Source organism: Chelonoidis abingdonii, chromosome 2, assembly GCF_003597395.2.
Source record: "Chelonoidis abingdonii isolate Lonesome George chromosome 2, CheloAbing_2.0, whole genome shotgun sequence".
Taxonomy (NCBI): domain Eukaryota; kingdom Metazoa; phylum Chordata; order Testudines; family Testudinidae; genus Chelonoidis; species Chelonoidis abingdonii.
In genome coordinates this window covers 254,733,542-254,805,630 of record NC_133770.1, presented here as the reverse complement: position 1 = coordinate 254,805,630, position 72,089 = coordinate 254,733,542, and the positions used below count along the sequence as shown (strand labels likewise).

Here is a 72,089-nt window from a genome sequence, read left to right as displayed (position 1 = left end):
CAGTTGTTTTTCCCCTTAGACTTGCTTCCCATGGGATTTTACCTACCAACTCCCTGAGTTTGTTAAAGTCTGCCTTCTTGAAATTCATTGCCTTTATCGTGCTGTTCTCCCTCCTACTATTCATTAGAATCATGAACTCTACCATTTCATGATCACTTTCACCCAGGTTGCCTTCCACTTTCAAATTCTCAGTCAGTTCTTCTCTATTTGTCAAAATCAATTCTAGAACAGCATCTCTCCTAGTAGCTTTCTCCACCTTCTGAAATAAAAAATTGTCTCCAATACATTCCAAGAACTTGTTGGATAATCTGTGCCCTGCTGTGTTATTTTCCTAACAGATGTCTTTGTAATTGAAGTCCCCCATCACCACCAAGTCCTGTGCTTTGGATGATTTTGTTAGTTGTTTAAAAAAAGCCTCATGTTATACATGCACAAGAGCACCAAATTGAGGTTGCACAGGCAACCTTAATTCTGGCGTCTCCTAACATTTGAATGCTTGACTTTGCAAACTTAATATTCTTTTACTACAGCTTTTATGGATGTTCTATTTGTATTAGGTGTAAGGGCTAAATATGCATGCCTTCACTGTCTTTACCCTTCTTGTCATGCCTGGTCTAATTTGTTCCAGGACATTTCAGTTTGGGGTGGGCCAATTTTCATCTTTGACCAGGTGTGAATGATTCCCCCTTGGATCTTAAAACAAGGAAAAATCAATCAGGTTCTTAAAAAGAAAGCTTTTAATTAAAGAAAGAAAAGTGAAAATTATCTCTGTAAAATCAGGATGGAAAATACTTTACAGGGTAATCAGATTCATATAGCCCAGAGGAACTCCCTCTAGCCTTAGGTTCAAAGTTACAGCAAAACCCCCCAAAACAAAGAGCACAAACAAAGAGCACAAACAAAAGACTTCCGTCCACCAAGATTTGAAAGTATCTTGTCCCCCTATTGGTCCTCTGGTGAGGTGTCAGCCAGGTTTACTGAGCTTCTTAACCCTTTACAGGTAAAAGAGACATTAACCTTAATTATCTGTTTATGACACCCCTCATCTCTAAATGGTGACGTCCCAATGCGAGGTTATCATCCTACTGACTTTCTCTATAGTGCAATCCAGTTGTAAATCCAGCTCCAGGAGAAATACCTATGCTAGCTTTGATTGAGCTAGAGATCTTAAAAATAGCTATGTAGCCTGTGGACAGACCCAGACCAGTGGGGTACAGGAGTCTGGTCTGAGGGCAAATATACTGGTCACCGGATGAGTAGTTTTCTGTTCCCTGAGTGACCAGAGCAGGGGCTGCACTAGAGTAATCAGGAACCTGCTAGAACCAATGAAGGCAGACAGGCTGATTAGAACACCTGCAGCCAATCAAGGCAGGCTAATCAGGGCACCTGGGTTTAAAGGAGCTCACTTCAGTTTGTGGTGTGCATGTCAGGAGCTGGGAGCAAGAGGTGCAAGGAGCTGAGAGGGTGTGCTGCTGGAGGACTGAGGAGTACAAGCATTATCAGACCCCAGGAGGAAGGTCTTGTGGTGAGGATAAAGAAGGAGTTTGGAGGAGGCCATGGGGAAGTAGCCCAGGGAGTTGCAGCTGTCATGCAGCTGTTACAGGAGGCACTATAGACAGCTGCAATCCACAGGGCCCTGGGCTGCAACCTGGAGTAGAGGTGGGTCCAGGTTCCCCTCAAACCTCCCAACTCCTGATCAGACACAGGAGGAGTTGACCCAGATTTTGGGTTCCACTAGAGGGGAAGATCACTAAGGTGCGCAAATCTGCCAATAAGCGCAGGACTTACCAAGGTAGAGAAGAACTTTGTCACAAGCCGCAGCTGCACGGGTGGTGGAATGGACTAGCCTGAGTACAATCCCATCTGAAACCCTAGATATACACTTGGAGCAGTCCTCACAGCTCTTTTTAATGTATTAGCTTGATCACAGCTAGTACAGCCATGTGTACTTGAGCTGGAAATTACACCTCCAACTCCATTGTAGAGATACCCCCTGTTGTCTGAGCTAGCTCAATCCAAGGTCATGCAGGTATGTCTACATGTGATGCAGTCATATCTCTCATTGTAGTGTAGATTTACCCTATATAACAATAAATTATAACTTGCATCATGGAGACACATTCAACAAGTGCCAAGTGATAGGCAATGCTCAGCCAGGGGTTTAAAAGGTGTGAACTTTTCTACTAGGCGATAGTCATTCAGTCTGGAATTATCAAAGGGCCTTGAAAGTTTGGTTCAATGGCAGTTACTTGCCTAACTCCTTAGGCACCTTTGAAATCCCTAGCATTTAATGCAGACAATACTAAATAAAGATTAAGGTGCTGAGTACTTCCTATGAGGTGCTGAGAACTCCCAGCTCCTATTGATTTCAGTGGAAATTGAGAGCACTGAGCACCTTGGAAGATCAAACCTTAATAAAGATGAAATACAGATGAAATGCATCAAATATGCATCAGTGTTATTCTTGTATTTCAGGCCATTTTGGGGGACACTCTCTTAATTGGGATGATCAGCTGCCCACCATCAGAGAGTCCCAGATCAGAGATCTCTGCTACGTCATCATCACTGAATCTAGTGCACATGAACTAGGCTGTAGAATCAAGGTAAACAAGGGCTTTCCAGTTTCACACATAAAGTGAGTGGTGTCAAAGAAAAAATGTCATTTAAGAATGAAATCTATTTTCACATTTCCACTGTGATCATCAGTAACAAATGCAAGTTTAAGAAGCTGTTTTAAAGGCTATAATCCATCACATTGTATTCTTAAAGCAAACAGAACAGTAACAGCATATTTACAGTAGAGATAATGATTGAAAAAATAGCAACGCTTCTTTAAGGCACACACATTTATATAAATATGCTTGGCTGGATGTGCAAAGAACAGATGAGCTGAGAGTCACAGCTGTACCTTAGGAAATCTTGCTGTGTGGCTCAAACTTCAGAACACTGACACTGAGCATGAGCTACAGCAGATTCTAAATAGAGCACTTATGGCACGATCATGCCACTGAACACATTCCAGTGCAAGCACGGGCCAGGCGAACAAAACAAGATTATACATTGTGAAGAAGCAACAGCAAAAAAAACACTTTGCTGTGAAGCAAAACTTTATCTTCTATGATGGGAATACATAATTATTCAATAGGAACTTACCAGCTCCACAGATTGTTGTTCTTACTTTTACGTTCTTAAAAATATGCAGCAAAACAATATCCCGTGTTGTCCTGCTTGGTTACTATGCTCAAAATATTTGTGGGTTCTTATATTACAGACACACTCAATCCCACAGTTTATCGTTACCACCATAGGCATGTCATTATGGACGAAATAAAGGGAGAAGCTGCTGTACTCCGATTTTAAGAGCTGTATTAAAAAGAGAAAGTAGAAGCTTACCAGTTGACGCTGCTTCCTTTAGGGGAAAGGCTGCTGTAACTTAAGCAACGGAACAGTGACCTTTTAACTTCCTTCTGTGTCTAAATAAGAAAGCAGCTGATTCACTAGGAGTGGAAAGTGATATGGATATAAGGGGTTCAATTTAGCTTTGCTGTCAGCTGCTATTTTTAGTAGGAATATTAAAACCAGCAGCAGCTACCAAAAAAGAAGATCTGGGACTTCTGTGAAACAGGGTGTCTCCAGACAACCCAAGTGAACCAGAAGAGACCATGCAAAAGATAGAGGCCCTATTACAATATCTTAGAAAGGCATGGTTTATCAAGACCAATGGAAGTTTATTTACTTCAACACATTTATCCATAGCTACTGTTGAACTCAAAGATAGTGTCCCAGGTGATAAGTTAACATTTTCAAAATGAATAATCTCTCGTTCACTGTAATGATCATAACGTGAGCCTTTTGACAATGTGATGGTGGAAGAAGTCTGTTTTCAGGAAAGTGCGTGGAAGAGCCAGGCACAAACCTCTGTTTACTGTGCAGAAGGAGGGAGAGAGGAGGTTGTCTGCTAATTTCCCAAACACTTTATTAACTAAAACAAGACAGCTGGTTAAATGAAAACAATAGATCTCACTTTACTCCAAGTACATTTTCTGAAAATTATCTCTCTAGTCCACCCAAGAATTTATAACACAGTTATTCATTACATGAAAAGCATGCTGGCAATCTGTGTAAATCTTATTTCAATTGCATGTGTTTTTGTTTGAACTAAGATTTAAAAATAAGTAAAGCAAAGAAGGACTTACCAAGGTGCTTGAATTTGTCTTCTGAAATTATATAGTACCCTCTTTATAAAGTATTCTTGGAATACAAAGGCCAGGATGAAGCAAGGTACAGTATCAAGCCAAAAAGGCCAAATAAGGAAATAATCTCTGGAGAGCAGAATAATAAGTTAATGAATGCAAGAACATTAACTTAGCACCCTTGTTTTCCATGATCTGCTGGTGAACTGAGAGGCCAATGTGAGTATAAGAGTTTTACACGCAGAAATCAAAGGGCATCTGGAAAGAGCTGATCAAGCAGGTCAAGAGTCTTTGGCCACTGGACTGCGTCAAGACATCTGACAATGGGAATTAATAGGAAAGCAACTAGTAAAAAGATAAAAATATGTTTAATTAATGTGGCTGGGTCTCCCATTCCTCCACTGATCCCAGCCCTAAGGAAAGCAAGTTGCAACATAGTATTAAAATGGCTAAAATTAATTGCAAAACAAAAAGCATTTAAAACAGATCTGGTAGTGCTATTTGTTACTTTTCAAATACAAACTTGTAAAAAAAATTTATTACATATTGGGGCATGTTTCTTTAAAAAAAAAAAGGACAATACAGGTCTGAGAAAGTCTATACTTAATGTAATATAGTAATGGCTGTGCTTTTTTAAAAGCAGTATTAAAGGAAACAAGACTATGCAAGGCACTTTAATTAAACACTCCTCAAGCTATTTTTGCCCATGGACGGCAGGTATTTATGCACTAAGTTTTCTAAGTTTAGTTAGGAATGTATATGTTTAATACTTGGATTGTACAATGTTCATTAGCTGGCTGCATCTCTTTAGAGTTACACAAATCTGCGATTAGGTAAATTATAATATATCAAGAGGCTTCTTGGCAACAAAATTGTTTTGAAGACATGTTACTCTGTTTAAAAGTATGATAGGCCCTACCTCGCATGCCTCAATCAGGCAAAACTCTGTTATATTTAGAGTATATCTACACTGCAGATAAACACCTGAAACTGGCCCATGTCAGGCTGTGGGCCTGTAAAATTGCAGTGTAACCTTTTGAGTCTGGGCTGGAGCCTGAGCTCTGGTACCATGCAATGGGAGAGAATCCCAGAGCCTGGACTCCAGACATACCCTTACAGTCATTTAAAGGCCTTTCCGTGCTGCTGCACTCTGTAGTACAAGTGTAAATGGGCCTAAGTGTAACTGAGAAACAGGCCCCCAATCTTGATTTAAAGTATGATTAACTATTCTTATTATTTAAAAAAAAAAGTGCCTAATTTCCACTTCGAATTTGTCTAACTTTAGCTTGCGGCCACTGGATCTTTTTATGCCTTTGTCTGCCAGTTAAAGAGCCCTCTATTATCAGATTCTTATTCTTGTGTAGGTACTCTTTGTATATTTATCTGGAAAACATTAAATGCTCATACCATAGCATGAGCCAAATATCCGTAGCATGAGCCAAATTCTGCCCTCCATTTTGACTCAGTAAAAATGTCTTTTATATTACTGTTAGAACATTCCAGCCCAAACAGTGGTTGAAATTTCACAAATATCTACAAGGAAAAGTTCTTAGGTCAACATGAAGAGAAAACAAAATCAAACAATAAAGAATGTAAGATAAGCACATTTCCCTTGTATTTGCAACCAGCAATAATCCAGCAAGTTCACTTCAACACACAGCTGATGATCATACTAATATCAGAGGAGTCTATGACACTGCATTAGTACCTCAAAATCTTAAGCAATTGTTCACAGTTTGGCAAAGAACAAGAATCCATTTATAATTCATTTGAAAAAAGGGGGAGAGGATTTATTTTATGTTGTATTCATACTCATTTTCTGTATGTTGTTCCTTTGATCCCAATTCCACTGAATCGACAATATCTCATAGCAAGCACCCACAGATGTCAATAGAAGTTTGTTTTAGTTAGTTACCAGAGATTTCAGATCTTCATTCAGGAAAGTCACCGAATGTTATCTGGTACTATCTGGTGCTAGAACATTATGATTGCACACTCCAAGGAAGAAGAGTAGAGGAGGGGGAATAAAATCTTAATACTTCATCCAGGTTATTCAGGATTTTTAATTTAAGAGCCAGAAGAAATATAAGACACTAAATGTCCAAGCTAAAAACCTGCTATACAAATTATTCTCCCAGGTATTTTCAAAATATAACAAAAAGGTAACCCCTCACCTATCTTACATTATTCTGCGCTTGCTTTGTTACACAGGCTCAAAAATACATGAGCAATATTATTTTTTAAAATGTTACATTTTCAAGACAGCTGTGACTCAAGAACCTCTTTGTCCCAACTGGCAGAGAGCACAGAGGTGCATAGAGTTTTACAGGAATCCCCTGGACTGGATGTATGCATAATAATTCACTAAAGGATGAGGTCTCTACCAAGAGCCAGTATCCCACCATAATCACTGCAAAATCTGTGTATGCATAATATATAAGAAGCTACATGTCTATACTGAAAATTATGTTCTTAAGGCAAGTAACCAGAAAGTGACATATCTTGGACAGATTCCTTTCAAGCAGGAGGTAATAGAAGTTTATTGCTCCGTCATGTGGGCATTGTCTGACTCAGCAGATACCTGTTTGCATAGTGAGCCAAATACTAATAAAGTGTTTGTGAAATCTTCAAAAGAGGAAATTTACAAGAATAAACAAACAATAGGAGGGGATCCTGCCTTTAGAGTAAAGACAATGGATTGTTGGGGTATATCTGGGGGTTCATGCTTCTCCCCCACAGCTCCTTCGCTGAGGCTTTATGTCTTATGAATGGAGGGTCACTGCCAAGCTTGGCTGTCAAACGTTGGAGGGACTTTGGGTGAGCATTGCTCTATTAAAAAAATGAAAGCATCTAGTTAAATAAGTCTACGTTCTACAATGCATCTTATGATTTTATTTTATATGTAACTATTTGTTTACAATACTTCTACTTGACATCACTTGAATCTCTGTACTTTAAGGAAACTCATAGTTGTTTCACTATAAACCAGGGGTGGGCAAACTTTTTGGCCTGAGGGCCACATCTGGATGGGAAAATTGTATGCAGGGCCATGAATGTAGGGCTGGGGCAGAGGACTGGGGTGTGGGAGAGAGTATGGGTATGGTAGGGGGTGCAGTGTGCAGGAAGGGGCTCAGGGCAAGAGGCTGGGGTGCAGGAGCAGTGTGGGGTGCAGCAAGGGGCTCAGGGCAGGGGGTTAGGGTGCAGCAGGGGACTCAAGGCAGGAGGTTGGGGACTCAGGGAAGGGGATTGGGATGCAGGGCCCTGGAGGGGTTTGGGGTGTGGGTTCTGCCCTGGCGCCACTTACCTCGAGTGGCTCCAGGGTGGCAGCGGCGTGCAGCAGGGCAAAGGCAGGCTCCCTGCTTGCCCTGGCCCTGTGCCGCTCCTGGAAGTGGCCAGCATAATGGCAATGGCTCCTGAGAGTGGGGTGGGGTGGAGTGGAGCAGGCGGCTCTGCTGCATGCTGCCCTCAACTGCGGGTCCCACCCCCAAAGCTCCCATTGGCCACAGTTCCACGTTTCCAGCCAAGGGGAGCTGGGGTGGGGGGGCATCCCTGCAGGCAAAGGCAGTACACAGAGCCCTCTTCCCTCCCGTCCCACAGGGGCCGCAGGGAGCCAGACGCTTCCGGGAGTGGCGCGGGGCCAGGAAGCCTGCCTTAGTGCCGCTGCACCATGGGGCTGGAAATCCTGGGGGCCGGATTGAAAGCCCTGATGGGCCAGATACAGCCCATGGGCCATAGTTTGCCCTCCCCTGCTATAAACATATGTAAGTGGTGTGTGTTAAGGGAAAGAGTGATTTGAGGTGTAACTAGTAAGCTGGGGTGTATGGCTTCTTTGGCAGCAGCGAATCTGCGAATACAGTGGCCTAGGGGCTGGATCCTTCAGGGAGATGATTGGAGGACTTGGGCATTGGAGTATGCCTGTTACTAACTCATAGAGAGAGCAGGACCTGTACAGGCCTATATGGGAGTGCTTGTGCTGCCTGTGGCCAGTGGTTTTTGGGGAGCTGACCCCTGGCAGGCACAGACAAGACTCCCTCCAAGGACAGGTGGTAATGAGTGCCTCACAGCTCTGGATACCCCAGGAAATGTTGCAACAGCATCTTAAAATATGTCTACCCTGGTGGCAGTGTATAGAGTACAAGCACTGCTCACCCAGCTAGTGTGGGTATAAACAGCAGGGTAGATGGCGAAGTCCAGCTTAAGTGAGTTGAGTAGAACAGAGTGCCCTACATTTTTGACTGTCCAGGCTATGGCTCTGTACAGCCTAAGCAGTACCTCCCAGGTCAACACTACTGTTTTTATTAGCGTAGCATCAGGCTGTCTCCCCACTAACAGAGCCTCTCTCTGCTGCAGGGAAAGGCCCTAGCAGGAGAGGAGGCAGCGAGGAAAGACTCCAGCAACATGGAGCTGCTGGAACCTTTCCCTGCTCCTGGAGTTTTTCACTGCCATGTGTAGTTACACCCCACAGTGACAAGCGTGCATGCAGCCTGCCTTTCACTGCAGCATGTAGCACCTGTACTTATACCCCAGCATAAGTGTGGCATTGTAAGGGAAGAATTTCTGTATTTCTGTTCTGGCTGTTAATACCCACGCCCCCTTTTGAATCTGACAAGAACAACTAGGAATCCATCTTGGCTGCCTTTCTTCCCCCTCCTTAGGGACAGTTTCCCACCCTTTCATGTGACATGTGATCTGTCCAGTAAAAGCAGGGCATATAAGTGCTAGCATATCTGAGGGAGGGTGCTGCCCATCTGAGTGGCAGAGTGCTGTATTCAGATGTGTATGCCAGAGCACCACGCCTTAGGGTTGTGGGAGGTTTAACACACTTGCACGTGACAGTGAGCTGCCAACTGCCACCTTCTCATCTGGATCTTACTTGCACCCATGATGCCGCAGGGAAGAAGAATCACCAGCATTAAGCAGAGTTACCAGCTACCTGTCGCCTGAGGCCCACTTCTCACCCTGCCGAGTCACCTGGTCAGTCCCGGACCCGATTTGCGCCGTGAAGAGGCTCCAGACAAACTGCAAGATATGGTAGAGACCTTTTAAGTCCTCCATATCCCTTACCTGGGACCCATCTTGGGGACGGAGTAAACCCTTTTGGTCACAGTCAGTACAGTTATAGTGTCACCTTTGCCTATTTAATTTACTTACCTGTGTGGAAAAACCTTTATACTATATCCAGTTTACTTACTTTGTTGAAAACACGGTTACTCACCTTTGTAACTGTTGTTCTTCGAGATGTGTTGCTCATATCCATTCCAGTAGGTGTACGCGCCGCGCGTGCACGTTCGTCGGAGAATTTTTACCCTAGCAACTCCAGTGGGCCGGCAGGTCGCCCCCTAGAGTGGTGCCGCCATGGCAGATGATATATATCCCTGCCGGCCCGCCCGCTCCTCAGTTCCTTCTTGCCGGCTACTCCGACACTGGGGAAGGAGGGCGGGTGTGGAATGGATATGAGCAACACATCTCGAAGAACAACAGTTACAAAGGTGAGTAACCGTGTTTTCTTCTTTGAGTGCTTGCTCATATCCATTCCAGTAGGTGATTCCCAATCCTTACCTAGGCGGTGGTGTCGGCGTGAGAGGTCACAGTGTGCGTAACACAGCGGAGCCCAGGCCAGCTCATCCCTGGACTGCTGGACCTGGCATAATGTAGCAAAGGGTGGCACGGAAGACCAGGTCGCTGCCCACTGCAGATCTCTTGAAGTTGGGTACATCGTGCGACGGAACGCCCGTCGATAAAGCCTGGGCTCTTAGCGTATGAGTGCGGCCGTTACTTCTGCCCGGAGGAGAGTGTGCCAGGTTCGTACAGGCCGTTACAGGAATCACCCACGAGTGAAATCCTCTGAGAAGGAGACGACAACACTCTAATAAACGTTATACTGCACAGACGACGGCGACCAAAGAGCTGGGTGGACTACGGAATGTTGGTTCGCTCTATATACATATAAGGCGACCTCGTCGCACGTCTAAGGAGTGTAAACTGTTGCTCCTTGCGAGACAATGCGGTTTTGGGAAGAAAAGGTAGGAATTGTCCTGGTTGACATGAAGGCCGAGACGACCTTGGGAAAGAAATGCCGGGTGCGGCCTCAGTTGCACCTTGTCCATGGAACACGTATACGGATCACAACGGGGGCGCGCATGCTCTGATACGTGTCCGGAGCGGAAGTGGATGGCACCAGGAATGCTGTTTCCAGGACAAGTAGAGGAGGAACACCTAGGTCCACGGCTCAACGGGGAGACAACGAAGTGGGACGCACACAGGTGAGATCCAGGAGGGGTCTGGGGCGACCTGGGGCGAAACGCGCTCCAGCCCTTGAGGATCTAGACACCATTGGGGCGAGAAGGAACGACGGGCCATCACTCCCTGGGTGAAGGGAAAGTGCTGCCTAGTGAACGCGGAGAGAGGACAGTGCGAGGCCTGTTCTTGAGCGACAAAGGTAATTCTAAAACCACTGGGATGGAAAATCGGTGGATGGGAAGCGTTCCCGCGCCCAGCAACGTAAACGTTTCCATTTTGTCTATGTATGTCGCCCTGTAGATGGCTTTCTCACTGTCCCAGAGTACTCCTCACTGGGAGAGCAATGAACATCGGACCGGGTTAGCCACTCAGGAGCCACGCGAGAGGTGCAGCGACTGGAGGTCCGGTGACAGAGGCGGCCTGGTCCTGCGGTCAGTCCAGAGGTGAATAGGCAGGAACCGGGCGTACGATCACCGAACAGGTCAGCAATAGGAGTACCAATGCTGGACAGGCCCATGCTGGAGCGATTCATAGAATCAAGCGGGCTCTTCTCGCGCCGCCTTCAGAAGGACCTTGTGACTAAATGGAACTGGGGGAACGCATAGAAGAGAATGCGTTGCCCAGGAATTGAAAAGCGTCTGCTATTGAGCCCGCTCACGCCCTGGAAAGAGCAGAACATCGGGCACTTCCTGTTCCGCGTGTTGCAAAGAGTCCATGTGGGATGCCCCACCGTCGGAAGAGAGCCCTAAGGGCGACAGGTCGGGCGAAGGACCATTCGCGGAGCCTTGAAGGGACCAGTTCTGACGGTCTGCCAGGGTATTTCGAGGCCCCGGGCAAGTAGAAGCGATCAGTACACGAGTGGGCTATGCAAAGTCCCAATTGAGTATCATTGCTCTGACAAAGGAGAGGAATTCGTTCCGCCTTGCTTGTTCACGTAGATACACGCCGTTGTTGTCGTAAAGACTGAAACACAGCGGGCCTGGAATCTGACGATGGAAGCGAGACAAGCCAGCAGACGCTCTCAACGCTCCGGATGTTGATATGAGAGGGGTAGCTCGGGATGAGACCAGCGACCCGTGGTCCCTGAGGGTCCCTAGGTGAGCCCCCATTCCCAAGTCTGATGCATCCGTCTCAGGGACAGCGAGGGCTGGGGCTATGATAATGCGAAGCCACGACATAACGACGACTGATCCTAGCCACATTGAGATATAGGAGGAATCGGACTTGGGAATCAGTACCACATGTCCAACGGCGCCTGCCGGACAGCTGGGGATGAGCAGGATGCAGGGGCTGGAGGCGGAGTCGAGCGGTCGCCTTGACGAAGTGCAGGCAGCCATGTGCCCCACAAGCGTAGGCAACGGCGCAGGGACGGTCAGAGTGCTGAGTGCCTTGCGGATGATGGCTGACAGCGTATGGAACCGTGCGAAGATAGGACTTGCCCTGGCTAAGTAGAGTCCTAGAAGCTCCAGTAACTCTATCCTTGAGTAGGGATACGAGTGGACTTCTCCGCATTGACCAACAGCCCGAGACTGGAAGAAAGGCGGCTGACCACTTGACGTGCTCCTGACTCGATCCTGTGAAGGTCCCGATAGCAGTCGTCAGGAGGGGAAACACGTGTGGTACCGACTGCGACGAAAAACGGCGACGACTAGGGCCATGCATTTGGTTGAACACTACTCGGCCGTGAGAGTCCGAACGGAAGGACCGGGAATTGAGTAGTGGTCGGCCCCGAACCAATGAAGCGAAGGAACCTTCGATGGGGCGGAAAGATGGCTATATGAAAATAGGCGTCCTGCATGTCGAGGGCGGCGTACCAGTCTCCGGGATCCAGGGATTCCAACGACCGACACGGCGGTAAGAAGGAACTGAGGAGCAGGCGGGCTGGCAGGGGTATATATCACCCGCCATGGCGGTGCCACTCTAGGGGGCGACCTGCCGGCCCACTGGAGTTGCTAGGGTAAAAGTTCTCCGACGAACGTGCACGCGCGGCACGTACACCTACTGGAATGGATATGAGCAAGCACTCGAAGAAGAACTGTTGTTAGTCTAATAAACGTACCAGAGTTCTTCTCCTGCACTTCCTTGTTAGTTTTTATTTTGGGCAATCTTAAACCCCGATGATAGAGGTAGGTAGAGTGACAAATCTCTTGACTGGTCTCCAGCCATTCTAAATCCAGTCAAGAGCATAGCCTTAATGTTCTCTCATTTTCAACATGCTGAGCAATAGGTGATGCCAGCTAAGAGCTCCTGCCGCAGTTGCGGGACTATCTGCACCTCTGTTCCCTCTCTGAGGGCACCCCCTTTTGTATCATGCCTTGGGCCTTTACCTCTCCTGGCGCTCACAATCCTTCCACTCTCTGTGCAGCCCCTGGGCTACTGTACCCTGTGTATCAGTCATGCTTACCTAGTAGGTCCAACTGAGTTCAGCACCTGCAATTCTTCCCTTTGGGAGTCTGTGACCAGTGGTATCCTGTGACAAAACAGCCTTCTTCAACCCAAAGTATTCTTTATTTTCACAGTTGGAAAAACCATTTAGAGAAAAAAGGACTTCCACACCACACAGAGTTTACACATCTATCTTCCCATTAAGAAATGGTAAGTCTTTGGGTAACCTAGACAGGACAGACTTCTTCAGACCCCTCACGAGTGCCTCTATCTCAGACTCATTCCTCCAAACAACTGCCCTAACCTTGAAAGGGGTTTCTTTTTACACCTGACAGTTTTCTGCCCATGCTGTTTCCTATCCTGGCATTGTCTCTTAACAATCCTCAAGTGTCTGTGGAGAAATGGCTTATCCTGAGCCATTCTTCCCCCTTCCTGCTTGTTCTTCCTTATAGGACCCTATTGAACCAAATCAATATATTCAGACAAACATACCAATAACCAGGTCAACATACAGTATTCATACATTTTTTACAGAGCACCTCTAATTCCATCACAGCTCCGGATTTGGTTTATGAGAAAAATCTATTTTACAAACCTCAACTAAAATTATCATTATTTGCAGAGATTGTGGCAGTACCACCCTTGTGCTAGATGCTTTCCAAACTCCTAGGAGCTTTCCCCACAGCCCTCTGTTCTCTTTGTTGTCCTTGAGGCAGACAAGTGCTCACCTGAAGAGCTGGTCTTGGTGTTTAAGGGGACACTTGAAAAACAATTATTTTTAGGGCCTTTATATCCTAGACAACAGATTCCCATTTGCACAGATCCAGGCCTGGGATTTGGGGAGCATCAGGAAGATGGTTATTTGGATTACTATTGGGATGGTTAACTGGATTACCAGCTATTTCATCACTGCACAGCTGACAACATACCCCCAAACTCTTTGCATATTCAATTTTCAGTCAAGAGCTGAAAATTTTGAATTGGTCACTTCTGATGACCCGTTACTTACCCACCTTCAATTGAAAAGAAACTGACATTTGAAAAGAACAGGTCAGCAGCAATAAATGAATACCTAATTCCCAGTTTGGTACAGTTGGGCTGCTCCAGTGTAACTTCACAGTAGGACAAAAGCCGTACCTCCATCATCATCCTCTCCATGTGTCACATAGTACTTCAGACTACAAGATCATAGACTCCTAGCTACTCTGTGCAATTAATTTCCTTATATTAAAATATATAGTTAAGAATTAAAAGGAGAAAAAAGTTAAAAAGTTTCCAATGGCACACTAGTATACTTTGGCTCTAGAAATGCCATAGCGTGACGTTCTTGTCTGTCACTGGGGCCAGGATTAGTTCTCTTGTCAGCAAATGTGCCCAGCAGGATTTTTAAGACTCTTCCCCCATTTACTCCCTTTCAGCAAAACCCATGAACCAGATGAATGTACAGTCATAGACACATACAAGTAGAATCTGCCATAAACGGATAGTTATAAATGCAATTATTTTCCTCTCCACCAAACATGAATGTGTCATCCATATTCTCACAGTGAACACTTATATAGTGTTGTAAAAGGTACATTCAGATAAAACAACAAAAATGGAGACTGGTGGAGGTATCACCCCCCTTGTGAGAACAGTCTAGAAGAAAATCAGTCTTTGTTTCAAAAGGAAGGGAAGAAAGGATAAACCTATACCTAACTATGCTAATACTCTTACTAGGTTTCCCCTTTACCCCTGCTAAAGTTTATTTCCTTCACCAAGACCTAAAAAGATGAAGAAACAAGATATGTAACAACAGTGTGTATACCTTATTGAAGAACACTGTCATCTGTTATGAATTTAAACTAGCAAAATGAAAATTTCAATCTTGTATTAGTGTACCACAAGAGAACCCAATCCCAAAGCAGATACTGTTTCTACCATATATTTAGCAATGCCCATTCATGAAATGTATTTTATAAAAATCAAGACATCCTGCATCATTTCAGAGGGCAAGACTGACACAATGAATGGGAAGGAGTTGGGGATGGAAAAATGGGAGCAATATCCAGGCATGCAGGTGACACCTATAGTTACAATATTTCTTTTCTCACTTTACTGTTCCATTCCACTTCCGATTTACTCACTATCATTTAGCACTGTCTTCAATTTTGTTCTCAAATTTGCAATCAACATGTCTGGTACAGTCAATTACTGATTTTTCTAGATATTTGGCACTGCTCATCTCTGCGTCTGAAGTGCTGCTGGGCCCTATGACAATTTTATAGTATAGGATGAGCCTAAAGAAAGAGGATTTGCAATTATTTATTGGTACAACAGTCTTGCATTTAAAAAAAGCACATTGTATGGACATTATGTAGGTCTGGCATCACTAGCAAGACTGGCACAGCTCACTATGGCCATATTCCACCAGGTCATCTTCAAATCTATTCTATAAAAAGCACACACACTGGAGCTTCACACTGTCCCATTATGTGTTGCTGGTGCCCCCGTTAGAACTTTTACATTGGTAAAAAGTTTAAATATCTGCACAGAAACAGGGATGAAATGCAAAATTCCAATTTACTGCAAAAATGTTAATTTACCTAGTAAAGTCTGCAAAAGTTTACAGGAAATTATACCTCACATTCTGGTGACTCAGTTCACAAAACAAGTGAATGCAGATACTAAAACATCATTGCCATGTTTAAACACATAGACAAGCAGTGATGTACAATTTAGCCCCTGAACTAGTTTGAAATGGGTCAGTCCCTAGCTCATCCTCCAAGATTTTCAAGTATCAATAATTTGGATTCTTCATTGATTTGGCTTTTATGACAAGGGCAGTAAACTACTAATGCTGACTGTAACCTTCTTGGATGGGGAGGTGGGATTTTCAATTGCAAAATTCTTGTTAGTGCCAATGGCATTCAGTGCACAGCATAACTGGACTCAACTTCTTACTGCTGTAAAAGGTAGATGGTGTGTATGTGCTGCATCCAAGAAAATTAAAAAGCTATATATCGGATTTATAACCATTTACGCTGTATTAATTGTGCTAAAGAGAATTAAAACAAAATCAGATTCCTCCTCTCAGACTTCTCTTTCACCAATGGCCTTCTCTCAAAACAAGAAAGGTGGAACACCAAGGGTGTAGTTTTGAGGGAGAGAGGGGGTAAGAAAGGGGCATTGCCCACCAAACTGAAAGCCTCAGGCAAGCACAGAATTCTCCCCCACCCCCAAACCCTCACAGCCCCATTGGCCTGACTGGAGCTGCCCTCTCAGCTATAGAAGTGCTGAACAGCACTATTTTCAGTGCTGATATTTACTCTGTCCAGAGGGGACTGCTACAGATCAGCACACAACACTTTTCCTCCAGGAAGTAAGTACACTGGCTCTGCAGCACTCTTAGTGCTTGTGTGTCAAAGGAGGTCATGTGTGTTTATTGTGTTACTGCTAACCCACCTGGGCAGCATATGCTTGATCATTATACACCACATAAAATCACTGCTTACTGCAGGTTATGTAGACATTAAAAATAAACTGGAATTAGAAGCTTGAGGAATCAAATGCAACATTCAACATTTCAAATGTGATTCTGTGTCAAGCTTGTGGAGACAAGCGATGAGTTAAGACAGCAACATTCTACCAGATCACATGCTGGTCTGTGGATCCCATCACACTCCCTTTGACTGAAATGGGAGCAAGTGCAGGTCTTGTATCATTAGATTTACCACTACTAACTACTTGAGTGGAGAGACAAAATTAAAATCTAAATACAGGCGTATGGCAGACTTAGTGTTCTTTAGGAAGGAACAAATCTACCCAGAAGGGTAATGTGAAAATAGCTTACAACAGCAATGAACATTGGCAGAACTCTACAGGTTTTGTTGTAGGGTTTTTTCCTTTTATATCAATCCTACCATGACAGTGAGTGAGCAGCATCCCCATCATTTTAAGACAGTTACAACTTAAAGAATATTTATAAATGGAATAATTATGATTATTTAAAATAGAGAATAGGGAACATTTTCTCTTTTTATGTATAAACAAAATACTTTCAAATACTTCATTAGAGTGTATATCTTTCCAGTTGCTCTTCAAAAGTTTTAACTTTACAATGTAACCTTAGTTACATCTAATTCTTTCGCTTACCGGACTTATATAAGTGCAATACAGACCAAAGGAATACAGATGTAAAGTAATCTTTCAGAAACAGAAACCTACTTGTAAGGAAACATTTACATGGTTTTATACTGATATGATAAATTTAAAGATGCAATCTTAGAGGCAGATGACAAATCTGGGTAAGGCTGAAGGCCCATCTGCTTATTGTCTTTCAACTTTTGTATTATAACTTTAGCAAACTCCTCTCCTTGGCTGTCAGTAGTATCGAGCAGTTGTCGGACTTTTGATGTCCTCGTAGGTTTGGTGCTAATAAGTTCATAGTCTTCTTTCATGATTAAATCCCTTGATAGGAGGGCATCCAGAGACTGGTTCAGACATGCTTCAGTCATCTGGCTGACAATGTCCTCTCTCCTAATTTGGATCCACTGGTGAGCTACATCCTGTTGCATAGATTCCACAGCAAAACCTAAAATTGAAGCAAGATTCAGAAATCTAGTGTTATAGTTACAGTGAATTTATAGTGCTATAAAATGAAGACTGAGTTGAGAAAGAATGGTCCAAAACTATACCTGTAGTTAAAATGACAGCCTCGTAATACTCTGCCAAAATGTTGCTACATTAATCCAGATTAAATCTGTTAATTGTACTAACTGTTAATTAAAATATTTCTTTAGTTATTCTAATGCTGGGTCTTTATTTCTTAAGGGAAGTAAAAGTTACAAATACAGCTGCTCTTCCTAAAATGCCAGCATTATTTTGAAAGAGAAACTCGATTCTTTCAACCACCCCCACCACCAATGCCTCCCTTCCACACAAACCCACTTCCTCCTGAAACAGCTACAGGATGGATCACAACAATCTGTGATGATGCCTTTTTTTTTTTTTCCTGTTAAAAAATGTCATTCCTTTCACCTTTTCTGGCTTTCCTTATTATTCCTTTCGTATGTTTCTTAAAATCAAAGCTGGCTTTGCTTACAATTAACATGACTATATTAGGACCAAAACTACCACATTACAGACAGAAGAATGATAATTGGTTAAGACCCTGGACTAGGACCCAAGACCAGCGTTCAAACCCTAACTCTACCACAGACTTCCTGTGTAATCTTGGGCAAGACACAACTTCTCAGTGCCTCAGGTCCTCATTTGCAGAATAGAAGTATAACACTTCCTTTTTCTCCTACCCCATGTCTGCAGGAGAAAGACAGTATTAGCTATACCTTGACCATCCCTGGTAAGTGTTTGTAACTGTACCATTCTGTATCGTACTGAAAGAGAACCGTCATACACACCTCAGTCACACTGTATGTGCAATCTTCCTTACCCTAAAGTGTAAATTCTTTAGAGCAGTATAGCCTGCATATTTTGTTTTGTATTGTTTTGTTAGTGCTTAGTAAATAATAATAGGCTTAGACTTCCCTTCAGACACATACACACAAATTGGTAGTTGTACGTATATCAAGATTGTGAATAAACCTAACAGCAGGCATCTCACTGGCCATTCATTGTTTCCCTCTGATATCAGTGGGACTTAAAATTCCATCAGTTTGTGTTGTACCTGAGATAAGTGCTGATGACTGCAGCATGTGTGTCATAGGATTTGATGCGTCTGAACGATCTGCACCAGATGAGGATGGGTAGCTGTGGTAGGGCACATACAATTTAGCACTCTGGGCTGGAGAGATATTTTCATCCATGCTAACAAGAGAGCATGGTCCTTCAGAACTGTTGTCTTTACCTTAAATAAAGATAAAGAATCACTTTTGGGTTCAGGAAAGAAACAAAAACATGTTAGAAATTATTTATAGCACCTTTAAAAAAAAATTGTTAGTTGCATGTCTGTTCTCTACAAACAACATTCAGATCTTTCATGAAGCTAAGGTTCACAACGCTTTTACATTTTTTTCTTATTTTCTGTCAGCTTTGGAGGATTATTATTTATTTTTTGGGGGGGGCAAAACATGGTTGAGAAAACCAGGTTTGGTCTGTTCCAACTTTAAAAAGCCTTAAGCAGCAGAAAATTCCACAGAGCTCTGACTGCCAACTTTCATGTCAATTATTTCTTCTCCTCAGATTTATTTTAGTGCCTTTTATTTATTTTAGAACAAGTGCGGAGGGGCTAAACCTCCCTAAAAGAGACTCAAGTAGAATGGTAGCATCTCAAAGACTAATCGTGATCTTTATTGGAAGCCCAATGGAAAAATCTGCTTTTTTATCTGTTCTATTAGCTCTCTCTCATGAGGATTCCCTATATGCTTTAATAAAAATTTCATATGAAATTTTCTTATGTAATTCATATGGCAATATAGGTTTGAATACTAACTATGTCTAACTTAATTCATGGACAGACAATTCATTCAACTGCAGAACTGACTGAGTATAAGAACAAATGACATTGTGAAAGAGATGCAGCAGCATGGTAATAGGTTTACCTTAATTCAGGGCCTGATAGACCATAAAATCATAGAATTTATATGGACACATTAACCAGTGTAAGCCTAAAACTGTATGTCACTTAAAGGACCCTTTATGTCAAGTTTATATCCAGACACATCCAAACAACAGATATGTTTCCATTTTTTAACAAGAGTGTAACTCCAAAATAAACAGGTTTTAACACAAACATTCCCTGCAGCATTTGTATTTTATTATTTTTATTATCATAGTGCCTAGAACTCTAGTTATGGACCAGGGTCCCCTTTTGCTAGGCACTGTACAAACAGAAAAAAACCCAAATTTGCAATATTGTGCCAGTGCATGAAAACCCTCGAGTTGAACTGATCATATACAAAGATTAAAACACAATCTGTATTGATTATTCAATCAGGGGAAAGCAGTAAAATAGCTGAATGTTTTATTTGAAACACTTTTTAAAAACACATTGGTATGAATTACTTGCCCGTGGCAGCCAACGACTAACAGCATGCTTCTGCTGTGCTTCCTAAAATAGGTCAGCCAACATTTATGGGCAGTTGATGGAAGTCAATTTTTATTTTTGAAGTGTTTACAAAGTATGTTTGACTGTCTCCCCCTGCCACCTCTACAAATTTCTTGTCTTCTTAGATTGTCAGATTTTCAGGTCTGACACTGTTCCTACTTCTGTGTTTGCCTGATACCTAACACAATGGGACTCTGATCCAGACCAGTGCCTCTGGGCACTATCATAATAAATAATAATTGTTCAAAACTATCTTCTGTGACCTTTCACAAGAAAGGATCAGAGCCACTTGAGAAATTTCAGATGCGCTCCACAAAGAGCACAGGCATGCCAACAATACCTCACAGTCAGCTGCGTGACAGAGTGCAAACAGGGCCAAAAGAATCATTACTGACATTTAATCTTCATACCATGGCTAGATGAAGATCACTGGCCAATGCCATCAGCAGAGCTTCTGTCCTATAGATGGAAGCCTGAAGTCTGACAGGAGACTCCAGATACCACCACCAATGAACATTCCCCCCAGTGAAGATTCTGTACATGGCCGTACAGTCAACGTCAAGAGGTTTTGAGACTCACTAGTGTCTTATCCAATCACATTCATACTCATCCTTCATACTCAGCCTAATTTTCCCATGTCAGTTTCACCACATACTTCTGGTTAAACTACTTTGTATCACTATAAACAATCCTTCTCCATCTCTTTTGTTTCTACTCTGAAAGTATTCATTAACGGACTGTCATGGCTCAGTGATCTAGCAGCTACTCCTCATCCTTGCCCATGATTTGGCCATATAGGGGCAATTAGTTGTCCCAATGGGGTGTAATAGAGTTAGAGTGATTTATTCCAGCTACAGAAGACTACTTAAGTAGAGCTGAGATCTCAGTGTAGGGTAAGTACTCCTGTACAAATGCAGTGCCACGAATAGAGTATAAAGTTGCAGTTCAATAATAACTGAATATCATGAATCACTATTGTGCAGCAAGGTTACATACCTGTTGAGAGGATATTATACTTTGGTATAGATTTGAGTCTTGGTAATTCAGGTGACATGCTCCGGAGGGGGAGTGCACCACTTTGTAGGAAGGGAGCACACGTTTCCTGAAATGAATTCAGTTATATAGTGAAGATGTACATTTTTGGAATGGTTTAGTAATTTCTAAAGTGTTTTCCTTTTGTTGTCTTCTCCTTGTTATTCAGATGTTCAAGTTACTTCACAATTAAAATATAGTAAGACATTAAAAAGAAGTTGTTAGAGAGCTCATTTCTTCACTCTTCCACTTCCCTGGTCCTTCTCACATGAACAGAGAGCAACAATACCCAAAGTCCAAAGGTGCAAACAATTCGATGTTTATTGGGTGAACTTCCAGCAAGCTTAAATCCAAGTTCCTTTTTCCTTATTTTCGAATCCCAACGTACTTCTTCTTTGCCCCGAATTTATATAGTAATATTCTCAGCTATACCTAATCAATCATTCTACTGAAATTTAAAATGAATTATACAGCAGAAACAAACAATCACAGAACCAGACAGAGACCATGCAAATAAACATATCAAAGTAGGAACTATAATGACAAAACAATACAGAAGTGAGGATTTCACAACTACATCTATAAAGACATAAGGATTTCCCAGCTGAGTCTCTTGATAAGTGAGTTCTTACCAGACAGAAAACAATCAGACTAAATTTCCTTTTACATCTTCTAGGCTCTTCCCTTTCTCTGGAGGCGATTGATGGGATCACCTTTCTAACAGCCCCAGATTGCCTTATTCAATATGACTAGTTTGGAATGTGAGGTTGTGACTATACGCTTCCCAGCTTATGGCTGCCTCTGCTGCTTGGCCAAAGGCATTAGTCTAAAAACAGGGCCTCAGACTGTCACAGTGAAAGAAGGCCCTTACACAGATTCTCTCTTTTATACCTTTATAAATAGCTAAATGATAAACATAAATTCTTAAAATATAGGCCTTTACAGACAGGCCTGAATATCTATATCCTAACAGAAGTTAAAAACCAAATCCAGATGTTCTTCCATCATCTGACCAAGATTTTACATGTTATTTTAATTATTAGTAGTAAGAATGAAAAGCAGCAGCACTAAGGGACATGATAATTTAAAAACAAATCCACAGTACTTTGCATGAGCAACGTCAGTGGGAGTGGGGGATGAAATCCTCTCTTCCAACCCCGAAAGCACCCACTGTGTGGCTAACAACAGGCTGTTGCAGCATCTGTGGTCTGCTACACTCTCTGTACAGGTATGTGTGTGCTCCCTATATTCAGAGGATAATATGGTTATGTCTTCCAGCTCCCTTGGGCCATCCACAACTAACTCCATCCAGGCTGTTATGCAAACACTGCACTCTGATGTGCAGAAGATAGAAGCAGACTTCCCTGCTGCTGCCTGCGCCACTGACTCTGCTCATTCATGGCTGTGCAGCTGCAGAAGAGGAAGGGGAGAAAAACTTTCCCCATACTGAACTAAAAAAACATTTCAAAATGTTTTAGTTACTCCAACTCATTTGGGAAAGAACTTGAATTCAAAATTAAGAAGAAAAAGTTTTACCTCCTGTGGACTAAGATTCAGAGGTATATTTACAGATGTCAGCTCCACATCGGCTGTCTTGTGACTGAAGCGAATACACTGAGACTCATATTTTGACTGAAAGAAACATTGGTATTCTTATTAGTTGTGCATTATAAATCTACCAGGCCAGGACACTACAGACTCAATTCTTATGTCAGTTACACTGTGACAAGCACAAGATGCCATTTCAGTGTATTTTCATATTACATTGTAATAAAAGATATTTACCTTATCTCTCTTTAAGAGAATTACTGCTTCAAGCATAGATATCTCATCAAATGTTCTCAGCACTGGTTCAAGATCTATTAAGCATTCTAAATAAGAAAAGAATACTCAGTTTAACATTAACTTTTAATAACAGTAATTTTTTTCATGCTCATGAAAAGTGGTAGATTGACATTCCTGGGAGATTAATGCCACCTATTTATTTAGTGATTTTATGTAATTTTAATAATTAGATGACAGGAAGTTCAACGACTCCATCCCAGCATGTGTGTGTTGATGTAAGGATTACATAGCTGATTTTTAAAATTTCTGGATGACTGTTACTTGCAGGAATGTCTAATTTAAGTTGAGCTCAGCTACAAAAAGTGATATATTTAAGCAAACAGAAGGGCCTGGGAAACCCCACAACTTCCACTGCCATCTTACAATATACTGCATAATTTTGTTAAAACAGAACTATTAAATACTTGGCACCAGATCCTCAACTGGCATGACTAAGCAAAACCTCACTGACATTGCTGTGCTGATTTACATTGATAATCTGGCTCTTTGTCTTTTCTAATTTAGTCTCTATTCTTTTGGTGATACTTGTTGAAAGCTTACAACCAATTTTCCCCTCTAATTATTATCTCTTTTACTTTTCCCCGGCTTTTATAGTAGAGACAAAATTTTCATTTAAAAAAACCAACATATTTCCTTCTTTGAGCATTGGCATCTCAAGAATAATGTTCTGTAGTTGACTGCTTCTGAACAGTCACCAGAGGGAGTAAAACATCATGAAGTGCTTTTCTGGTACAAGGCCAAAATAATGTAAATAGCAGCTGGTTTAAAACAAAACAACCCTTCACCTCCTTTGCAATAGTGTGGTGAACTCTCTAATTTACAACAACAAAAGATATTTATAATTTGGAGATATTCTTTATCAAAAGCTTTAAGGCAGGTCAAATTTTGAGCTCAAATTACAGTATCCCTTCAGGGCAGGTATACATGATATAACATGTCAAAACTAAAGAGTCCATTTGATAGTATTCCAAAACAATTACAGAACATCAACAAAGATAAATATTTTACAGAAAACTTGCAAAATGATCCATAGTACCATTTAAGGTTAAATTAAGGAAGATAAGCTATTTCTGATCACGCAAACTATGTTTTAAGGCAGGAATTTGTAGAAACAAAGGGACATGTTATTTGATGTACACGCAATTCCTATGAACAATAGGGAGCATTACAAGAATGCACTGAGAGGAAAACATACTTGAGTGAATTAAAAAAAACCATCCCCACATAATACCGATAGATTATGAGCAAAATTGCTTCTCAATTCTCTCTTTCAAACTGAAAAGCACTTTCCAGAAACCGAGCACGATACTCTAAGGGTGAAGAGGTAGTCAGAGGGAAGGTAGCTGATTTATCTTGGCATCCCTACTTCTCCTAATTTACTATCAATGAGTATCACAGAAATATAAAGAGGAAGCAAAAAAGTAGACATTTCAACCCTTACAAGTACCATTGCAAAATGAAGGGAAGTAAAAGTAAACTGAGTAGAAAATTCTGCTTTTACAATAAGACCGCAGAAAAAGTTTTCCCCTTAAATAAAACCACCTGTTTTCTTCCTTTTATTTAAAAAAAAAAATGTGAGGATATTTATTGTTATGAAGTCACATAAGATACATACTACTTTGATTATGTAACCTAGATAAATATAACATTAATTAAACAATCCTTACAGTTCTAACATTGTGCTAACACTACAAACAACATTTTAGCTGATGCAATTCATTACAAAATAAGAATACCCAAGAAGTATAAAAGCACAGAAACATTTCTCTGCTTTTATAAAAGCCTGTGATATGACACGTTCCTTGTTTTGGGTTAAAACAAGAGACAAGGTAAAAAGTTCACAGGCCCCAAACTGGACTCTATCTTAAAACTGACATTCAATATCAAAACATCCGCCAGTATTAAAAGACTTGTCCATGATCCAAACAGAAGGTTGTAAATCCCAAATACTAGACTGAGTTTCCCATTAAACCATCCACTAGTATGCTGTGTTGTGTGTTTGAATTAAAGACCTAGTATGCCTCATTTTTCTCTCCTGCCAACTTCACTGAAGGAACTGAAATTGTCGAAACAGTCTGCTTTCTGAGCTCTTTGGAAAGCAACTTTCAAAACACTTTCTAGCTCAAAAGAACAGAACCAGCAACAGTTTTAGAGAAATGAAGCTACTGTGCAACCAAACCACCCTAGAAATTGAGATGTTAAATTTGTTGAAACCCTCAGTTCAAAACATAAAGGTTTAGTGTTTCATACTGGGGATGTTTTAAAACAGAAAGCACTTTTTTAAAAGGGAAACTGCAGATCTAGGCATATAAACTGTCACAGAGCTTCTAAAATACAGAATTTTGTACCCCAGCACAATCTTACCGTCTTCATTTTGCAACACCAATTAGGAGGGGAGAAGAACAGCACCAAGGCCATTAAATTTTGAACAATTAAAGATTGCTACTTTTCTGCTTTTACAAGATAATCTCCCTTGGACATTTAGGATCAGATTTTCCAAAGATGGAAGTTTATACAGTGCTCTCAGCTTTCATATTCACAAGACAGATAGTCAGTTGATACAAATACACATGTAATTACACAACATGGCTGTAATTAATGTTAGGAATGGGCCAAAAAAAAAAAAAAAAAGAGAGAAAGAGAACTCTACGTTGAGCTGAGATGGTAATGGATAAAATGGGACCCAGGTATAATTCCTCCCCCCCCTTTTTTTTTTGTAAGATAGAAACCTGATAAACAAGGATTTGCAAAATCAAAACCAAACTCCTCCTCCTCGCTTTGTCCCTCTAATATATATAGATTTTTAATGTCATGTTTGCCTTCTGAATTCAGTGTTCCAGGTTGTAGGACTCACTGTAAAAGAGCTAAAAAGCATTAAGATAGGATTTCATAGTAAAACCTGACAGCACTAAAGGTGAGAAGCTAGAAGATATTTATAACTGGAGTGAGTCACCTAGTCAGTATGATAAACATTAAAAATCTGTCAAATGCCACTTTAAGTCTTAAATATACAATTAGTTTCCGATTATCATAGCAACTGGTGGTAAAGACTGCAATGTTGTTTACACTATAGTTTCCTATATTTCAGGCTCATTTGCACTTAGGCTCAGCTCTCTACCTAATGGTGATTTGGAGGGAAAAGTATAAGCAAATGAGTGAAGGAGGAAGGGGAAACCCAGAAAGCATTGTTCCCAGTGTTTTAAAAATATATAAATCTAACCACAGCTTTTTAAACATTGCTGTACCAATATGCTGAAAATTGGCACTAGTGTCTTGCATAAAAGACTAAGACTTTAGGACTTGTGTACTGAGCCTGCATAATAGATATTTTTAATTCTATGGGTGCACTTAGGGGCAGAGCCAGCTGCCAGTTCTACAGCCATGAAATCCCACTGGCAGTGGAACTACTGTGCAATGGAGCTGATGAGCTAGATATGAAGCGGGCTGAAGGGGCTTGAGCAACAGCAGCCCCTCATTCTGGAAGGTGGGACAGTGTTTTCACATGGCTTCCCCCAAACACAGGTGTGTTCCAGGAACACACACATTTGTTTATGAAAGGGTAAAAGTTTGTTTGTAAAAGGCTGGTTCAGTTTTTTTTAGAGGAATTTATAATCCAGGGTTCACAGTTAGTTCAGCAAGCAAAACACTTCTTGACTGCTTACAAGTTCCACTAGCCTTATTTTATCTGTTTTCCTCTAATTATTTTCCTCCTTAAAACTCCCATCCCTTCAAAAAGAAGCAGTAAATTAAGTGCAAATAAATAAATCATGTTAAGGTTGCACAATTAATCACACAAAAAAGGACAGGAAATACAAAATTGAAGATTCCAACTACAATATAAACCTGACTGCACTGTACATGTTCCATTTTTTATTATTGTTTGACTTCTACCATAAGTAGCTTAATGTTAATGTATATGCTGTTAAATGTAAAGTGTAAATTATATAAGATATTTGACAAGGCTGAGTTAAAGCTGTTTTGGATGCAGCTGTTTATATCTCCTTTTTGTGACTGCAATTAAGCAATCTCAACATTGTATTAACAATCAGGTATTTTGGGGGATACAGTTTTCCACTTAATCTATACCAAGCAAATAAACTCACTTGAAAAAGAAGGTCTTTCATCTGGATTTTGTGCCCATCCACTTGCCATTAATGTTACTATCAGCACTCGGTGGGGTATGTCCATTGATAAAGTTTCTTCACTAGTGTCTGGTCGCTTTCCTTGTAACACACTATACATAATCTGCAAGGGGTTTATAACTTCTGTCAAAATAGATATCAGGCATTTATTAGAAATATATGTACTATAGATAGTTATTGTTTACTATAGGAGGATAAATTAAAATTGCAGACAATAATTAGGGATGTTGTAATTCTGCCAAAATAATTGTTTTCAGATTACTGCACAGAGGCTTTAGCTAAATGTAAATAAGGCTATAAAAGAAAACTAAAGAACACATCTCACCTTCAAAAGGCTGTTTTCTTGACATCACTTCCCACATAATAATGGCATAGCTGTTAAAGTAAAAATGTGCATTACTTTAGAACATTTTATTATTTATGCTGACAATGCACTCAGCATCATACCAAATATTTCATTAAAATAAGCTTGCACAACACCAGCTTAAATGGCTGACTATAATAATGTCCCCCTTCATACATGTTATGAAAACCAACAACAAGGGTGGTACTGAGTAAAGAACAATGTGCTATAGCTGACTTTATTTATGGTGGCCATATGTGCCTTTGAAAATCTCACTGATTTCACATAAAAAAAATTAGTTTATAAGTAGAGTTTTTTTTTTCCTAACTGCTAGCCCTTCTCATTCTGGGCTCTCAGTGTTAAGAGGGCTTTCTTTCACAGGGCCCGTTCTACACCTCAGACAAGGTCCACATAAGGCAGCTTACGTCAACCTAACTAAGTGTCTATACTACAATGCTCCTCCCTGATTTAACTCATGCGCTAGGCTTACCTAATAACTCCACCTCCAGAAGAGGCATAGTGATTAGGTCGATATAGTTAGGTTGATGCAGTGTCCATGTAGACACTGAGTTGCTTACATTGCTTATTGCTGCCTTTGGTAGCGGGAGCCTGGCTGATCCAGGGCTGACAGCCAGAGTCCCGCTGCCTCAGATGGAGGGGCTCACAGCTTCAGGGGGTCAGCACTGAGGGCGGCGGGACTGGGGCTCCAGCTGTCATTGCCCGACTTAAGTTGTTGCATGCGCTGCTGGCAAGGATGCATGCTGACAGAAGGAGCATAGTGTGGACAGGAAGAGCAGATTTAATTACCACAATAGCTATAGGCTGACCTAACATAAGTCAACTTAATTTTGTAGCACAGACAAGCCTAAAGCAATTTGAGTTCATCCATCTATCCTTAGTTACATCCGTGCAAAGCCTTTAAACAGTCTGTGAGGGGGAAACAGGTGAAAAAATTTGGTCCTGCAATTGGAACTCAGTTAATAATTCTATTAATTATGGGCTAGTCAAAATAGAATATAGCTCTCTCTCCAGAGCTGTGTTACCTATGCAGTGCTAACAGGCGTGAAAAGTAATTCAATAAATATTTTTGTCCATAAAGTATGCTGTTGGGACTCTGAATATAAACAGTGATCAGTTGGGTTAGGTGTCATACATGCCATATTCACTCTGCAGAGAAGAATCTTCAGGAGACCATCAGAAATAACTCCAAACTCACTAAGCCTAATCATGTTAATATATAAATCAATGGGACTTTCCCCACTAACCTCCAAGGGAGCAGGAATAGGCTTATAACTACACTTTTAATAAAGGTGGAGCAGAACACTACCTATATGTAGCAACACATTGTTGGTCCCCTGAGTAGTGACTTAAGAGAGAGTTCACTGTCCCTGATATTTGGTAGAAAACAGTGGATTTTAAAGGCAAAAATTCTGCTTTTCAGCAAGAGTAACAGAGTCAAACTGGTACAGAAGTCACAAAGAGTCATCCTGAACAGGAAGGCCTAAGAGCATTCAGAGAGGTGAATGAACTCTGCCACAGCCTGGGAAACCCCCAACATCACTCTCCCATTCAATCTGAGATATGATATAATTAAACATTTTCATCTCTTCTGTGACATTGTAGTCTGCAACTTCCTATTTGTTTTCCTTTGGCTTGTGTTCCCCTTTCCCTCACCACACCTTTCTCTTTCCTTCCATTGTATAGCTTGATTTGCTTCTGTTCTCTTTTTTAGTACGAAGTGTTGTAGCTGTGTTGTGCCCTGGATATTAGAAACACAAGGTGGTGAGGTAATATCTTTTATTGGACCAACTTCTGTTGCTGAGAGAGAGAAGCTTTCAAGCTACACAGAGCTCTTCTTCAGGTCTGGGAAAGGTACTCTGTGCATCATAGCTAAATACAAAGTGGAACAGATTGTTTAATTACTACCTACCTACGCTAAACAATCTGTTCCATCTCGTATTTAGCTGTGACACTTAGAGGATGTTTCCCAGCCCCGAAGAAGAGCTCTGTGTAGTTGGAAAGCATGTCTCTCTCACCAGCAGAAGTTGGTCCAATAAAAAATATTACCTCATCCACCTTGTCTCTCTTCTTCAATGGATGTTCTCCTCCTGTCTTCTTCTCTCTTCCTTTGGTTTGGGTTCTCTCCCTTCTTTCTACCTATGTTCTCAATTTCTTTTTCTTCTCTTTCAGGACAATCTCTCCCCCCTTCCTTGTTCCCTCATTCCAAACCTCTTTTTCAGTCTAGTTTCCCTCTAAACTTACTCTTTCTTTCCCTTTACTCTCCCTCTCTTCTCTCTCTCCTAACCAACCTCTTTAGGCTCTCCCCCACTCTAACTAATACTGTCACATCCTTCTAAAACCATAAGCATAGACAGGGCCTGCTGCAATATTCACTCCCTTTCCTGCTCCTCCAATGAATTGCCTTGAGCTCCTGATTCTTTTCTCTTGCTCCACTCACCCGTACCTCTCAAAAGGGGAGAGTTACAGGGATAGTATCTCGCCCTGATTTCTTGCTAGGAATGCCAGGTGCTTCCTCTGAATCTCAAGGGGAAGAGCTAATTATGAAAGTTAATGCTCTGTCTTCCAGGAAGCCCAGGCTTTGTCTTGTCAGTTAAGTCTCTGAAACTGGTTCATCTCTTATCACTGCACCCACACACCTACATGCAAAAGTCCCAAAGTGTCAGAAGTCCTAGATATTTTTAAAATATACGAAAATTATGCATCTGACGAAGTGGGTATTCAGCCACGAAAGCTCATGCTCCAAAACGCCTGTCAGTCTATAAGTGCCACAGGATTCTTTGCTGCTTTTACAGATCCAAACTAACATGGCTACCCCTCTGATACGAAAATTATGGAATCCGTGACTCAAGTAGCAAAAATGCAACCTTAATAGATATTCTTAAAAACTATGCTTGACTGCCAAAGGTCATCTGTCAACTGTTAACCATCCACTTCCTCAACTCAATCCCCTCCTTGATTGTTTAGACAAGCTTTAAGTTGGTACCCTTCTGAGCTAACTTGTTCAGTATCTCTTACACTTAGAAAGCAACTGCTGTTGTTTCTTTTACAGGTAGCTATTACTCTATATGTGCCATTCAAAAGCTTACTGGAGTAGCTCTCCCTGGATTTCTATATGATATATACTCCTATATGAATTTCTATTTGATGTATATTCTGTTTTTGCCTGTCCATTCTCCTGACCTTTTGTAAGTTAATGCTTTCTCTCTCACCCCATGTTTGTCTTGCAAATTATATTAAACTCTGCACATAAGCCACAGTTGATCTCTTAAGTAGGTGTGCATAGTTTGTTCATCTGGATGCTTGCACTTTCTTTTGCTACTCATTTGCTCTCTCCCCTCATCCATCCTGTTTTCAGCAGGGTAATTCTATTCCCTGCAAGCCCTGATCTTTGGGATGTTCAGAAAATTAAACAACATTGGGTTAAGTCCAACCAATCCCCTTTTCTAGTTATCCTGGTTTTACCTGAATCTCTAGGTCATTATATTTGTCCTAGTGTTTGCTAGGGAAAGAGGTTTTCAAAAGTTGTACTTTATCCATTCAGTCTCCCAAAATAACTTGTTCTGGTTCATTATAATCAAGTTCCTTGGACAATTTTTACTGTTTAGTTTGCAGTGCCACTGTAGGATAACAGTCAGTACCTGTATATATCATGCTTTACACTTGCACGGGTTTTCTGATTGGGATTATAGTCTTCAGGTGGCATGTAGATAATAGTCCCTCCCTCTGGCAGAGATTTGTCACCTCGTGATTGTGATGTGGACACCATGCGCCATTTCGATAAACCAAAATCCGCAATCTGGTAAAGAACAAAAATCTGTCATTCTGAGAGAGCAGCAGGTCCCATCTATGCACTGATGTTAGTGCAAGTTGTCAAAAATAGAACTGAATGAAGAGTTTGTATAAAAACTCCCACTTGAAATGAAAGCAGCTATGGTATTCTGCTAGCTACAAAAACCACCAACCTTGATTTAAAAAATGTTTCCAAATCAGGGTTCATGTTGTCACCACTATATTATTATTTATTAATTATTTGAATTACTGTAGCACTTAATCGCCATAGTTATGGACCAGGACCCCACTGTGCTAGGTGGTATACAAAATAAATAGAATAAAAAAATGTTCCCTCCCATTGCTCTCTGTGGGCAACACCTCCCATGTAGTCCACGATTTGGCTGTGGAATTCACCCTTGCTAAAAAACTGCATTTCAGAATATCAGCTTTCCTTTCCAAAGACCAAACACTTATGTTTCTAGCCCTTATGGTTGGAAAGAAAATCTTGAAAACATTAATCAAGTGTAAAATGATGCAGCTCTATCCAAAAACAACAACTCAGAGAGTGGTGCAGTTCATATCATCTCAATCAGTGCTCCTTGGACCAAGATGCCATAGAATTAATCATTTTGGCTGTGAAATTTGCCATTTTGCTGCAGATAAGAACCCAATATTTTGTTTGCTGTTTCCATGTCTGGCTGGGACATGCCTGAAACTGCTTCTTGTTCTCTATCCTTCCCTACAAGTGAAGAGTTAATTCGTTGGCAATGCACGCACCTGTGGTGAGGTGTCTACCTCACCCCTCCACTTGCCCTGAAGGGATTAATGGAAGCCAGATGGGCCAATTAATCTTTTAGTCCAAGAGGAAAGTGAACCTGTGTGGGAATAGCAGGAATGACTGCAGGGAGAGGTCTCCAATCACTTTCTGGGAGAAGGGAAGTGTGTTAAGGGGGGGCTATCGAGACAAGTAGCCCACTATTGCTCCCTGGGAGGAAGGAGTAGAGAGACTGACAAACCCCAGAGAGTGGGGGAGTTCTGGGGTAGGCAGCAGCCCAGGGAACACGCAGCAAGGTTGGGGACTGAACAGACCTTGGCTGCATGTTGTAGGGTCCCTGGGCTGGAACCCGGAGTAGAGAGTAGGCCCAGGTTCCTCTACCTGATACTGGGAAAGTGGCACTGGCAAGGGAGAGAACTGGAAGACTGCCTTGGCCACTATGGGATTGACAAGAAACTTTGGAAGACTAAACCCCAGAAGGGGGGAATGCTGAGCAACCTGGTCAGAGGCTGAGTCACAGAGAGGACAACTGCGGCTCCTGAGAGTGAGAAGAGCAGCAGAGGAGAAACTGATGGGGTTTAACCACTAGAATGGGCGTTGCTGTGATTGAGCTAATCCCCAGAAGTGCCAGGAGGTGGCATCACCCAGCAGTGAATATAGCAACCTGTCACAGCATCCCACACTGTTCCACTGAACCAGGCAGCAGGGGATCAGGGAGCAAGAGCTGGACTCCAGCTTCCAGCATGGGGGAGAGAGAACCAGAAGTGTAGGTTGTCCAGTTGAGATACCTAGAATACAGCACAGTGGCCAATGGGTGGGAATCCAAGGAGATGAAGCAACCTACAAACTCCCCACTTTCCTGGTACACACACAAGAGGGAAAGAGAGTTCTGAGCAAGGCTGCCTGGACAACATTGCAACAACTCAGATCTATGGATATGAGTTTCCTGGAGAATACATGAGAGGCAAAAAAAGTCAAAAATTATTGACTGGTGTTATGTGACTGACTGGGCCATAGTTGTGTGTATTTATGTAGGATGGGTGGAAGTGAAGGAAGAATATTTAATTGGAACAGAAAAAATTAAGGTGTTTGTAATGGGCTTGATTTCATTGTGTCAGAGAGTACATGGCCTGTCTACAAGAGCTTTCTCCTGACTAGCTTTTGAGGTCATTGGGGGGAGGAGAGAATGATTTTAAAACCAATTTGCATAATGCACTTGTGTGTGTCTGGTCTCATTGTAATTCAACAGAAATCTTACTCATTTAGCAGATATCTGATGCAATCAGACGCACTGTATGACTGCATATTTTACATATGTTCAATACTTTCTTTTTTATAATACATAGCAGATGTATCTAATATTACTCCTTCCATTTTCTGCCAGTTATCAAAATCTTAATTTCACTCCATGCAAAGGTAGCTCAAATAATTAGAGAGCTAGTTAATAAACAATGAACAATTAACCCCCACACAAAGCATCTGTAGAAAAATTCATCTTAAAACATTAACCATCCAAATTTAATGCAAAGCATCTCCCTCAATTACTGTAACAGTGAATGTTCCAGATCGTCCATTTTAAATTTTCAAACTGTTGATGAAAGGAAACAAATCTTAATCAAACTGCTTTTATTTCTACTCAAATTATAAAACTGACCAATAGTTTTCTCAACAAATGGATTCTTCATCACCAATACTTCCTTCTCTTTGCCTCTGAATTAAAGGTCCATAATAAACCATGAAAGTTAAGATGGTTGAGAAACAATTTCACGTATGTTTTGTTCTATTTTAAGGTGAATATACAGCCTAACAAGCAACCAAGGCCTTGATCATCCCCTCATCAATTCTCCTTCAGGAAGCATCTGCCAGGTAGGTTTCTCGCCTTCCCATACGATCCAAACCCAGCGTGTGCATATTTGAAGAGATGTTCTAAGGCTACATTAAACACTGCTGAGTGAAGCAATTTGGAAGCAAGACTGTACATCACATATTACACTGTGGCTGGGAATGGGAAACCCACCAGGGCCTACCTGAGCTCTTGACTTCAGAACTTGAGCAGTCCTTCGAAGGAGTTTCTACTCTGAAAGGACCACATTAAGGATTATCCTCAAGGACTTTCATAAGAAAGTGTTACCACTTCTGAATATTAGCCACTGCTTTTATTTCTTGCACTGCCTAATTACTTCTCTAATTCCTCTCTATTTTGTTAACATGAACTAACATTTTGCTTATCTTAACACTGTCTTATTATAGTACCTCCAACCACTCTTCTCTGCAACTAAACCTGTGAAATCACGACTACTTTTATGTTAATTTTGATGAGAATTTGGTTATTTTCCCTAGGTATAATCCCTTCAGATATCCACAGGTTCATCTCAGTTAAATTTCTCATTTACTAACTTTAATTTATTTAATCTGTATGGCAGACTGCATAGGCCAACATTATGAAAAGCCAGTGTGCTGCTAAAGGCCAGAAATCTGCAATTGGATTGGTGCAAGTCAACCCGTTTCTGCGAGGAACTTCCCTGAAGATGATGAGGCTCTGCCTTCAAAGACACAACTGCAGGACTGGAGTATTAAGTTTGTCCCTTCCTATCCTTGTCTGCAATATTAAAACACACTTCAGTTCCGTTACGTGTAAGGAGACTGTTGTCCCCTTACTAAAACTCAGTAGGATGTTTTGGGTGGCTAGCTCCCAGTACTAAAAGTAACGGGAAGGGTTGATGGGAAATCAGGACCCTGAGACTGACAGCCCCCAGGAACAATGGTGAGAGGCCAATGCTCCAGGTCAGCCTGATTGACAGGACGGGCAGGCTAATCTGGGAGTCAGGAGGCCAGGGGATCCTGTCCTCCATCTCAGCTAGAATTGCCTGGGTTAGACAGAGTGGGGCCAAGCTAAGGAGAAAGCAGGGCCCAAGCGGAGCTGGGGAACAGAGCTGTGCCACTGAGAGGTGCCAGAAAAGCAGCCCAGGAAGCAGGTCAGAGCTGGGAGCAGAGTCACAGATGCAGCCCACAGAGCAGACGTGTGCTGGGAGGAGGGCTGCAGCAACCAGAGCCAGAGAAGCAGCCCAGGGAGCTGGAGGCAGAGCAGCAGCAGTAGCTGCGCTCAGGCAGCAGAATGGAGCTGTAGCTGAGGCAGAGACGCTGGAGCAGTCCGGAGCTGGGTGTGCTGAGCAGCTGGGGAGAGCATGGGCGGCCCTGAGTAGCAAGCCCAGTGCAGGGAAACGCCCCCAGCCAAGGTGCCTGGCAGGCCACACTTGGAGGGGATTGTAACCCTGAGAGGGTGGAGGCGACGCTGGGAAGAAGAGTCCCGCCACCTAGAACCTGAGAGTGTGTGGCCACGACCAGAGCAAGTGTCCGACTTGCAGCATCCCTGCAGCACAGCCAGGGCCTGAGGGGGCCTGGGAATATGAGGAACAGAATAAACTGCCCTTACATTCCAGAGATGCTGGCTGTGATGTCCCTGTGCCACAGAGTGGGGTGACAGGTTTTCTTTTAACCTTTTCCATTTTTTCCTAATTTTTTTCAATTGATTGCTGTTTAATAAATTGTATTTTCTTTGAACTGTAGTAATGTCATGATCAGTGGGTCAGGGAAGCATCCAGTGCAGAGAGAGCATCCCAGAGTGGGGACACCCTAGCCTCTGCCCTAAGTGACTATGATAAGGTTGGGGGTCGAGCCCCGCCAGGAATCCTAGGTTCAGCCTTGTTGGGGTTACGAGGACTCTGCCGCACAGGAGAGTGGAAGGGGAGCCCTTGAGGTCAGGCAGGCCTCTGGGTAAAAGAAGTGGGAGCGAGGACTTGGATCCTTTTGCTAGCTCACTTCACCGAGGTAGCCAGGAAAGTTCCCCACAATAGCAGGACCATTCCCCCGCTTACGTATGCTCACTGAAGAGGAATATAGGGACTAAAATAACCAGGACCTTACCTTAACATGAAACTCGCTATCCAGTAAAATATTTTGGGTCTTCAAATCATGGTGCAGCAATGGAGGACTCATATTGTGCAGATAATTCACTCCCAAAGCAATTTCATACAGAATACGGAATCGCAGTGACCACGCAATGTCAGGATACGCATTTTTCTACCAAAGAAAAAAGAAAACCAGAAAAATCACAATATGATCGCTCATTTAAATATTCTAACAACAATCTTTGAGTCAGAGGAGACATACTTTGAAGAGGATTTTTTACATCTTTTATTCACAAATTTAAAAAGTGACAAATCACAGTGATTGGTGTTAATTTATATATGTTTTAACATTATGAACTATTTAATCACTCAATAGTATGCTCCTGTTCCTTACTCTATCAATTCACAATCATTATATATGCTGTTACTAATACACATATTGAATGACTTCGCAATGATAAAGTTCTAGATAAGATTTAGATATTATCATCAACAGATTCAGAGTGCTTTACGTAAGTGGTCAAGTATCTTCTTAAACTTCTCTATTCCATTGCAGAACACAGAGTCTTAACCACTGCCTTCCACCTCTGTTGGTCTCCTCCTTCAGTCTTTTCAATTCTGCTTACATTATGTAGTTCAATGTTATTGTTGGTCTACCTCATTGCCTCTTGCCCTAGGGGTTACAATCCAATTCCTGTCTTACGTTATTTAGTTTTCTAACTCTATGTACTAGTTATCTCCATTTTCATTCCAGAACTTCTTGTCCTAGCGGCTTCTGTTTTATCCTCCTCCAGAATTCTTTATTTGTGACTCTTCTTCCCCCAGCCATCAGATACTGAGGATTATTCTGTCAGCTGTTTATTAAAAATTGGAATTTAGATAGTGAAGTCTTAAAACTCCAAGTTTCAGCACAATATAGTAAGACCAGCTTTACAATAGTGTTAAATATTCAAAGTTTTTAGTTTGGAAGCAAGATTTCTGTTTCTCCAGATTGGCTTTAGAGTTACAAAGGCATGTCTGGCTCTTGATACTCTGGTTTTAATGTTTTTATCTGCTCTACCTGTTGTGTCACAGATCAGGGCATTTTCCTGTTTCCCCTCAGTGGTCCAGCCAGGGTACCGACTGTCAGGCTTGCAGCTCCCCAGCCAGTGCCTTTCTTGGGTGGAGACTTATATTTCACTCCCTTCTGACTAGGGTATTTCCAGGCTGAGAAGTTCCTGGCCTTCGCTGTGTTATTCCCAGCCTGTGGTTGTAATTTACCACATAGTTCTTTTTAAGTAAGCCTATTTTATTTTTAAGGTAAAAAACATTACTCAGAATATGTTAAAAATAATAAAATTACATGCATGCTAATACAATTACCAGAGATCACCCTAACCCTAACATGGGTTCTGGAATTCACCAACCCCCCAAAGGGGTTTCTCTTGTTTCAAGTTCATCATAGCTTCAGCTCAGAACAAGCACATAGTCTTATGGGGCCTCAGTAGGCTAAGTCCTTCCAATCCTTCCTTAAACAATGGACCAGAGATCCTGTCTATTTGCTGGACCAGGAAAGTCATCCAAAAGTCTTTTCTTTGTCTATTGGTCCATGGAAAATCCATTTTCAACTAGTATATGCAGACCTCACTAAGGGGTCAGTTCAAAGGGGCTCATAACCTGAGGAATTACATTAGCATCCCCCTCCTCCTAGAGGAGTGACCTACAATTCCAAAGTAAATATGCACAACTGCATTTTTAATACAATGGACCCCCAAAGTATTAAATATAATTCAATCAAGTTTACAGAATTAAATTAAACCTTAGCCTAATTCCATAAGGACTGTGCAGGATATTATCAGTCTGTTGCATGTTGTACTTACAATGCCGTCAAGATATGTGAAATATCGGACCTTTTTTGTGTCAGTCCCAGAAAATGTTAGTGGTGTTGTGTGTTGATTCTTATGGTTTTAGTTTTCTCAGTATTTATTTTCAACCTTATTAATTGTGCATAAGCCTGGAGATCATTTGTTTTGGCTTGCATGTCTCTATGGGTAAGTGATAGCATGTTGATGTCATCCACAAAGTCAAGTTGGTCTAACTTCTGTTTGAAAATTCATTGTATGTCCTTTCATTCTTCTGTACTCCCTCTCACTACCCAATCCACTATCAGTAAAAAAATTCTGGGTGCATAAGACATCCTCGCCTGATGCTCAGAGCAACTTTGAATGGTTTAGTCAGTTCGCTATTATGTAGTACTTGGCATGTCATATTTTCATAGAAGCTCTGAATGAGCCTCACAAATTTTGGAAGGATTCCATAGTGGTGTAGCAATTTCCATAAAACAGTTCTATCCATTATACCAAAAGATTTTTGGAAATCTAAAAAATTCATATAAAGTGGTGATTGTCGTACAATCAACAGTTCTATGTTGATACATAAGATTATTATTTGATATGTACCTGATTTATCCTGTCTGATCTATGCCTGTATCTTGAATCTACAGAGGATGTGAGCTTTTTAGGTGACAAATCTGTGGAACTCTCCCAGATGTCAATAGAGGAGGTTTTGGAATAAGCTGATAAATTAAATAGTAGAGCTGTCAAATAATTTTTTAAAAATCTCAATTAACCAAGATTTTTAAAAAATTGTGATTAATAGCAGTTTTAACAACAGTGTTAAACAATAGAATATCATTTATTTCAATATTTGTGGATGTTTTCTACATTTTCAAATATATTGATTTAAATTACAACACAGAATACAAAGTATATATTGTTGTAGCCGGCATTGCAAGGTATTGATGTGCCAGATTTGCTAAACAGTCCTATGCCTCTGCTTCAACTGCCATTCCAGAGGACATGTTTCCTTGCTGCTGACAGGTTCTGCTTGATAATGATCCAAAGCAATGCAGACTGACGCACGTTCGTTTTCATCATCTGAATCAGATGCCACTAATGGAAAGTGGATTTTTCTTTTTCGGTAGTTCTGGTTCTGTAGTTTCCAAATCGAAGTGTTGCTCTTTTAAGACTTCTGATAGCATGTTCTACACTTCGTCTCTCTCAGATTTTTGGAAGGCATTTCAGATCCTTAAACTTTGGGTTGAGTGCTGTAGCTACCTTTAGAAATCTCATATTGATATCATCTTTGCATTTTGTCAATTCTGCAATGAAAGTGTTCTTAAATCGAACAACTTACGTTGGGTCATCATCTGAGACTGCCATAACACGAAATATATGGCAGAACACAGGTAAAATCATGGAGCAGGAGACATACAATTCTCCTCCAAGGAGTTCAGTCACAAATTTAATTAACACATTTTTTTTTAACGAGAGTCATCAGCATGGATGCATGTCCTCTGGAATGGTGGTCAAAACATGAAGGGGCATACAAATGTTTAGCATATCTGACATAAATACCTTGCAACACCAGCTACAAAAGTGCCATGTGAACACCTGTTCTCACCTTTAGGTGACATTGTAAATAAAAAGCAGGCAGCATTATCTCCTATAAATATAAACAAACTTGTTTGTCTTAGTGATTGACTGAACAAGAAGCAGGATTGAGTGGACTTGTGGGCTATAAAATTTTAGAGTTTCTGAGTGCAATTATGTAACAATTCTACATTTGTAAATTGTACATTCATGATAGGGACTGCTTTACAGTACTTGTACGAGGTGAATTGAAAAATACTATTTGTTTCTTTTACAGTGCAAATATTTGTAATCAAATGTATAAAATGATCACTGTACACTTTGTATTCTGTGTTGTAACTGAGATCAATATATTTGAAAATGTAGAAAAAACATTTATAAAAAAACCAATTGGCATTTTATTATTGTTTAACAGTGCGATTAATATTTTGAATTGAGTTAATTTGTTTGGAATTAATTGCTTAAGTTAACTGCGATTAATGGATAGCCCTATTAAATAATAGCAAGTCACCAGGATGAGATGGTATTCACCCAAGAATTCTGAAGGAACTGAAACATGAAACTGCAGAACTACTAACTGTGGTACGTAACCTATCATTTAACTCAGTTTCTGTACCAGATGACAGGAGGAAGTAATGTTACACCAATTTTTAAAAAATGCTCCAGAGGATATCCTGGCAATTACAGGCTAGTACGCCTAACTTCAGTATCTCACAAATTGGGTGAAACTATAGTAAATAACTGAATTATCAGACACATACATAAATACACGTTGTTGGGGAAGAGTGAACATGACTTTTGTAAAGAGAAGTCATGCCTCACCAATCAATTAAAATTATTTGAGGGGGTCAACAAGCATGTGGACAAGAGGGATATAGTGGATATAGTGTACTTAGATTTTCAGAAAGCCCTTGACAAGGTCCCTCACCAAAGGCTCTTAAGCAAAGTAAGCAGTCATGAGATAAGAGGGAAGGTCCTCTTATGGATCAATAACTGGCTAAAAGATAGAAAACAAAGGGTAGGAATAAATGGGCAGATTTCAGAATGGAGAGAGGTAAATAGAGGTGTCCTCCAGGGATCCACGCTGCTCAACAAATTCATAAATGATCTGGAAAAGGTGGCAAAACGGTGGGGCGGCAAATTTTGCAGATGATACAAAATTACTCAAGGTAAGTCCAAAGCAGACTGAAGAGTTACAAAGGGACCTCACAAAACTGGGTGACTAGGCAACAAAATGGCAGATGAAATTCCACACTGATAAATGCAAAATAATGCACACTGGAAAACAACACCAAGAATACATACAAAATGGTGGGGTCTAAATTTAGCTGCTGCACTTAAGAAAGAGATCTTGGAGTCATCGTGATTAGTTCTCTGGAAACATCTGCTCAATGGGCAGCCTCGGGCAAAAAAACCTAATAGAATGTTACAGACTACTGCTAAAGGGATAGATAATAAAACACAAAATCATAATGCCACTATTTAAATCCATGGTACATCCAGGCATTGAATACTGCCTGTAGTTCTGGCTACCCCATCTCAAAAAGAGATATTAGAATTGGAAAAGGAACTGAGAAAGGCAACAAAAATGATTAGAGGTATGGAACAGCTTGCATATGAACAGAGATTAAAAAGACTGGGACTTTTCAGCTTGGAAAAAGAGATGACTAAGGGGGGATATGATCAAGTCTATGAAATCCTGACTGTGGAGAAAGTGAATAATGAAATGTTATTTACGCCTTCACATAACACAAGAACCAGCGGTCACCCAATGAAATTGATAAGCAGCAGGTTTAAAGCAAAGAAGCACTTTGCACAATACAGTGTCAACCTCTGGAACTCCTTGCCAGGGGGTGTTGTGAAGGCTAAAACAATAATGAAGTTCAAAAAAGAACTAGTTAAATTCATGGAGGATGGGTCCATCAATGGCTATTAGCCAAGATGGTCAAGAATGCAACCCTATGCTCTGGGTACTATTAGCCTCTGATTGCCAGAAGGAGGGAGTGGATGACAGGGGATGAATTATTGCCTGTTCTGTTCATTCCCTCTCAAGGATCTGGCATTGGCCACTGTTGGAAAACAGGATATCGGGCTAGATGGATCATTGGTCTAACCCAGTATGACTGTTCTTATGCACTGATTTATTTATTTTGCCTAGAATAATACATGTAAATACCTTACCTGTGAGAGACATCCATTCTATGCCCCTCCAGTTTTTACACTGAGGTTCTCTCTCTTTGGCAGCTTCACTATATGACCTCTTTTCCACTGATTTAGTAACTTTTCTTCTTTCCATGTATTTTGTAAGAAGCCTATCAAAATGTCCATTGTTTTCCTCAAATCTGCCTTAAGAACCTCTGTTGGAATGTTACCTAGACCTGGTGCCTTTCCATTTTTAACTGATTGACTGCCCTCTCTACTTCTATGCTGGTGATAGGTTCTAGTTTGATGTCCAGATCTTCTCCTTTCTCTATATCTGGGGGGTATGCCCACTGGCTCACCATTCAGCAGTTGAATAAAGTACTGCCTCTATACATTGAATTGTTTTGATGTCTTTATCATTACGTTGCCCTTGTTGTCTTGAATTGGTCAGTTGGTATTTGTTTTTCCTCTTGATAACTACTGAATGATGTTGTACACTGTCTTCATATCATTTTGTGCTGCCGTGGTCTGTGCATCTGTTGCCACTTTATCTATAAGTTCTCATTTGTCTTTCCTAGCACTCATGTTGGCCCCTGTGCTCTTTATGGTATATTCCTCTGAGAGAGAGAGAGTGTATGTATATGTCTGTGTCTGTTTTCTTGGTCTTGCTTGCTTGATTTAGTTTATTTCCTGTCATATATCCTCAGATAACCATTCACTGTGGTGTTTCTTCCTGAATCCCAGCATTTCTTCAGAAGTTTTAGTGATAGTTTCCTTTACCCATTTCCATTTGCCTTCTACTGTTCCATCATCTTCAAGCACCTGTTAATGGAGTTCTAAACACTGGTTGCATTGTCATCTGTTTTAGGTTGGTGATGTTATAATGTAGGCATAGCTGTTGTTCAGACATCTTTATTTTTATTCTCAAAATATCTACCACTAATTCATGGTTTGTCCCCATATCTGCCCTGTTCCTTCTATGTATATCTTCTAATGTTCTTCTTCATTTGAGCCACATTGTAATGTGATCCATTTGGTTCTCTGTTCGGTGACCTGGTGACCTCCAAGTTATCTTAGTAATACTACAGTGAAGGAAGATATTTCCTCCAAAGATCAGGCCATTTGTTTCACAAAAATTAGCAAACACTTTGCCACTTTCTTTCCACTGATGCCTTGTTTCTGTAAAATAGCTTCCCTGACAGTGTTATTGCACCCTACTTTAGCATTCATGTCTAGGTCAAAGGATAAGACGCCAGACTTAAGCCAGTCCACCGGCCCACTTGCTAGTAAGCCACTACTGTAAGAAACAAAGTTGTTAGAGAAATCTGCGCTACCCCTCAATTCACAAATTCAATCCAACTCAACCTCATTCAAATAGACTTACGAGAGATGATGGCATGAAAAGGCCAAACGCACAAGGAAGTTACCCCGCTGATGAATTTTCTCTCTCCTAAATTGGTATGCAGAATGTGCGGTGTGAAGGGACATACCCTTCTACTGGCCGCAAGGAGGTTAACAAGCTCCTCTGGGCCTGTGCTGCTCTAATGAGGTGCACCTGTTCCTGGAGGAGAAGAGGCTTATCAGGGAAAGCCTACCATAGGAAGGGACAGTGACCAGGGAGAGGCTGTGAGTAACCGAGGCAGGCCGGGTGAAGAATAGACAGTCACAGAACAGAGCTGCCCTGGCTGACAGCCAAGTAACACACCCCAGAAAGAAAGGTGGGGGATATAAACCTTATGTAGGCGCAATAAACTTTCAGAAACTGAGCATGTAAGACCTATCCAGGGACTGTCTGAGAGGCTGACCACTGTTTCAGCCAGACCCTCCTCTAACAAGGGGCAGGGACAAAGAAGAACCAGCCCTTTGCCAGGGAGCAATTACCCCCAGAAAACTCCCCTAAGGGCAGCCACTGGGGGAGCAGAGAGAGTAAACCAAGGACAGTGGGACCTGGGGTGGGGGGGAAATGTGTCTAGGGAGTGCTACCCCTCCTATATGTGTATACTATATAAGCCTAGAAAAGTGGTCCAAATAACAGAAATTGACAGATATAAACTAGATATACTAGGCCTAAGGGAAATGAGACAAATACTTTCTGTCAACTGAACACATTTTACTATATTCTGGGCTACCAAATGCCAGTGACATAGGCAGAGATGGCAAAGGTTTTATATTATCAAAAGAGGGCAACCAAAAGCCTGACAGAATGGGCACAAGATCTGGAAAGGATTATAACAGTACAATTTACATCAAAGTTTCAGAAAGTGCCCATTATTCAATGTTTTGTGCTCCAACAAATCAAGCTAGCCAAGAGGAAAAAGAAAACTTCTACTTGTGGCTACAGAAAATAATACACAATATTCCAAGAAGAGATGTCTTCCAAGTAAAAGAAGTATAATATCCCCATTTTACAAATGGGAAAGCAGAGGAACAGACAAAATGACATGTCCAAGGTCACCCAGCAGGCCAATGGTAGTTGCAAAAAGAGACCTGAAATCCTCTAAATCCCAATCGAATGCCCTGTCCGCCAGACAATACTGCCTCCCAGTGATGCTAGACTACTCTAAAACTAAACACAAACACTATCTTTAAAAATGTTATGATTGAATTTCTCAGCTTTTGTGGATATGTTTCACAAACTGAATATGAAAGTTCAATCCTTCATTTTAAAAAAGAACAACTGAGTGCCCGAAAGACATGCTTGTTATAGTTTTGCAATTTTGGACTTACCAGTTTGAGTCATAGTGTTCTTTTAAAAGACTATTCGCAGTGAAAAGAAAATGAATGCACATTATTCATATGAATGAATTACTCCTGCCAAAAAATTAATTAAATTCCACACCAAAAAATTAAACTCTGTGCACAATATTTTAAAATTCTGCAAAATTCTGGATATTTTGTCAAAATAACACAATATAACCACACCAGTTTCAATTATTTTGGTAATTTATTTCAAAATACCTCTCAGTAAGCATGTCTGTAATGATACAGACAACAACCAAAAAAAATTCAGGAAACGATTTTTTGACAAGTAGATTCCTTACTAGGCATATAAAAACAGAACTTTGAGTTCATTTAAACTACACTACAGAAACGTATATCCCACACCCCTCAGAAGCAGTGCAAAGGCTTAGGGAAGTCGAGGTAATGGAGGAATTGAGAGAGAGGGAAAGAGCCTGGGAGCGAACCTGGAGGATTGTTGGTGTGGGTGGTAGAAGTATGGAAAAGGTTTTTTTTGGGGGGGGGGGGGGGGGGAGAGGAAGGATTGTTAGGGAGTTGGGGAGCCTCCCCCATGCAGACCCTGGCTGACCCCTAGCCTCTCCCAATCAGTCAGGCACATCTGCCCCTATCTCTGTATGTTGCCTATGCCCTATCCCTATGTGGCCATGCAACCCACGTGCCCCTGCCACTATAGCTGTCACTATACTAGCTCCTGAGCCTGCGTCCCAGTCTGTTTCCTACCCCTGCCCCATCAGCCCTTCTGAACCCCAGTCTGTGACCCCCAGCAACCCTGTGTGCCATACCCTGTCCCGTCTGTGCCTCCTCACCTGGCGCTGCTGTAAGGAATGCAGCTGCCAGATGACTGCCCTTTCTTCTGGTGCTGTAGCAGCCCCGGGTGGCCAAAAGGCATAATTGCAGAGCCTCTCCAGCAGAATGTATATTCTGCCGACAAAACAAATCGGGGGGGGGAGGGGACGGGGAGAGGAGAGCGTGAATTCTGCACGTGCGCAGTGGCGCAGGATTCCCCCAGGAGTAATGAGTAAATGCATGCATGCACAAGAAAGGCCAGAGATTCTGAAATTAGTACAGAAATGAGTACAGCTATGTGAGCTCTCACTGAGTTTCTAATTACTTGCAAATCACAGCTGATTGTTTTTAACTTAGCATTCATTTCCCTGTAATTTCTCTAAAGCCCCAAATATTGCAACTGTCTTAATGGGAGTAGACTGCTGCACCCAGATAAGGCCCCACTGACTTTAAAGGGGCTCTTCATAGATGTAGTCTGCCTGCACAGAGTAAATTGCAGGCTAGAACCCAATATTTTTTTCCATTAAAAAAATGTTTACTACTTAATTTCCTCACGCATGCAAAACAGACCATTTAACAATAACAACTAGAAGTGACACACAAAAAGCTTTAGAAAAACACCATACACTTACCCCATGTATAAGTTGGTTTAATGAACCATTTGTCATGTATTCAGTCACTATTCCCAGAAATTCAGGCTCATTGCAAATTCCCAAAATTGGAAGAATATAACTGAACCTGGCTTTGTGTAAAATCTCCGCTTCTTTTAAGAGATTGGTTCTTTCACTGCAAGAAAAAAAATGAAATGACTAAATCAGTGCTAAGAAACATGCAATTATGATTTAGTTCATTTAAATACATTATGTTTACTTTTAAGGTAACAAAAGAAATACACAGATGAAAGGTGCTCTGAATTAGCTTTACAAAATTAAGATCTCACTATACAAAAACATTGACAGCACTACAATTTATTTTTTACTGGACTGTTGTCTACAATTATCACAAAATGCTTCACAACAGATTACAATCTATAGATACAAATACATGTAAACCTGATGGGTTATGTTTTACTACACAGTAGCATTGATAGATATGCCACAGCAGGAGTTAATTTTTTCAGCAAGAATAATTGTGCCTTGCCGTGGCAGGTTGTCTTTCTGGTATTTATACTCTTGTGTGTATTTCTATAATACTTGAAACATAGGTTCCCTTAACATTTCCAAATTTATCACTCTAGTGACAATTAGTATCTCCTTGTATTTTTGGCATATTGTGGTACCACTATAACTACAAATGGGAATTTTCAATTATATTCATTGCTTGTCGGGAAAGCCGACTGCTGCAGAGGAGCATGTGGCTCGGACACAAACTTCTCTTAGGGGAGAGTCTGATGATAGGGAATCTCCAGGTTACAGTCAGGAACAGAGGACGGAAGAGGATAATGTAAGGGACGGATCAGATGATAAACAGTCAACAAACTCTAGAAAGTCTAAATAATCAAGAATGGGTGAACTAGAGTGCTTGTGATTAAGAGATATTGATATAAAGGCATACAGAAACCTGGTGAATGAGAGCAATCATGACACAATCATGTACCCTGGGTACAAAAATAATATGCGAAGGACAAATAGGTCATGCAGGGGAGGATGCGCACTATAGGTGAAAAAAAACATAGATCTAAACTAGTAAACAATTTAAGCGAAGCCACAATGTTCGTATAAGAATCACAATGATATGAAGTTTCATGCTCAGATAAAATATAACATAGGGACTAATCGACCATGACCAGAACAGTAATAGGAGATAGAAAGCAAGAAATTAGAATGATATCAATAAGAACCCAATAATAGTGGGGATTTCAATTAATCCCCGATTGGACTGGCACATTTCCACTTCAGAACGAAAATGCAGAGATAAAATTCTCGATACTACAATACTGCTTCATGACAGCTGGCACGGAACCCGAAGGGGAAGCACTCTAAGATTTAATCTGCGTGAGCCACGAGCTGGTCCAAGAGGTATAATACAGGACTGCTTGAAAGAGTGACCATAACAACACATTCAACATCCCTTGTGGGGGAAGAAACCTCAACAGCCAAACACTGTGGCATTAAATTCAAAAGAGGGAACAATTACAAACTGAGGTTAGTTAAACAAATAGTACAAGGTACGTGATAAAGGAACCCGCAAGTTCATGCCCTTTAAAGATACAATAGAGCCCACCTTAACGTATACCAAATTCAGAAACACAGTTAAAGAACAAAACACCGGCTTAACAACCATGAAAAGAACGATGAGAGATAAAAAGACTCTTTAAAAGCGGAAGCAAATCCTAGAGGCAAATAAGAAAGAGCACACACTGCATCCCCGCTTAAGGCAAAGTGTAATACAAGAAGCCAAAGGAAGCTGTGAAGAGGCAGCCACACAAAACCAAAGGTAATACAAAATGTTTCTTTTAGTAAATCCAGACAGCAAGAAGCCTGTAAACAATAGGCCCTTGACATGAATACAAAAGGAGCGCTGTAAAGACCGATAAAAAGTGCGGAAAAACTAAATGGACTTTTTCTGTCAGTCTGTCACGGGCTGAAGCATGTTTAGCGAATTCCCAAAAACTGCTGTTTTAGGACAAATTTGAGGAATCTGGTCACAGATGGAAGTAGGTCCACTAAGGAAGCGTTTGGAATAATGATAAACCAACCATTACAGTCACCACTGGGGACCAGATGGTCATCACCACAGATCTGGAAAGAGACCCAAATTGAAGTTGTGGAACTATAACTAGTTTGTAACCTTCTTTAAACACGCATCGGAACCCCAATGAACGGAAGTTAGCTAATCTAACACTACATATTAAAAAGGGCTCTAAAGAGGTGATTCCTGAATTACATGACCGGTAGTCTAACGGTACCAGGCGAGCATAATTAGTCGAACAAAGTCTAAGAATTAAAATTGTGCACATGAGAAAAATACTGTAGGCGATAACAACATGGGTTCTCCTAAAAGAAATGGTCTGTACTTCAATCATCACAAGTTCTTTGAAGGGTCAACACACATATGGAGAAAGGAATCTCAGTACTATAGACTCTAGATTTCCAGAAAGCCTTTTGGACAAGTCCCTCACACAAGGCTGCTTTAGTGTAAATTACGCTGTCAGTAAGATAAAGGAAGTCTTTTCATGGATTGGAATGGTAAAAGACAGGAACAAAGGGTAGATAATGTAATTCTCAAAATGGAGAGCGTGAACTAAGCTGGTGTTCCCCAAGGTCTGTCCTAGGACCAATCCTATTCAATTTATTCATAAATGATCTGGAGCAAAGGATAGAACTCATGAGGTGGCAAGTTTGCAGATGATACTACAACTAACTCAAGACTTTTAAAGCACCAAAGCTGGATTGTGTAGAACCGTTCAAAAGATCTCACAAACTAAGTGACTGGGCAACAAAATGCTAAATGCAAATTTTAATGTGGGATAAATTGTAAAGTAATGCACACTGAAAAATAACTCCAACTATTACGTACAAGTATGACTGGGACGCTAATTTAGCTAAACGAGTCTGAAAAAAGATCTGGCGTCCAATCGTGGATAGTTTCTGAAGATGTCCACGCAGTGCTCAGAGGCGGTTCAAAAGGCAACAGGAGTTAGGCCATATGTAAAAAGGGGATACCAGAATAAGATGAGAATATAAGTTATTCCCTTAATATAGAATCCATGGTAACGCCCATCTCGTCGAATACTGGTGTACAGATGTGGGTCTCCTTAACCTCATAAAAAGTACACACACCAGCACCACAAGAAAAGGGTTCAGAAAAGGCACTAAAAGAGATTAGGGTTTTGGAGAGTCCCATACGATGAAAGATTAACAGGTCAGCCTCTTCAGCTTGGAAAAGAGGAGACTAAGGGGATACTGATAGACGGTATATAAAATCTAACTGAGTGAATTTGATGAACGGGGATAAGGAAAAGGTTATTGACGTTATTCCCATAATGAAGAACCTAGCGGTCACAAATTGAGACGTAATAGGTATCCCCCCCCCCCGGCAGTTTTTAAAATAAAATAAACGGAAAGTCTTCTTCACACAGCGCACAGTCACTTGTGGAATTCTTTACCTGAGGAAGTTGTGAAGGCTGGGAACTATAACAATGTTTAAAAGGGAACTGGATAAATTCCATGGTGGCTAATCACTACCTATGGCTATAGCCCAGGAAGGGGTAAAGAATGGGTCCCTAGCTCTGTTCATCAGAGGAATAGGGAGCGGATGGGCAGAGAGAGACACTTGATCATGCCTGTTTAGGTTCATCTCCCCTGGGCACCTGGATTCAGGCCATTCTTGGGTGGCTTGTGGTTTTTGTTGTTTTTTTGTTTTTGGTGTTTTTTTTTTTGGATGGCAGGAGAGAGATCACTTGATCATTGCCTGTTAGGTTCACTCCCTCTGGGGCACCTGGCATTGGCCACTGTCGGTAGATAGATACTGGGCTAGATGGACCTTTGGTCTGACCCGGGACGGCCGTTCTTATGTTCTTATGTTGTTTAGTATAAAGTGGGGAATTTCCATATTCATCTCATGAGCCAAAGCTAATGGAATTCAAAAGGCTTCTAGCTTCTTTGACTGAGCAGACACCAGTGCACTCTAGGAAAATACAAGTTAAGATAAACACATTCCGTGAAAACATAATTATCCAAAGAGGGGAAAAGAGAAATGTTTCAAATTAACTATTCTTGGTTACCAAGAAAATTTTCCAATCTTGCTTATCAAATAAAAAAATATCACCAAAGACTGCTTATGGCCCTGAAAGACATGAAAAGCAACACCACCCACAGGAGATGCTTTTCAGCTGCACGTGAAGAGATGTTGTACAGTTGGAGATATACTGTCTGTGCTGTTTGGAAGAAGGCATTACAGTTTAATATTGGTCTTTAATTCCAGGGAACGATATTAAGAAAACAAAGTTTCTTGCCTTCAAGATTGCAGGGTAAAGTTTGATAATGTGATCTGAGTGGATGTACATATTTTTTTTAAAAAAGAGGTAGAGGGTAAAAACCTCAAAATATGGGAGGGGGATGCTTTCAATATCATGATATTTAAAACAAATCATTTTTTGGAGGCTGACCTCTTTAAAAAGAGTATTAAAATATTAAGGAAACTGTGGCAACACTGACTGAGACATAACTTATACCAATACAAACTATAGTGTTTACATAGCTTGAGCAATGAAAAGAAACTAAACCCAGACTCAAGGTCAATGAGGCTCTGCACAAGCACAAGGATTTTCCCATGATATCTGACTGCAGGATTTGGAGCCCTAAAGCAATGGTTCTCAACCAGAGGTACATGTACCGCTGGGCGTACGCAGAGATCTTCCAGGGGATAAATATCTAGGTATTTGCCTACTTTTACAACAGGCTACATAAAAGGTACTAGCAAAGTTAGCAGAAACTCAAATTTCATACAGACAATGACTTGTATACTATATACTGAAATGTAAGTAAAATATTTACATTTCAATTCATTTATTTGATAATTATATAGTAAAAATGAGAAATTAGGCAATTTTTCAGTAATAGTGTGATGGGACACTTTTTTAAGCAACTAGTGTAAGTGAGGTGAAACTTGGGGGTACACAAGACAAATCAGATTCCTGAAAGGGGTACAGTAGTCTGGAAAGGTTGAGAGCCACTGCCCTAAAGGGTAAGAGCCCACTAGGTTCTGGAGGGGAAAGGGCATGTTTTTGAAACTAAGATTAGATTATTTTATTACAGAGAAGGTTAGAATCTGTAGGCCTGTGAGACAAAATACGGTATTTAGAAAAGAAGTGTAGCCATCAGATCTTGAAGCCAAATAGGTATAGAGAAGCAGGAGTTGTTCCTGATGTTGCAAGAAGGCAGGATCTTGCTATTAGACACTACAGAAAATGAAAATGCTATAGAAAAAGCAGTTTGAAGTATGGAGAAAAATCCATAAATGACTAAATCTGCGAGAGATATGAGTAGGGGTTAACCCAGCCTAACTCCACAAAGAATATTCATTCTATACTGGACTCTGATGTAAACAGGAAACCATGGAAATTTCTAGAGGGAGGAAATGACTTGTACTTGTTTCTAGGAAAGTTGATAGGATGAGACAGCTCATTTTGGATGATGTGGAATTGAAGGAGACATTAAAAGAAGAGAATTGTAGTGGTCAGGTAGAAAGGATGAAGACATGAATAAGAGGTGTGCCACAAAATTGGTTGAGAATCAGATGCTTCATGGTGGAAAGTTTTCCAAGGCAATAATAAAGCATATTTGCACCCGGTTGATGAGAAGCAAAAGAGTTTGAATAACAAGACACTAAACAACTTGTCCTTATATTTTAAAATTTACCATATTACTTAGCAGCATTTGGAGTTTCCTTCTTTGCTAAATTTTGTCTAATTTCAGCAGAATGACTTCTCATCTTTTTGGAAGCCTTACATTTATTCTTGGGGATGCCAAGACTAATACCAATAAACCCTTCTCTCAGCAGCTTCTACTCTTCAGTAGCTGAAATAGGAAAAACTCAAAAGATTAATATTTTGAACTTGGCAATTCAATTTTAACAAATAAGCCAACAGGCTTTTTTGACATATCTCAGTCAAAGTTTTGTTGTCAAAGACAAAGACAATGATCATTACTCTGATCAACTTCTGACTGAGAGAGCTACACTGAAATATTTGGGGTTGTCACCCTTTGGGATTTGTTTTCCAGTGCTAAAAATCACAACTTCATTGTACATGAAAACACTATCTTAAAAGTTCATGAGGATATACTGTCAGCCAATGAATGCATCTGGAATACAGGGGAGACTGATATGCAAATAAAAATGGATTTGATGACTTCCTATTAGGAAGTAACTATCATCATTGGTAATCTTCCAGAAAACACCATCTTAGTTACTATGGGTGCAGAAGTTCTCTACATCAACATTCCACAAAAAGATGGATTACAAGCCATCCCCGATAATGTCATGGCAAACCTGGTGGCTGAACTTTGTGACTTTGTCCTCACCCACAACTATTTCAGTTTTGAGGATAATTTATATCTTCAAGTGATTGACACTGCTATGGGTACCCACATGGCCCCACAGTATGCCAACATTTTTATGAGTGACTTAGAACAACGCTTTCTCAGCTCTCGTCCCCTAGCGCCCCTACTCTATTTGCACTACACTGATGACATCTTCATCATCTGGACCCATGGGAAGAAGGCCCTTGAGGAATTCCTCCAGGATTCCAACAATTTCCACCCCATCATCAACCTCAGCCTGGACAGTCCACTCAAGAGATCCACTTCCTGGACACTGTAGTGCAAATAAGCGATGGTCACATAAACGCCACTCTATATTGGAAACCTACTGACCCCTATACTTATCTACATGCCTCCAGCTTTCATCCAGACCACATCACATGATCCACTGTCTACAGCCAAGCTCTAAGATACAACCACATTTGTTCCAATCCCTCAGAAAGAGACAAACACCTACAGGATCTCTATCAAGTGTTCTTAAAACTATGGTACTCACCTGCTGAAGTGAAGAAACAGGTTGACAGAGCCAGAAAGGTAATCAAAAGTCACCTACTATAGGACAGGCCCAACAAAAAAAGTAACAGAACGCCACTAGCCGTCACCTACAGCCCCCAACTAAAACCTCTCCAGTGGCATCATCAAGGATTTACAACCTATCCTGAAGGAGGATCCCTCATTCTCACAGACTTTGGGAGACAGGCCAATCCTCACTTACAGACAACTCCCCAACCTGAAGCAAATACTCACCACCAACTACACACCACACAACAAAAACACTAACTCAGGAACCAATCTCTGCAACAAACCTCGATGCCAGCTCTGTCTGTATATCTATTCAAGGGACACCATCATAGGACCTAATCACATCAGCCACACTATCAAGGGCTCATTCACCTGCACATCTACCAATGTGATATATGCCATCATGTGCTAGCAATGCCCCTCTCCCATGTACATTGGCCAAACTGGACAGTCTCTATGCAAAAGAATAAATGGACACAAATCAGACATCAAGAATTGTAACATTTCAAAACCGGTAGGAGAATACTTCAAACTACTTGGACACACAATAGACTTAAAAGTGGCAATTCTTTAACAAAAAAAATTGAAAAACAGACTCCAATGAGAAACTGCAGAACTAGAATTAATTTGCAAACTAACATGGCTACCACTCTGAAACCTGTATCATCATAAACTCCACCAAGCAATTCAGCACAGTCAGCACACTCACTTCTGATTAAACCAGATTGTAAACGATTTGGGGCAGGGCTTTCCTTACTTCTCACTATGTTTGGGCAGTGGCTGGAACAATGGGGAAGATGTGGGCCTCCATGTGTTACCTCTCTATAAATGGTAATTATTAAGAGGAAGTGGAGGGCTGAAATAAGCAGGGGTTCTGTAGTTCTGACTGGGCACACTGGCAGGGTCATCTGCTCGCACTATACACGCTCCATCTCACCCTGATCCTTGCTCCTGACTTCACTGGGGCCCAAAAAGCACTCAATACCTCACAGCACTGGGCGCTCGAAGAGTAGCCACTAGCTCCCATTAGCCTTCATGGGGAACACGGGCAAACAAGCCAGACCTTTGAAGCGGGCCAAAGCCACGGAAAGATTAAGGTAGGATCAGCTCCCGGACGAGTATGCGAGCAGCACCCGCTGGTTCCCCAGAGGGAGAAGGATCGGGGCCATGGATGCAGGGGGACTGGCGGCCCCGGAGGCGCTCCCTGGACCAGACTGGGCGGCAGGGGATTCCCGTGGGGGAGGGAAGGACCCGTTGTGGCGGCTGGAAAAGTCAGGAACAAAACTCCCCGGAGCCGGCCCAGCCCGCGCCCCCCAGTTACCTGTCTAGCAGCGGCCCCTGCAGGCACTTGACGGCCACCGGGACCCTCCAGTCGGCGTGGCGCGCCGAGGACACGGTGCCGTAGGCGCCCCGGCTGAGGAAGCACAGGTCGGGCAGTTTGCTGGAGGGGATGGTGGGCAGCGCGCAGTTAATGCTGTGGGGCGAGCGGCCGCCGACCCCGCTGCTCATCCTGGCGCCAGGCCCCCGGCCGCCGACGCGGCCCGGCTGCTGCCCCGCTGACTAGGGCTGGGAGGCGGCTCTGGGAGGCGGCCAGAGGGACTCGCAGGAAGCCGGGTTCCGGATTGGCTGGCTCTGGGACGCCGCCAGAAGGACTCGCAGGAAGCCGGGTTTCGGGCTGCCTGGCTCCGGCCTCTCCCTACCCCCACGCACCGGCAAAGAGCGCGGGGACTTGCCCAGAGCGCCCCCAGGCCGGTCACCGGCCTCGCCTCTTCCCCTCCACTAGCCCCGAGTCGCCAGCCTCGTCAGGGGGTCCCGCTAAAAACCCCGTCTAAGTACCCCCGCCCCCTATTCCCCTCCAGCCACGGGGACCCCCCACAGCCTCCCAGCCCCCTTAGCCCCCCCCTCCAGCCTCCGGGACCTCCCCACAGCCTCCCAGCGCCCTTGCCCCCGCGCCGAGATCTCCTTCCAGCAACAAAGCGCGGCTGCGGTTTCAGCCCCTTCCCGGCTCCGAGCGTAGCCGCCAGGGGCTAGAACTCGGCCCCCCGCTTCCCTGTCTCCGGGCGCTTCTTCTTGCAGCCAGAAGAGCCCCCCAGAACCATCGTCGCACGCGGGGAGCCTCCTACCAGCCTGGGCTGAGGGAGGGGGATAGGTGCGCACACCAGATCTTCAAAGATCAAAAGTAAGGGGAGCCCTACTCGCTGGGGACAGGAGCCTCGGAGAGCGCCGGGGCCCGAGCGCCGCCCCCAGCCAGGGAGCCGCACATACAGCGACCCTCCAATCTCAGCTGCTCTCGACGGAGGCGGCGGTGGCAGCGCGGGAGCCCTCGCCCTTCCCTTTCCGGAAATCGGCGGCTTGTATTCAGGGAAGTCCGAACCAGCGCGGTGCGTGAAGCCCCGCACTGGCCAGCCGGCTGGGGCTGGGAGCGAGCGCGCCAGGGTGGGCTTGCGGGAGGGCAGAACGAGCGGCTCAGTGTCGGGCGCTGTCTGCTTTCCCGCGTCGGTTCTCGGAACACAAGCGAGGCGAGCACTACAGCTCGAGCGCGTCATTATTGTAGCAACATTTTGGTAACTGTCATAGGTATCAGGGGCCAGGGTGTTACTGTGTTGTAACTGGTTTTGATCACGTGTACATGCCAAGCAAGGGAGGAGTGCGCTGTTCGGAAGGAAACATTTGAAACAAAACTTTTAAAGAATCGCAGTTCCTTAGAACGCTGTTCATAAGGGATGGCAAAGTGAAGGACAGCCGCCGCATAACGCCTTTGTTACATAAAATTGATTAAAATGTTGCAATTTGCCGTTTTTCCTTGACAGCCTTTTTTTGTTACTCTTGTTGCCTTGCAAGTGGGCTTTAGATCAGGAAAAATCGGGTAAGTGTTTACTTTCAAAGTGACTTTAGAGGTGATGCGTTTGAGAAGTCAGTGGACCCACAAGCGTGAACTCTTCCTTGTCACTTTCAGCGACTTTCTGCATGTTGAGCTGCTGCAAACATAAAGCTCACTAACCTTATTAAGTAACTTGTGCTGAGTGACCTAATACTAAAAGTTCTTCCTTTTGTCCCCTTCCGTTGCTCAGGCATGGTAATGGATGTGGTATAAGAAATCAACAGAATAAAATCTTCATTTCCACTATGCAAATACTGAGAAATGAAAGCCGGTAATTGAAAGCTGTGGGTTGTTGGGTTTTTCTGAATCTCACTTCCACTGATATTTTCTCTCTGACATAAAGTACTAGGGTAGATGGACCAGATTAAAATGATAATTGCCAATATGGCAGCTCTTGTATTATTTAGATTTGTTTCTTAGAGATTTTTCTGTGTATTGCTATTTTAAAAGTAGAAAATAGTTAACTCCCCCTGGCCCCAATTCTGCAAAAATTTTCTACCTGATTCACTTTATACAGATGCTTAATTTGACTCGTGTGTCCATCGTTGCAGGATCAGGACCAGTATTTGCATATTTACCAGTTATAGGTCTTCTGTTGTAATGAAGAAGTTTAAAGTAAAAAATATATTTTTTCAAACAGAATTGACAGATACTTAAATCATGATAGTAGGCCTACCTGTCACATGTTGAAACTGAAGGCCATATGCAACACCAGCTGGGGAGTATGGCAGTAGCCTACAATTTAATTCATTTCTCTTGCTGTGGTTTTATTGCCATTAAAGGACCATTATATTTCAATTTTATTTTAAAAAGATTCCTACATAGTGTTGCTAGATGTTCATTTTTTTACCAGAACACCCAGTCAAAAAGGGACCCTGGAGGCACCAGTCAGCAGCACTGACCAGGCCATTAAAAGTCCAATTGGCAGTGCAGTGGGGCTGTCAGGCTCCCTGACTGGCTCCGCGCAGCTCCTAGGAAGTGGCTGGCATGTGCCTCTGGCTCCTAGATGGAGGAGCAGCCACAGGGGCTCAGTGTGCTACCCCCGACCTGAGTGCCAGCTGGGAACTGCGGCCAATGGGAGCTACAGGGACGGTGCCTATGGGCGAGGGCAATGTGCAGAGACCCCTGGCTGCCTCTCTGCCTAGGAGCTGGAAGGACATGTCACCACTTCCCAGGAGCCACCTGAGGTCAGTGCTCCCTGGAGCCTGCACCCCATACCCCCTTCTGTACCCCCACCCCTGCCCCAGCTTGGCTCCCCTTCCATACCCAAACTCCAGGAGCCTGCATCCCACACCCAAACCCCTAGTCTCAGCCCAGAGTCCCCTCCTGTACTCCAAGCCCCGCATTCCTGTCCCCACCCCAGAGCCCTCACCTGCCCCAGCCTGGAGTGCCCTTCCACACTCTGAACCCCTCAATCCCACTTACATGCCAAACCCCCCATCCCTGGCCCCAACCCAGAGCCATCACCTCATCCCGTGCCCCAACCCCTTGCCCCAGTCTGGTGAAAGTGAGGGAGGGTGGGGGAGAGCGAGTGATGGAGGGAGGAGGGTATGGAGTGAGCAAGGGCAGGGCCTTGGAGAAGGGGCAGGGCCTCAGGAAAAGGGTGGGGTAGGGGGCAGGGCAAGGGTGTTTGGTTTTCTGCAATTAGAAAGTTGGCAACTTATCTCTAAAACTTCAAGAAGCTGGGAAGTTGAGGTAAAGGAAGAGGAGAGAGATTCTAAGTGTCTTCCTATGAAAAGTGGTTTCTAATAAATGGAGGACAAAAAAAGTGCTGTTTCTAATATTTGCTAAATATTTTTCAATTCCCCCCACTCCTGCTTCTCTATTGATCCATTGGATTATTTGTATCTCCTTGTTGTGTTTTTGTGCCCCAAGAAGCTTGGTCGCCCTTTCAGTCACTGTTTGTAATAATTGCTTTCATTTTCTATTAAAAGAAGTAAAGTTGGAATATTTAATAATCCCCACTATAGTCTTTGAAACAGAAAGTGAGCTAAACGGGACTCTAGAGCTACAAACTGCTACTGAAAAGGCAGCGTGTCACTTTGGAGGGAGAGAATCAGTTTAAAAACTATTACTTTCTTTTCCAGTCCTACAGCCTCAGCTACCTTGCTTCCCTCCCTCCCTCTGGTCTTATCCACATTACAGAGTTTTGTTGATTAATGATATGTCAACGCTAAAAAAAAGTGCTATAATAAAAATCGGTATTTCATTTCCACACTGTGTTCCCTCTGGTGGCAGAGCCCATCCACATTTGGAGCACTAACATTGACAGTGTGAGCAGTGTACAGTCCCACAGTCCAGCTCAACACCTACTGCCACTAGGTCTTGCAGGAAGGCAGAGCAGATTGTGGCACATCTTGGGACTGAGTTCAAAGTCCCATGAGGCATTGTTTTCTATCCTCGGATTCCACGGGCTTACAGCTTTCTTTTGTGGCATTTTTCCGTTGGTTTGCTGTGCTCCCCGGCATTTCTATGTGAAGGGATGGATCCCTCACTGCTCTCCCATGCTCTGATTATTGTCATTAACACATTGTGAATGGCAGTTCAGTTAATTATGAAGTTGCTAACTGAACAGGACTCCCAGTTGCCTGACCTGCTGTGATATGGATAGAAGCAACTTTAGAATTTCTTTGACATTCAAGGAACAGCTACACAAGGTTGAACATCGCTTTTGGGCTCAGGAAACAAGCACTGAGTAGGGCGATTGTATTGTCATGCAGGTCTGGGATGATGGGCAGTGGCTACAGAACTTTCGGATGCGGAAAGCCACCTTTCAGGAACTATGTTTGGAGCTCGCCGCAGCAGTGCGGTGCAAGGACACCAAAATGAGAACTACCCTATTGGTAGAGAAATGCATGGTGATCACAGTGTGGAAGTTGGCAACTCCAGACTACTATTGGTCGGTTGTGAATCAGTTTGGAGTTGGGAAGTCAACTGTTGGGACTGCATTAATGCAAGTGTGCAGGGCCATTAATCGCATTCTGCTATGAAGGACCAAGACTCTGGGAAATGTGCGTGAAATAGTGGACAGCTTTGCAGAAATGGGTTTCCCTAAATGTGACGGGTTAATAGATGGCACACACATTCCAATTTTGGTACCAGACCACCTTGTGACAGAGTACATCAATAGGAATGGGTACTTCTTCATTGTGTGGCAGGCATTTGTGGATCACCGTGGGTGTTTCACTGACATCAACGTGGGGTGGTTCCAGAAGATTCATGGTGCATACATCTTCAGGAACTGCAACCTGTACAGAAAGCTGCAAGTGGGGGTTTTCTTTCCAGACCAGATGATTACAGTGAGGATTGTTGAAATGCCCATAGTGATCCTGGGAGACTCAGCTTGCCGCTTACAGCCATGGCTTATGAAACCTTGCATGAGAAACCTTGATAGCAGTAAGGAGCAGTTCAACAACAGGCTGAGTAGATATCAGATGACTGTTGAATGTGCCTTTGGAAGATTAAAGGTGCGCTGGCGATGCTTTTATGGCAGGTTAGACGTCAATAAGGATAATATTTCCATGGTCATAGGCGTGTGTTATACATTGCATGATATTTGTAAAGCTAAGGGTGAAAGGTTTGCTTGGGGTGGAATGCTGAGGCAGACTGCCTGGTTGCTGATTTTGGGCAACCAAATACCTGGGTTATCAGAGGGGCACAGAGGAGGGCAGTTTGAATCAGAGAGGCTTTGAGGCAACACTTTGAAAATGAGAACCAGTAATGTATATCTCTTGGTACTGCAATGCTATGCTTGGTGCATGGTACTGCAATGTTATGTTACTTTTAGTTATCCTAGGAAGCAATTGTGTATTTTGGGAACTTAAATTCCAGTAAACAAATGATTAAACTGCCTGCGTGTGTCTTGGTAGTGCCTGCTATCTCAATATGTAGGACACAGATAAAGATTACTTATTGTGCAAAAACTTTGCTCTTATTGCACGAAAAAGAGAACACACACAAACACGCTTGATGAGAAAGGAGGTACCAGGGAAGGGCAGACTTTCAGAGCTGTGTGTAGGTCCAGCTATAATTTTGAAAGTTGTCCGAGGGGGTGGAGTGAATGGGAAACCGAGAAGTCCCCAAAAGTGGAAAGGAATGTATGGGTGGAGTTTGGGGGTGGGCACGGAAAAGAGTTATGAATGTGCTGCAGGAGACGGTGGGAATGTATCTGCAACATTATTAAGGACTTCAGCATTTGCGTTTGCTCCTCTATGACTTTAATTATCTGCACAGTAGCATCCTTAATGAACTCCTGATTTTCTTTTCTGTCCTGCCTTTCAGCTTTCCTCCACTCTCTGTATTCCTTTTCTCTGCATTGGAGCACTGCAGTACCCCCTGAAACAAGTCATCTTTGCTCCATCCTGGGTGCTTTCTTATCTGTCGGAGAGGCTCCGCTGGTGTGTAGAGGGTGCTCCTGAAGGCCACATCTGTGAAAGCACAATAAACAATACACAGAAGCATGATCGTTAAGTTCACTCACAGCATTGAAACATTTCAGTAAAATATATCTCTGGTAACATAACAAATCAATTTCTCACTGACCTTTGGCAAGCACAAACCTTGGCGAACACCGCAAGCCTAGTGAGTGTTGGCTGGGGCAGGGGTGCTCTACCTGGGGAACAGAGCACTCTGGAAGAGTCACAGTGCAGCCAACTATGGACAAAATTCTAAATCTCCCACACTTTTCCACAGGTGGGGGTCATTGTAGCAGATATGTCACTGCAGAGGGAAGCAAGGGTACCTCTATAACATCCTTGTGGCTTCCGCCCCGGTCCGTACGCTGCTCGCCTCTTTGCCACATTGATCCCTGCACAAATGATTGTCACATGGCATGGGAAAGTTTCCTATGATGGGAGAAAGAATAAAGTGGCTCTGCCCAGGAACCTTTGGCGGGGGATTGCCGAGTACCTCCAAGAAAGTTTTCTACAGATCTTGGCGTGCATCAACACCTTGTTCCGCCATACTGATTAGGTGCACAGGGAAGTGTCCGATGCACAGGGAAGTGTCCAGTGCACAGAAACACAGCAAGCTTTGTATATTTCTATACCCTGAACCCCGTTCTGCACTACACAAACCCCTTTCCCAGTGTCTCCTCTCCTGCTTCTTGTTCGCTGGAAAGCAACTGCTGAGACTGGCTAGTTTCCTCTGGAGTGGTGAATAGTTCCTGGCTGCCTTCCCCACTGGATGACCCGCCATGGGCTCAAAATCATTGTCTAATTCCACCTCTTCATCAACAATTTTGTCCTCTGGGTTAGGTCCTCTTTCTGCTGCCGCCTCCAGGCTTGCTGAAGTATCCATGGGATTCTTAGTGGTGGAGGTGGGGTCATCGCCAAGGAAAGCATCCAGCTCCTTATAAAACTGGCGGGTCTTGGGTGCCGCACCAAAGCCACGGTTTTCCTCCCTCACTTCCTGGTACCCCGCCTCAGTTTCTTTATCTTCACTCTGTACTGCACAGTGTGTTGGTCATACCGCTTTTTACACAAATCTCAAGAAATCTGCCTATAGATATAGAAATTCCTATGGCTGAAGCGCAGCTGGGACTGCACAGCCTCCTCTCCACAAATATTGAGCAGAGCCAACCATCCACAGTGGTCCAAGTGAGAGTGTTTGGTGCGTGAGGCTGCCGTGGTCACCTAGGAAGATGCGATGAGACCTCTCCATGCCAAGCAAACAGGAAATGGAAATTCAAAAATTCCTTGGGCTTTAAAGCGGGATGGACAGGTAGTTGTTTACCTGGCTGCAGGGCAACAGAGTTCAAACTGCTGACCAGAGCGGTCAGGATGGGCATTGTGGGACACCTCCTAGGGGCCAATTAAAGTGGTAAAATCAAGCACAAAGTCTACACTGGCATTTGTTGACAAAACTTTTGTGCATAAAGCCTTATGTTTCTCATTGGGGTGGTTTTATTTTGTCGCCAAAACGGGGCATTTTTGATGCCAAAAGTCACATTGTAGTGTGTATGCATTCACTGTTTTGTCGACAAAACTCTGTAGTGTAGATGAGGCCTCAATTTGTACTATCTTTCTTCCCTGGTTAACACTTACTTAACTTAACAGATAAAAAGATTTCTTTGTTCTTCAGTAATGCCCCAGTACTGCGCCACTGGGACTTATACAGTTGTAACAGATTCAGAAAGGCTCAACTTGCCAATTAGAATTTGGTTTGAGCTAGTCAACTTTTACAGATGCTCTTGCTCCTGAACCCCTTAAGTGCTTTTTTTTCAGTCATACTATATCAACCTCATGATCTAGAAAGAATGAACTACTCTATATTTCATGACAGAAAATCTAGAAGTAGATGGGGACATTGGAGTAAGACTAAAATATCCAGATCAATGATGCTTGACCTGTGGTTCTTATGAATGCAACTCTTCAAAGCTGTACATGTAATTCTTCAGTGCATTTTGTGTCCCACTAGCTCTACTTCATCCTGAACAAAGCAAGTAAACTGGTGTTTGCAAGACTTCATGCAAGTTAATCAAAAAGTGGAGTGCTAAGCAAATGGACATTGTGAATAAGAAAAATGCCTACCCTTCTTTCATGAATGGAGCCTATGGCCAGGAGAAAATAAGGAGTGTGGATATCCCTTCTGTCCATCCCTTTACTTCCATCAGCCAGTGGAGGTCGGAAGATAAGATGAGGATGCTAAATTTTCAGATACTGACATTGCATCTATACTTGATGATAAATTGCAATAAAATTATACTATTCACTGTTGCAACATGGTGATGCAAGACAATTGTTAGGGGGCTTATTCCTTCACCCTCTCACTTCCCTGGTCCTTCTCGCATGACCAGAGAGCATCAATACCTGAAGTCCGAAGGTGCAAACAATTCGATGTTTATTGGGGTGATCTTCCAGCAAGCATGATTCCAGTTTCCTTCCTTAGTGTCCCCCTTCCCAGCTCTGACACCACAGAGCCTTGCCTGTGTCCCTGTTCCTATTCCCTGTTCCCATTCCCCCCTTAGCAAAACATGATCCCAATTCCCCCACCCCCAGTCCCTGTTCCCATTCCCCCCTTACTTCCTGATTGACTGCAGACTATATAGTAAAACTTGAGTTCTGCTTAGCTATACCTTAACCAATCATTTTACTGAAATTTAACTAATCAGTCCTAACGTACTGTAAAATGGTTATTTAACCAATTATATCCCACCACCTTAATTGGTTCACACCCAACAAAATTAATTATACAGCAGACAAAATCACAAAATCAGACGGAGATTGTACAGACAAACAATAGGGAAGTGGAGACTACAGGGATAGAACAATACAGAAATGAGGATTTCACATCCCAGCTCTTGATAAGTGAGTTCTTGCCAGACGGATGCTATCAAACTAAATTTCCTTTCTAGGCTCTTCACTTTCTCTGGAGGTGATAGGAATACAATCCTGTCCTGATATTCCTAACAGCCCAATAACACCTTATTTCAGTGTGACTAGTTTGGAATATAAGGATGTGACCTTACCCTTCCCAGCTTATGGCTGCTTCTGCTGCTTAGCTGAAGGCCTTAGCCTAAAAAGCAGGCCTCAGACTGTCACAGTAAGAGAAGACCCTTATACCAGCAGACAGTGATTTTGATTCTCTCTTTTATACCTCTATAACTAGCTAAGTGATAAGAATACACCTAAATTCTTTCTTTTATACCTCTATAACTAGCTAAGTGATAAGAATACACCTAAATTCTTAAAGTATAGGCCTTTGCAGACAGGCCTGAATAGCTATATCCTAACAACAGTTATTTGTACCTCTCTGTTTAGATGCCATCTTAGCACAATCTCTGTTTTCTCTCTGCATTTGCCACCTGCAGCCTCTCTGTTCTTGAGTTTCAGAGGGTTAACTTCCTGTGTTTCAATATTATATTGTACATAGTAAACTGTGGAAGTCATAGGGGAAGCTCAGAATTTCTCTAATTTCAGCTTTCACTTTCATCTGTCGTTTAAGAACACTGTGGTTTTCCCAGAAGGATGCAATCTTCCATAGGGTGTGCATGTTTTTGCATATACATTCCTCCTTATTTGCATGTTAGTACCACTGTGCTATTCATCAAACTGTTTTTTTTTAATGTTGTTGCCCCTTTACAACCTGACTGGCTAGTCAAAGATCAGGGCCTTCAGAGTGTTCCAGTTAAAAGGAGAAATTGGGGATAGTCAGGTATTTCCTTAATGCAATCTTGTTTATTTACAAAGAATGTATAAAGTTCTGTATCTCTGAACACAGAAGAAAAAAAATCAAGTAGCAGTAAACAGTTTCTATTGCTCACTCTACCAGGCACACACTTTTCATCCTGCGCCCTGACCGAAAAACTCCTCCTCAATTTTTTTTTCAGGGTCAGACACCATGCTTTCAGCTGCTCCTTCTGGCTGTTTGCATTTCTCTCTGGTCCTCTGTGTTCTGTCTGTCTTCTCTCTCTCTCTCAGCCAGCTAGGACAGGTTCACGTATTCCTTTTGTTCCAGATGGGCAATTATCCTTACAGTTATGTTACTTGAAGGGCATCAGTTTTAACTCAACCCATAACAAAGTTTCACCTGGCTCATAACAATATTAACATTTTAATAATGAAAATATAATGGGAACTATTAAAAATGTGCCTTTACTACACTGCAGTTTTACTGTTATGCTGGTATTTGTTATACTTAGAATGTGAACTTATTCAAATACTGTGATAAATTTAACCGCACTAACTAGTAAATGTAGTTTTAATGGCACCCATTCTAACTGTTAATCACGAATTATAAATATCACTATTGAAGATTCAAGGAGTCCATACAAAAAAGTATATTCTATATCTTGGTATCTTTTGTCCATTTTTATATTGATATTTTGTGTTATGTAAAATGTAAACTTGCAAAAAGATAGAGATTAAAAGTGGCTAAAGAGCATTACATTTTCAAACAAACAAACAACAGAAGAGTAACAGAAAAATATTTTCACAATGGCTCAGCCCTTACTATACAATATCACTGTGGTCGGAAGTCTATTATTATAGATTATTTTCACAGTTTGTAAAGCTGTGTAAAACATGCTGCACACCTGTTTTATTAACCAGAGATGAAATCTTGGCCAAGTTGAAGCCAATGAGAGTTTTACCCTGGGTGTCAAACTCCTATTGACTTCAAAGGAGCCAGGATTTTACTCCAAAAGTACAGTAAATTACACTTAGACCCTGATCCAAAATCCACTGAAGTCAATGACGGCCTTCCCAACTTCTGCCTGTTGAGTGTGAGCAGAATTCACCCCACTTAGGGAACAATAAATAAAAGGAAAACAAATGGTTGATAGGAAGCAGTAGCCAGTTGCTGCTGACTACACCTTTTTTTTTTTTTTTTTTTAAAGAATGACAGCTCAGGGGCTTGAACTGAATAGCACTTCCGCTTGTTAAAATATAAGACAGAAGGAAAGCAGAGTTTTTCCATCTGATTCAAATTCTGTGGCAGTAGCTATCTTAATTTATATAGCTATATATTTTATTTGATGAACCGAAACCAACAGTTCCATTCATATTTAAATGTATTTTAAAAAGGAAAAAAAAAGTTTTGTAATCTAGTGGGAATTCCCCAGGCAGGAGTGAGTAAACGGATGGTTTAGAAGAATCTGCAACTGATTCTGGAAAATCCTATTCGTTGGTATTTTATTTGGCATCCTACCAAGTAATTTGAAAGGCTTTGGGTTTCACATCACTGTAAATTTAAGATGTGTGGAATTAACTGCTGCTAGAAAACAAAGTGATAGTTTTGCATCTCAAAAGTTGCAGAATGCTGCAAACTGAAATTTTAAAATATTTTGTTTCAAGACACCGTTAATGTGACATCTATTTTTGCGAAGTCTAATCAGCAAAGATTGAGGATATTTTCTGGATGGATTGTGATATTAAAAGGACATTGTCAATTTTGTGAGAGTCACCATTCAATATAATAGGTGAAATCTTGGCCTCATCAGAATCAATGAGTTTTACTATTAGCATCAGTGGATCCAGGATTTCACCAATTGTGCATGAATGTGGCACACTGCTAAATTCTGACTGCAGTTATGCTCATGGAAACTATTCAAATTCAGCAGAATTGCAAAAGTATAAAGTATAACAGGACATTTGTCTACCCTAGCATTGTTCCTCAAAATTTTCTAGCACTGCACTTCTTGTGATAAAAATAGAGGTAACACCAGCGTAGACAGTCCCATGTGTTAGCCACCATCCTGTCTAATGCTGCTCAAAGAGGTCTAGAGTCTGACGATTTCAGCAACTACCGTCAGTCTGCCTACACTGGTTCTCCCACCATTGCTATCACTGGCTGCACAGGTGACAGTGACTAGAAATGATCTGTTCTTTTGGAATTTTAAAGACTGAAGAACACCTGCAAAATTGGGTATTCCTGTCCAAAAGTTTGCATGCAAGAATCCATATTTCTGTTATTTTGTTGAACAGCAGCAGTGCAGCCTTTGTTTTCAAACTTGGGTCACACTGTATGGGAATATAAATACTGTATGAGTGGCTGATAGTAGGCATTAGACTTCCAAAGTCAATGGCTCTAATCAGAAGTGCAAAGTAACCAGCCTGGATTACAAGAGCAAGTGAGTGCCTGAGATGATAGCTAGTCAAATTCCCATCCCTGGGGTAACTTGGTGCCTATGTGATATTGCTAATAAGAAATGTTGCTTTCCTAGTTAAAACTTATTTGTGTTTCAAGGAACTGGAATTTCCTAATTTTAGGAAACTGTTTTCAGACATCAAAGTGAAGAGTTAAAGTTGCAGGAGGTCTTAAAGCTGCAGATCTAGTAGATGCTTACCAGATTGCTATGGGGTCTCCAGGTGCACTCTCAGGCAGCAGATCCTCTGTCTAGCACCCATTCCTGCAAGCTTAGATCCTATGTGTAGCATCACCTCCTGAGAGCTTAAACCATGTGTTCCGACTGCCTAGCTTTTGAGACTAGTGCTGACCCCTCAAACTCTCCTGTAGATTAAACACAGCCTCTGGGTTTACATCATGTGCCTGAAGAGGAAACTGTAACACATAAGACACACAAACTTTGCACAGAAATACCCAGCTCTAGACAAAAATAATAAAACCTTACACACATTTATCTGCCTCAGTTTTCTCACTGCTTCAGAGAATTCTTTGAACAGGGGTCAGAGTCCTCTGAGGGTATCCAGGACTCATCTCCTGCAGCTCATGGCTTGTCTTCTGAACTAGGTTAGCTGGTTTTTAACATGGTTAGTCTCACAGCTAAACTAGCCCTCTCCCTCGGCTACAAAAGCAAGGTCGTTTCTTCCCTCTCTTGTCCAAAGCTTCCTGTTTCTCCTAAAGCCTTCCCCATGCGTCCCTTTTAAATACCTGTTTTGTTACTTCTGACTATATCCTGTGTGAGAATTTTCTACTCCCTTCACTCCAATGTGACCAAGTGTCTCTGCAGGGCACCGTTGGTTTCCCATCCCAGTTATCCTCCTTAGCATACCCATTGTTTGGTGCAGAGCACAATTTCCAAGTTTAATGACTCTTGGTTGTCCCTAGTCTGATGGGTACATGCTGCAGGTCTTGTCAGCGAATAATGGATTCCACATTCACACAGAAGCATTAAAAATGCAGTATTTCATAACTTCATAAACATCATCCAGAATTCATAAATTGGACAGTTTCCCCAAACCGTCACAGAAACAAACTATTCTGAGAAGCACTTTCACCTATGCTGACTACCTGCCTCTTCTGTGATTGTTTTCATGGCAGTTGTTCATATTATAAATAATGTATAGTGCTGTTCCCACTTATGTCTTAAGCTTGTGAGATCATACGGACAGCTATTATATTCTCAGTATGTCATGAAGTCAACATTCAAAATGGAGTGCACACGTTATGTCTCTCTCTACATGATCATTGATAAATATAACAACTAAGGTTTTCAGAATCAGAGGGGTAGCCGTGTTAGTCTGGATCTGTAAAAGCAGCAGAGAATCCTGTGGCACCTTATAGACTAACAGACGTTTTGGAGCGTGAGCTTTCGCGTGGGTGAATACCACTTCGTCAGACGCAGGTAGTGGAAATTTCCAGGGGGCAGGTATTATATGCTACAAGCAAGCTAGAGTAACGAGGTTAGTTCAATCAGGGGGTGAGGCCTGTTCTAGCAGTAGAGGTGTGAAAACCAAGGGAGGAGAAAGCTGGTTCTGTAATTGGCAAGCCATTCACAGTCTTTGTTGAGTCCAGAGCTGATGTGTCAAATTTTGCAGATGAACTGAAGCTCAGCAGTTTCTCTTTGAAGTTCTGGTCCCTGAAGTTTTGTATCTGCTGCGGATAGCCACCTTAAGTCTTGCTATAGTGTGGCAGGAGGTTGAAGTGCTCTCCTACAGGTTTTTGTATATTGCCATTCCTGATGATCTGATTTGTGTCCATTTATCCTTTTCCGTAGTGACTGTCAGTTTGGCCGATGTACTAGCAGAGGGGCATTGCTGGCATATGATGGCTATATTACATTGGTGGAGCGTGCAGGTGAATGAACCAGTGATGGTATGGCTGATCTGGTTAGGTCCTGTGATGGGTGTCGCTGGTGTCAGATTATGTGGGCCGATAGTCTTGGCATGCGAGAGGTTTGTTTTGCCATGGATTGGTCGCTGATCTAGATGTTACTATGGTTACGGTGTGCAGTTGCTGGTGAAGAAGACGTTTCAGTTGCAGGTTGTCTGTGGCAAGGATGTGGCCTGCCACCCAAGATCCCGTGAAAAGTGTGGATCATTTGGTCCAGGCAATGGTGGTAGATCCCCCTGATGATTGGGTGTGGGAGGGGTTTCTCTGGGGGCTGTTAAGGTTGTGGCCAGTGGAGCTCCTGTGTGTGGTGTGGCGTGTGTGTGTCTCGCTCGCAGCTCGGTGCCAGTCATTTTCTGGGCTTCCACATCTAGGATCACTGCTCCTCATCTCGTGTGAGAGTATTGGATTTCCTCACTAACAATTCCTCTTTACTCTCTCTCTTCGCTCGTGTGTCGGCTTACATACTAAGCGCGCTCCTATTTGAAGCGGTATTCACTGATCTGGTGTGCTAGATCAGAGCTTCATTAATATTGCTCCTTTGCCTGTCTCGTATCTGTCATATCGCGTGCAGTGGCTCTGACAGCGCACTGAATACGTATTGCCTCCCTCTAGTCGCGACTCCTCGCTCAAAGCTTGCACTTTTTTTGTGATGACTGTCACTATGCATTTTGAGCTTCATAGATGCTTCCACAGCGCACTGGAGTTCCTCTGCGTAGCGCAATGCTGTGGCGACTTTGTCTACAACGTATTTAGCTGTTCTATTCTGCACAGGCCGGTCTTGATTAGGTGTCTTGTCTCTTAGCTCATAGTGGTTTTCTTTTAGGATTGTAAATAATGGTGCCATCAAGCTTACTCTGGCAACCGAATTCCATCCCCTTCAGTTCAGCTTGCCCAGCGGAATCTGGCTTCTTCGATAGCGTGTGTATCTCCTGAGGAGCGATCTCTGTCCCAAGGTCTGCGAACGTTGCTGAAGAGTGCCAGGGGTTGCGTTCTGCTTCTCTCCTGCCGTTCCTTTTGACCAGTGGGGTATGTCGTGAATGACAATTCCGTGATCGGGCATGTGGCAATATATCGTCAGCATGCGCGCCTCTAGTGATTGAAGGTTTCATTCCCCCTTTTACTTGTCAGTCACATAAACAGCTTCGAAGATCATATACTAGTTCTTCCGCTCTCGTAGAGTCAGGCAGGTAGGCGTAGCGGTCGGTAGGTTTTTGATATAGAGTGGTGTTAATGTGACCATCACTTATTTGCACCGTGGTGTCTAGAAAGTGGATCTCCTGTGTAGATTGGTCCAGGCTGAGGTTGATGGTGGGGTGGAAGTTGTTGAAATCGTGGTGGAATTTTTCTAGAGGTTTTCAGAAGTTTCCCATTACTGCAGTCACATAAAGTAAGAATTCAGGTCAGTGTCACTCCTGACATCCTTCCCTGTGAGCAATGTGAACTTCAAAGATCTATTAGGTTTCCCATTTAATTAAGTAACTAACTTATATGGTAAAAAGAGGGCACACAATATGGAAATGTGTAATGTCCTTTTCTAAGCACCTTGCAGTCGGAGACTGATTACACACATGCTTTCAGTCCACTGGTGGCCGCTGTATGGTTAGGCATCTACTGACACTTATAGTTTGCCACACTGACATACATATTTCTGCTGATAGCAAGGCTGTCACTTTCTTTTAATAATTCATGATAAAAACGTTTCTGATCCATACTTTACTAATAAGGCCACAGAACTAGCAACCTTACTCCTCCTCTCAGCAAAAATTTAGTAACTGCAAACTTAAGGTGGTCACATACAAGATTTTATTAATTTTACAGAACACAAGATTGATGTTTTTCTATAAAAATTACTCTAGTTTCACCAGAAGCTACGAGCTGCATGAAGTAATCACTTACTGAAAGTTTATAGCCTATGTTATGCAAGAGGTCAAAGCAGATGCTCATAAAGGTCCCTTCTAACCTTAAAAATCTATGAATCTACAAAGATATTGTAAATAATTAAAACTAAACTAGAATTATCAAAATAATGAGCAAAATTAGGCTCTCAATACTTTGGCTTTGTCCTGACTCCTTCACACCTTTCTTTGAACCACACCTTCTTTTGTGGAGTTTGCAGATGTTTTGGAAGTATTCTGAGTGGAATCATTTTTGTGCTGGACTTTGGTGGGACAGTATAACAACTAAGAATTTTTTAGCTTGTGTGTAGAATTTTGTGGCACACTGTATAGTAAACTGCTACAGTTTTGGCATATAACTCAGGAACTTCATGACTCAGTGATTAAAATCAAATGGTAAAGGTGGTTGTGTTTTGTCAAAATAGTTTACTGCTAAATAAACTTTATATTAAAAATGTAAACTCTAGTAATCATTATCACAATTTACTACTTATGACTAACATAAGAATAAACAAATGTTAATCTTAAATGCAGCTAATCTAGCTCACCTAGATAAGACTATTTACAAGAGCATATGAGGCAACACCAAAGCATGTCAAGAACTCAGAACGCAGCCCTCTTCTGCATTAAGCTGCTGATTCTTACTGGTAGATAGAAGACCGACCTGACTCTTATCTATTAAATCTGAAAATATGCCAAGTTCTTGTTAACATTTACACATTTCCATATTCTGTGGGCCTTGCTGCCATACGTGTAGTCAGGGATAGAACAGAGAAAATAGTGTTTTAATAAATAAATTTTGATTTGACCAGGACTGCAATTCTTTTGTGTTTGCTCTAAGTGAACTTCTGAGCTTAACTAACACATATCAATGGAAAGAGAATGTTAAGTTAAAGTGTTCAAAGATTTGTGATAAGCAAATTTCAATTTGTATTTTCAGTTATAATCAAAATTCATATTCTGTTAGATAATTATCCAATCATAGAACATACTTTATATAGCTAATTAACAGCATGAATTTCTTAAAGGTTTGAATATTTGCAGTGAACTGTTTGCAAGATTATCATATAGGCAAAATGTTAATAAAATTGAAGAATTTCACAATCTGCCTGTTAAGGGAACAGAAAAAGATATGAAATTCAACTAGTTATTGGTCATGTTATGAACTATATGCTCAGTTCCAGAGCAGTCCTCTGTATCTTCTCCAACACATCGTCTAAAAGATTTTCTTTAAAATTTCTTCAGTGGGTGTTTTTAGTCACACCCACTGATTGTTACATTTTGTTCTCATCACTGTCTCACATGATACAGATGCAGCTGTTCTCTGCAATATAATTTTAGGTCTCTTTGCCCTTGCTGTATTTTTTTTCTACTACAAAGAGGACCATGTGGCTTTTTGTTTGCTATTCAATTACTTACCTATATGGAGTAGAGTTGGGATTAGACAGCAAGTGAAAGACAAGAACAAGCTTTGTGTGTGCATATACTTCCTCTAGTTTTTATACCACTTCTGCTGGTGTAGGGAATTCCCAGGATTCATACAAACCTCAGATCAGATGAAGTAGCCAGACTGGTTTGGTGAAATGTACATACTGGCATACTCACCTAGATATTATCAGGTTACATCTGAATGAAGGAGAGGTTTGCATTTTGATTTGCAAGGCTGTTTAGCTTCATATATTGAATTTTCTAGAGGTAAGACTTGTTTTTCTGTTAAGTTTAAAGTATGAAAGTTTTTTTCTGTTAAACAGAAGGAAGAATATTTGTACACTGTGATAAATGAAGGGGGGAGGTAACTCCCTTTTATGGACACCCAGCCAGCCAGTAGCTATAAAATCCCTTTTAGTAGCTGTTCTCTAATTGCTCTACCTGTAAAGAGCTAAAAAGTCTCACTGTTATGCAGGTAAAAGGAGGTGAGTGGGCACCTGGTCAAAAAAGCCAATGGGAAGGCTAGAACTTTTTAAAATTGAGAAAAGACTCTTTTTTGTCTTTCTGTCTGTTGTTCTCCTGGGGGAGGCAGACAGGGCAACAGCTATGCTGTAAGAAGCTTGAGCCAGGTATAAAATAATCATGGTAGCAAAGGTGGGATCATTTTGAACCAGAGGCACAGACCTCAGGATTTTAGAAGGACACATTTTTCCTTTTGGTAGTCTGCAAAGCCAGGGAGGGTTTTTTTCCCCTCCTTTTTTTCTTTGCTGCCTGAGGGGGAACAGTTACACAAAGGGTTCAGCCTGCAAACCCAGGGAGTCCAACAAGCAGTTTATTTTTTTTTCTAACTTTGTGGCAACAAAATAGCTAGGCTAGAGTAGGGCAGCCCTGTGCATGAGGTTGCGGTTGGGCACTGAAACCCTAGAGCTACCAGTCTTCCCAAAGAGACACGCCATAGATTCATAGATTCATAGACTCTAGGACTGGAAGGGACCTCGAGAGGTCATCGAGTCCAGTCCTCTGCCCTCAT

At 42.1% G+C, this 72,089-nt stretch overlaps 2 protein-coding genes across 6 annotated transcripts in view; both read right to left on the bottom strand.

Annotated features, from left to right (window-relative positions):
- LOC116829435 (Y+L amino acid transporter 2-like) overlaps nt 1-4,534 on the bottom strand; it is a 37,184-nt gene extending 32,650 nt beyond the window's left edge. The window contains exon 1 of one of the 4 annotated variants that reach the window (XM_032788273.2): nt 4,197-4,534. The gene's annotated coding sequence lies outside the window, so the exon portion shown is untranslated. Of the gene's footprint in view, nt 1-3,153; nt 3,357-3,393; nt 3,785-4,196 lie in introns of those variants that run through there. The other 3 variants (XM_032788275.2, XM_032788271.2, XM_032788272.2) reach the window with 3 other exon arrangements.
- An 8,385-nt stretch (nt 4,535-12,919) lies between these two features.
- RIPK2 (receptor interacting serine/threonine kinase 2) lies at nt 12,920-55,028 on the bottom strand. Of its 2 annotated transcripts, none has more exons than XM_032788268.2 (11): nt 53,664-55,028; nt 45,410-45,563; nt 35,717-35,872; nt 30,885-31,042; nt 27,208-27,257; nt 26,844-27,005; nt 22,681-22,766; nt 22,432-22,527; nt 20,860-20,965; nt 18,484-18,663; nt 12,920-17,391 (listed from the first exon to the last, which is right to left on the bottom strand). In XM_032788268.2, the coding sequence occupies exons 1-11, from the start codon at nt 53,849-53,851 to the stop codon at nt 17,039-17,041; spliced, it is 1,689 nt and encodes a 562-aa protein (XP_032644159.1). In that variant the 5' UTR covers nt 53,852-55,028; the 3' UTR covers nt 12,920-17,038. The 2 variants fall into 2 exon arrangements, with proteins under 2 accessions (XP_032644159.1, XP_032644160.1); XM_032788269.2 differs by lacking the exon at nt 53,664-55,028 and adding an exon at nt 44,798-44,912 and having other exon boundaries at nt 45,410-45,482.
- Nucleotides 55,029-72,089: the final 17,061 nt, after the last annotated feature.

Coding starts and splice junctions, on each gene's coding strand:
- RIPK2 (XM_032788268.2), bottom strand. CDS start 53,851: ATGAGCAGCGGGGTCGGCGGCCGCTCGCCCCACAGCATTAACTGCGCG. Junction 27,258..30,884: donor GTAAAGCATGATATATACAG/GTACTGACTGTT, acceptor TTACTTTAACAG/CTATGCCATTATTATGTGGG. Junction 27,006..27,207: donor AAGAAAACAGCCTTTTGAAG/GTGAGATGTGTT, acceptor CTATTTTGACAG/AAGTTATAAACCCCTTGCAG.